General features: G+C 36.0%; 4 protein-coding genes and 1 pseudogene across 9 annotated transcripts; 4 read left to right on the top strand and 1 right to left on the bottom strand.

Annotated features, from left to right (window-relative positions):
- Positions 1-35992: 35992 nt before the first annotated feature.
- LOC129881577 (PRA1 family protein B4-like) lies at positions 35993-37073 on the top strand. The gene has a single exon (XM_055955746.1). The coding sequence runs from the start codon at positions 36084-36086 to the stop codon at positions 36729-36731; it is 648 nt and encodes a 215-aa protein (XP_055811721.1). The 5' UTR covers positions 35993-36083; the 3' UTR covers positions 36732-37073.
- A 5093-nt stretch (positions 37074-42166) lies between these two features.
- LOC129882447 (probably inactive leucine-rich repeat receptor-like protein kinase IMK2) lies at positions 42167-45493 on the top strand. 2 transcript variants are annotated; one of them, XM_055956742.1, is made up of 3 exons: positions 42511-42652; positions 43060-44493; positions 44595-45493. In XM_055956742.1, the coding sequence occupies exons 1-3, from the start codon at positions 42607-42609 to the stop codon at positions 45215-45217; spliced, it is 2103 nt and encodes a 700-aa protein (XP_055812717.1). In that variant the 5' UTR covers positions 42511-42606; the 3' UTR covers positions 45218-45493. The 2 variants fall into 2 exon arrangements, with proteins under 2 accessions (XP_055812716.1, XP_055812717.1); XM_055956741.1 differs by having other exon boundaries at positions 42167-44493.
- A 7047-nt stretch (positions 45494-52540) lies between these two features.
- Positions 52541-58411, top strand: LOC129882446 (uncharacterized). Of its 3 annotated transcripts, none has more exons than XM_055956740.1 (3): positions 52541-53612; positions 53827-53911; positions 58242-58411. In XM_055956740.1, the coding sequence occupies exons 1-2, from the start codon at positions 52719-52721 to the stop codon at positions 53872-53874; spliced, it is 942 nt and encodes a 313-aa protein (XP_055812715.1). In that variant the 5' UTR covers positions 52541-52718; the 3' UTR covers positions 53875-53911; positions 58242-58411. The 3 variants fall into 3 exon arrangements, with proteins under 3 accessions (XP_055812715.1, XP_055812714.1, XP_055812713.1); XM_055956739.1 differs by having other exon boundaries at positions 58227-58411; XM_055956738.1 differs by having other exon boundaries at positions 58185-58411.
- A 10388-nt stretch (positions 58412-68799) lies between these two features.
- On the bottom strand, positions 68800-70096 carry LOC129881576 (uncharacterized). 3 transcript variants are annotated; one of them, XR_008765620.1, is made up of 4 exons: positions 69939-70096; positions 69532-69570; positions 69237-69441; positions 68800-69145 (listed from the first exon to the last, which is right to left on the bottom strand). XR_008765620.1 is itself a non-coding variant. In XM_055955745.1 (3 exons), exons 1-3 carry the CDS (start codon positions 69565-69567, stop codon positions 69057-69059), a joined length of 333 nt encoding a protein of 110 aa, XP_055811720.1. In that variant the 5' UTR covers positions 69568-69769; the 3' UTR covers positions 68800-69056. The 3 variants fall into 3 exon arrangements, 1 of the variants encoding a protein (XP_055811720.1); XR_008765621.1 differs by lacking the exon at positions 69532-69570 and having other exon boundaries at positions 68800-69148; positions 69939-70005; XM_055955745.1 differs by lacking the exon at positions 69939-70096 and having other exon boundaries at positions 68800-69148; positions 69532-69769.
- Positions 70097-70661: 565 nt separating this feature from the next.
- The window catches only part of LOC129881575 (dehydration-responsive element-binding protein 2A-like), a 16113-nt pseudogene continuing 14685 nt past the window's right edge, over positions 70662-72089 (top strand).

The raw sequence follows: 72089 nt of genomic DNA, 5'->3' as shown, positions 1-72089 counted from the left end.
TATGAGGTATTTGAACAGGTGGAAATATGCCTTCTACTACTTGAAGTTGTTCCTCATATCTGGCAATCTCTAATTCACTCATCAATAGTACCTCATTTTCCTGCTCCTGATGATCAAGCAGGTATGACAACAATTGCCTTACCACTATTTTCCTGAATAGAAATACTTTCATTCATTTCCCCCAACTTATCTAAACATTTTGCTGAATATTTACATTGATCAACCTCTTCTGTATTTGCTGACACCTCCACATTATCTTCATCATAGTCAATAAGTTCACTCTACATGATTTGCTCAATTGTACTCCTCTCATTTATTTCTTCTAGATTATTTGCTTTATTGATCTTGTTGTTATCAATATTGTTATCATTGTGTGTGAAAGCCTTTGTAATCCAGTCCTTAGTAGAACTGTATTGTTCGGAAAATGCTTCTTCATTGGATATCTCTGAAGAAAGGCCTTCCATGTTATTAGTGATCTCCGATTTTCTCATATTACTTGTGTCAATGACTACCTTATGTTAATTACCCTTGTATAATCCCTCATCTGTTAATATTGCAAAAGAATTGCCTCTAATGACTCCATCCCTCCCTTGTTTTTGTGTTTCTTGATTCAGCCTTGAAATATATTTGTTTATGGGATGCCATTTTTTCATATGCCTTCACACCCTTATTACTGGAACCTCATCTTCTACGTTAGATGTCTCCTTGTGTCTCCCCACATGATTTTTTTCTTCTTCTTGCATATATTTTCTAAGTTTTGGGTGAAGCACCTTACACTCACTTTCAGCATGACCTTGTAATTTGCACCTTTTACAATATCTTGGCAATATATCACATTAAATATTTATCTTTTCCACCTTAGACGTTTTAGTATCTTCATTAATAACGTCCAATTCTATAAATTTGGGTAGATCTACTACTAGGTCAACCTGCATCTTCACCCTAGCACAACTAGGTCTAGTTTTGTTAATTGTAGTTGAATCAAGATGTAATGGCTTTCCCACTACTGCAGACATAGAGAAAATGGATTACATAACAAAGTACGTTGGTTTTAAATTCGGAAAGGAAATCCATACAATTGCTTGTGTATTTTCCTCCTCCACATTAAAATTAGCATCATAAATTAGAGGTCTCATCATGTAAGAGTATCCATCTTTTGCTAAGATGTAATAACTAGGATTAGACATAATGTTGATAAAATCTTCTTATTGATTAAATCTCATAAGAATATGTCTATTCCTTTACAATCCCCTTTCATATTACATTGTTTTGGAATTTGAATCCTTAGTTCTTCCATATCAGGCCATCCGTATGAAAACTTTCCAAGCACAACATATTGTAGGTTCTCAATTTTGTTCATTCAATCTACTTCATTTTCTATCCAAACCACCCGTGGTATTCCATTGTGGTAGCATAACTTCTTTATTGGAATCGGTTCCACAAGAGACTTGGCACTTCCTGCATCTTTGAGGGGCAAGAGGATATTAGCATATTGATTCCCTGGTAATCCCTTTCCATCAATATTTATAGGCAATATTTTAGGCACGATAGACAGTGAATTAGGCTTGGAATTTAGTGATTTAGGATGTTTTAATGTAGGAAAAGAGATATCAAACTGGAGAGAGAATGCTGGTCCAGCACCAGATGGCTGGCCGATGGCCTTATTGTCCATTCCGGAGTGTATTAGTCGGAGATATTAGGTTTAAGCATGAGAGAGAAGAGAGCATTTTTCTTCAAAAAATCTTTAGCTTGTATTGTCTTAATTTACTTTCAATTGCTATTATTTTTATGAATTATGTATGAGTTGATATAAAGTATATGATTATGCATGTTATCAATCCAATTTCATAATTTATAAGTCAATTAATTATAGCCCTATGTTTTCACTTCAATTTCAAGTATAAGTCATGATCATGGAATTTCAAGTGTTCAAGCAAGTTTTATGAAAAAGGGTGACTTAAGATCCTAATGATACTCTTACGAAAAAGGATTTGTAATTATGGAAGGCCTACACCCACATTACATGAATTACATGATAATGATCTACTCTTATGAACAAGTTTTTATGAATTATGATTTATGAGAAGCTTATGATTTATGACAAGTATGATTTATGATAATGATATATATTTCATGGGATGTTGATTAGCACCTAGAGGACTTTGAGGTAGGGGCTCGACCTAAGAGGTCCTTAGTAGCAATCTCTAGTCCCTTAACTACGTTGCCACCGTAGGTATGCCTCTATGGCCTAACTAGTGGATCCACATATAGCACATCCTGATGATGATACGGAATCTACCTTGACAAGTAGTCTCTCTCTTCTCGATGTGGGAGGTATATCGGATTCCATGTTATAGCTCACATGGTCTTAAATATCGGTTATGGTTATCTCCTACATATGTATGGTCCTTATGATGATTTACTTAACTAATCCTATCCTCTACTTTTATATGATACTCTTACGGTTTATTGTGCATTCACTCTTCTCATGTCTATTTATGATTTTACTACTTCTTTTATCATGCTATTTGAAATGGTCATTTGCAGAACATGGTTTTATTATGCATTACATTGCCTACATACTTAGTACATTCAAATGTACTAACGCCTACTTTATTTCCTACATTATATCGCAATGTAGGAACGGACTCTGCATCCACTTCTCGTGGCTAGTTGACGATTGTCGAAGATTGTGTGGTGAGTCCTCATATTTCAAGGGCAAACCGAGTCTATCTTTCCTTTTCTTGTTATTCTTTGACTATGTTGGTACATTAAAACTATCCCATAATAGGTCATTTCTTTTTTTTTGAGAGTGAGCTAGGATTATGTCCTAGTCCCCACCCATGTAGTCATGTAGAGGCATGTTGGATATATATATGGAGTCTATGTTGTATTGCTGCATTCTAGCTATGCTATGTTCTTGGACTTCTTATGAGTTTCCGCTTTTTGTGACCTTATGTATGCTTATGATATTCTAACAGGCTTGATTGGGGTTTCTTCAGGAATCTTAATTGTCGTGTCATACCTATCGCTTAGCTTAGATCATGACAATTATATTTTTTGACCAGTGATTTTAATCATCTAATCAAAAAATATAGATGAATGATTATTGTATGTCAATTGCATACTCAAACTTGTTCCTTTAGAGAAACCATCGTGAAAATCTATCACCGTGTTGTAAAATGTTTAAATTTTTTTTTAATTTCTACAATAAATTTCTTTCACTACTAAAAAAGGGCCAAAAAGCAACTGAACCAAAAGCAACGGACAGCGTCGCTACAAAAATGCGACAGATAAAATGACGTTGTCCGTCTTTTTTATTTTTTTTAATTAAAAGCGACGGACTGAGATGATTAGTCCGTCGCTTATTTTGGCGATTTTTTATGCCAAAAATAAATATTATTTATATATAATTATTTTATATATTTTGATAAAAAATAATTATTTATAAAATAAATATTACGACGCCGTCCGTCGTAAGTAGTTAATATTTATTTATTAATTTTTTTTAAAAGATCGATGGACAGAGTCGCTAAGTCCGTCGCTATTGGTCAAAAGGTTTGGTCAACCAATTTAAAATAGTGACAGACTACGTTGCTTTTTGGTCAAAATGGTGGTCAAATATTTTTTAAAAAGTGACGGACTTTGCGATGCAGTCCGTTGCTTTTATTAAAATATCTAAGAGGCAGACCGGGTTTTATTCTTTTTTGTCTCTCTCTAAACTCTCTCTTCTCTCTTTCTTCTCTCTACAAATCCGCCACCCCCGTTGCCACCCCTCGTCCCACCGCCATCCCCCCACCCTCATCACTATTCCCCACCAGTCCCCTGCCTTCGCTGCTATGCTGCCGCCGTCCAATGGTGCTTTAGGATTGTTTATTCATCTTTAAGAGGTTAGGGCTTAAACTTTATTAAAAAATTCAATTTTTTTATTTGCCATTTGTTAGTTAGTTGATTAGTTAATTATATTTAGTTTGTTGTAGTTCATTTGTATATTGGATTGTGAAATTAGTAAATGTAGTTATTGTTTTGATTTTAGGGCTTAAGTTAGATTTGGGTTGTTGAATTAGATTGTAAATTTTTTAGTAATTTGTGATGTTAGTTAGTTAATTAGTTTATGACATTAAGTTTGTTGTAGCTTATTGGTATATTGGATTGTAAAATTGGTGAATCTAGTTATAGTTTTGATTTTAAGCTTTAAGTTAGATTTGGAATTTTTGAATTAGATTGTAAATTGGAAAGTAATTTGTGATTTATTAGTTAGTTAATTAGTTTATTCCATTTAGTTTGTTGTAGTTTGTTTTATATTGGATTGTAACTTAGGAAGTTTTGAAGTTTGAAACTTAGAGAAAAATATTGGAACTTTGAGGCTTGAATTTTAGGACTTTAGAATTTATAATTAGAATAATTTAGATACTTGAATTTTAGGATACTTAAATTTAGAACTTGAACTTAATTAGAACTTTGAAGTTGAATTTTTTGTTAACTTTAGAAATCTTGTTGAAGTTAAGCTTACTTTTGAACTAATTAAGCTAATGTTGAACTTTAGGACTTTTGAAGTTAAACTTAGATACTAATTTCGAACTTCAATTTAGGTTTGTATAATTTTTGAACTTTTTAGACTTTAGAACTAATTAGAATAACTTAGATACTTGAATATAGTAAGTTTTGAAGTTTGAAACTTAGAAAAATATTGGAAATTGGATACTTGAATTATAGGACTTTAATTTAGAACTTATAATTAGAATAATATAGATACTAATTTTGAACTTTAGGTTTGTATAATTTTTGAAATCTTTAGACTTTAGAACTAATTAAGCTAAGTAGAGTTAGATATTCAAAGTCATGAAGTTGAACTTTAGGAATTTTGAAGTTAAACTTGGAAATTTTTTAGGTTTGTATAAATTTTGAACTCTTTAGACTTTATGTAATGACCCTGAAGGTCATTTTTGGAATTTTTGTAAAATGACCATTTTACCCCTCCCTTTAGATGCCCCAAGTCATTTCTGATTGTTATCGGGTGTTAACTTTTAGAAAATCCTATGAAAATTTAAGTCCTTAGAAATTTTGAGTTTCATAAGCTTTAAGTATTAAAAAGTGATATTTGGGTCAATTGGATCTACGGGTCTTGGAATAGAATTTCGTCGATTCCAGCAGCTCTGAAATGTCAAAATCGTCTTAGGAGACTTTACGGAATCAGTTTTGGAGTTGTAACGAAGATTTGAGGCCTTGAGTTGAGAATTTGAGGAACTTTAAGCCAAGGTTTGACTTTGGTCAACTTTTGGAGTTCCGATGCTCGGAATGGAATTATGATGACTCCGTTGGATTTGAGAGATGGTTTTTGGTCTAGAAGAAGTGTTGGTTGAATTTTTAGAGGTCCCAAGTCCATTTTGGTATTTTGAAGGCCTAAGTTGGTTTAGTTGCGACTTTTTAAATTTTGGGTCAACGAGATCTCGAATTCAAATTCTGATGGTTCCATCAGCTTCAGAATGACTAAATTAGGCTGGTAGCACTATTGGGATGACTATCGAGGCAATCGATATGAGTTTGGGGTCATTTGGCGCTTTTGACTTTGAAAGTTAGCCTATGGTTGACATTGGTCAATATTTTTGGAAAACGCACTCGAATGAACTTTTGACAGCGCAGTTAGTTTCGGAATATCAATTTTGGTATAGAACGTCCCTTCGTTCACTTTCCGAAGCTTTCGGACTAATATCGAGGCCCGTTGTGGAATGTGGCTTAGAGTGACTCTTAGGTGTGGGACTCACTTTTTATTAAAATGATCTCGTATGGGAATTTTGAATGCGCCATTGAGTATGTAACATTGAATTTAGTGGGGTATATGGTTTATTTTTATCGGATTCCGAACGAATTCCGAGCACCACATCGGAGATTTTGGAAAATCCAAAATCTGGAAAAAAAAAATACAGCAGCAGCCCCTTTTGTTTTTTGGGGGGTTTTCTCCAATTTTAAAATCCCTTAACTTGAGCATTATGGCTCCAAATTGGGTGATTCAAAAGGAAAACTTGTGAGATTTTTCGTGGAGAACCCATGGAGAGATTGAAAACTGATTTGGAGTATTCGATTCAGGTAAAACTCGTGATTTTATTTGCCGCTGTGTCCATTTTCGGATTGAGTTTTTGAAGAATTTTGAGTAATTATTTCTTGACCTATATAAACCCATTTTTTGATTCAAGGGTCTAAATTCACGAGAATTTCGTGAGGAATCTCTTGGTAATCTCAGAAACATGAGGGGAAGCTTCGTTTGAGGTAAAAATGTATTTTTAGTTACTGATTTAGTCATTTTTGGAATGAAATTTTGTAGAATTTTGAAAGAGTGTATCTTGGTCAATATAACTCCGTTTAGAGTGATTCTAGAGGCTAGATTGTGAGGGTTTTCACAAGGATCATCATAGTGTAATTTGCTTGGGTTGACAGAGTATCAGTTTTTTAGAATTTGCTAATTTTGATGCTGCCATTTTTGGTCCTTTAGTCGGAATTTATGAGTTTTGATTGCATGCTCGTCCCGCATAGTTTTCCACCCCGAATTATGTTATAAATCTGATTTGTAAGCTCGGGGTGATATTTAGAACCTATTTTGGAGGATCAAATTTCGAATTCCATATGCGGGTCCCACAATTCCCTTTTTTTCCGAGAACAGACCCTACACGAGGCTCCCACCTCTCATGCACAGTCAGGGGTTGAGCTGCACCCCAAGCCTTAACATAAATAAAATTATAAAAATACACGAAGGGGGACATAAACCTTACCTTCGACCTTAAGTTGGTTCATCAGTTGGCTAACCTACTAAGGTCGGCCAACTGATCCCCGATACTAGATTGAAAGTGATAAATATATGAGAGGACTCCTCTCGATACAATGCGACTAAGAAAAAACATAAATGAGGGAGACTCTCCCCTTCTATGTAAATACAAGAAAGAAACCTACACTAGTCCTATTCAAATAAGCTATATTAGAAAACATAGCTAAATTGAAGTAGGTCAAGTATATGAACCTTCCAATTTTCATGGATTGAGATCGATCTTTTCATTATTGTCCTTCTTAGGCTTATCATAACGAATTTGTCCATATGATGCGAGTGCGACAATCAAAAGGGTTGCATTGTGCTGCTGCTAGTTTGGGAATGTAGAAGAGTACCCTATTGAAAAGACTGGCTTTTTCAGGGTCGCTCGACTAAGGTATCTGATCATCCGTTCGCGCTGTAACTTCTTGAGCTCTGTTATTTTTGGAGTTACTGTAATCTTGCAACCCCAAGAGGCATTTTGGTATGGTATGGTTCATGTTGTTGAATGTTGTTGAAAGATGCTGAGGTTGTGAACTGCTCCTGGATGTGCTGTTGCAGCCCTGTATGTTCTCCCTTGAAGCTGTTGCAAATTATTGTTGCAGCTGCTTAGTATTTGTGGCTCTCCACAGATGTTGTATATGTCTTTGTAGCTCACTGAAATCTGCAGGACTAAGGTAATAAGAAACAACAAAACAAACATCCAAACAAGCCTCCTGAATTTCTGAAATTTCTGGAGTTGTTAGAGTTGCATCTTTTTGTCTTCTCAAGGTGTGCCAAGGTGTTGTGAATTCAGCTGGTGTTGGATGGGCCATCAACCTGCAGCTGCACATGTAAAGAAGAACAAGCATAGATGGTAGTGGTGGAGTTGTTGCAAACCTATATGTCAAGCAAGCAAACAAACAAATAAGGCTCCTGCCATATCTTGTATCTGCACAACCAAACAACGAAACAAACAAGCAAAAACTTGTAGTTTTGTGTGTGTTGCAGGCTGCTGAGATTGTTGTTGGAGGGTGATGTTATTGGAAATTATAGCTTGTAGGCTATTGTGGCTTTGAGTTTGTACTTTTTCCCTCCCTAGTAAATGGTTTGGTTGCATGGAAGAATTCTACTGTTTGGAAGGGGGTAGTTCCACATTTGCTGCATAAACCAAGGAATCTGGAGCTGTTGCTTGTTGATGGCTTCCAAAACATCTGGAGTTGTTATTGTTGGTTGTTACTTGTTGTTGGCTTCCAAACAGCCTGCCTTCTCCAAGCTTTAATTCCATTTTGTTTGTTGTGGTTGCTGGTAGTTTTTGTTGTAGTTGTGTGTTGTTTCTGGTGAGGGCTATAGCTCCACTTGTTGCTTTGTTGAGGGCTACATCTCTAGAAACCTGCACAAACAAATAAGGAAATACACAAGAAAAGTAATAGTGTAGTTCTTAATGTTGTTGATAGTTCCTGATTCATTAGTTTCCATATCCAATTGTTGTTGAAGTTATTGATGTATAACTGGAAAGCTATAAGTTCAGTTGTTGTACTTCCACTAGAAGAGGATGAAGTTATATAGAGATGTGTGTTATTGGTTATGTTTATTTGGAAATTCAACTGAAGCAGCTGTGGTGTTGTCTACTGTTGATTCTTCCCAAGATTACAAATGGTGTATGATGTATTGTAACTCCAGGTACCTGCAAATTCATAAGGACAATCCAACAAAACCAAACACAAACAAATACAAACACAAAAGGACTTCCCCAGGTTGCTGTGGCTAATAAAGATTTGTTGTGTATTGGACCAATTGTTGTGACTGTAATTCCTCTTGTTCTTATTGATGATGAAGCATTCTAGGTTCTCCAAGAGTGTGTTAGAAAATATTGGTGGGGGGATTTGTATCTTGCAGGCTAAAAGAAGTCTTTGCAATAGTCTTGCATCTCCAACCAGACTCATAAGTGTCAATTGTTGCATATTGCATCTGTTGTACCAAACACAAGCAAGGCTGTGCATGTTCTTCTTTCCATATTGCAGGTTATGTTGCAATTGTGAAGGTCTCTTAGTGGTCCAATCTGCAAGGTGGAACTTGTCATTGCTAAATTGAATCAGCTTCTATGTATGCTCCTCCTCAGTCTGCATATTAGTAGGTTGGTTCCATTATTTTAGGTCAGCATCATACTTGTCTATCCCAAGCTTAGTCCAAGTTATCAACTGTTGTATCTTTCCATTACTGAACCAGGAATTAAACTTGACTGGCCCTCCACTAGTTGGATGACATGGCGCATGTCTACAGGTGCCTACACAATCAAAAAAGAACAAGAAAAGGAAGAAAAGTTCTAATCTACTCCTAACCTGTAGAGTTAGTATGGTTATTCTATGAATGCAAGGATCAAGGGAGATGTTCCCTTTTATAGTGGTCCTAACTGTAGAACCTTCAAAATAACTATATCTATGCATAGTAAAAGCCAAATTGAAGATTAAGCTGGACCAACACGGCTGGAAAGGTCATGGGGGTTTCTTGATTCTCTTAAGCCTTCTTCTTCTGAAGTTGGCCATTTCCAGCTTGTCTAGTTCAAGGTATGCTCTTGCCTCTTTAGGAAGCTCATGCTTAGTGAGATATAGTTGTGGGGAAGTGTATTTGTGACTATGTTTGGACAAGACATCAGCTACAAAATTGGTTTCTCTATAGGTGTGGCTGCATTTGAAAACCTAGAAATGATGGCTGATTTCCTGCAGTTGTTGAAGCTGTGCCTTGATATTCCATGGTGGTTGAGCTAAGTGTTTTATCCATTTGATTAGGAGCTCAGAGTCTACTTCTAGGATCACTTTTGTGCATCCTAATTGGAGACACCAAGTCAAACTAAAGATGGCTGCCAGCATCTCAGATTGGTTGTTTGTGCCTTCTCCAAAAGGGGCTGAAAAGGCAAAAAGAAGGTCACCTTGAGGGTTCTTTAGCAGTCCTCCCCCTCCTATCTTTCTAGGGTTATGAAGTGCACTACCATCAGTGTTCATCTTTACTATGTGAGCTGAAGGTTTCTTCTAATAGACAGTACTAATAGTGACTTCATTAGTACATTTTTCCACAAGAGGGACCAGTTCCCTCCAGCTATTTGGCCAACTGATATAAGGGTATGTAGTGCTCAGCAGGTTGAAGTTGTCTTTGAACACTGAGTACATCACTCTTGTAATGTTAGACTGGTTCCCCCTATATCTGATAGAACACCTATTTTTCCATAGGTTCCAACATATGAAGATTGGAGTTGCTTGTAGGATGAGCTTATGGACATCATTATTGTAATTTGTGGACTACCACTTCATCATCACACTTCTAAGAGGTGTGTAATCCTTGTTAATCCCCAAAGAATCAGCAAATACACTCCAAACTTTCCTGGCAAAGTTTCCAAAAACAAATACATGGTCAATGGTATCCAATCTAGGTCTATAGCAGTAGTAACACTGGGTTGGGGCTTCTCCAAAGCTGATGAGGTTTTCATTAGTCGGGAGTTTCCCTCTAAGTGCTCTCCAGAGAAGAAAAGAACATTTAAAAGATATGTGCTTGTGCCATGTTTGAGAATTGATCCTTGTCCTATTCCTTTTGTCCCTGATAAGTTCCCACTGAGAAGAGCAACTAAATTCCCCACTGCTATTAGGCTTCCATGAGGCCTGATCAAGCTTGTGAGGTTGATAATTGATTTTAGTAGCTAGAATACTAGGTACAAACTGTGGAGGGGCTTCATGAGTGACCATTTCTGTATTCCATTGACCATTGATTATGAAAGAGGACACCTTAGTATTATTCAGTCTACAACTGACAGACCTGAAATTTGCTAAGGGGCCAACTCCTAACCAGTTATCCCACCAAAAAAGGCAAGAACCTGATTGTAGCTGCCATTGGATATGAGGCTCAACATTGTGTTTGTTCTTCATCAGTTGTTTCCATATCAGAGATTGTCCTGTATGCCACTTTTTGGTTATAGGATTTGATCTCTGACAGTACTTGGCTTTGAGGAACTCACCCCATAGAGAGTTCTTGGTTCTGAAAATCCACCATTGTTTGTATTGGAAAGACTTGGCTACATCTGATATTAATCTCACTCCAATACCACTTTCCTCATAGGGATAGCTTAGATTCTTCCAAGAGGACTAATGATATTTCCTCTTTTCATTCTTTTATCCCCAGAAGAAGTTGGTTATGATGCTCTAAATTTGCTTGATGGTGGTTGCAGGTGGGGAACTAGCAGACAGCAAGTGAATAGGAAGTGCCTGGATGACATGTTTAATCAAAGTAAATCTTCCTCCATAGCTGAGTAGCTTGTCCTGCCATCCATTTATCCTAGCCACAACTTAGCAATAAGATCAGAGTAGTAGATGATCCTTTTCCTACCAATGTAGAGAGGACACCCTAAGTATGTGATAGGGCTATTCTTCTGCTTGAAGCCTATAACATTCTTGATTCTTCTCACAGTAGAGTTAAAGGCATTAGAAGGCAGTATGTAGTGACTCTTGTCTCTGTTTATCAGTTGACCTGAGACATTCTCATAGGTATGTAAGGTCTTCATAATGAGCTAGAAAGTCTGAGACCTCCTAGATGAGAAAATGATTATATCATCTGCAAAGCTGAGATGATTAATCTAAGGTCCTCTCTTTGCCTTAAAGAAGCCATGATATTGTGGATGCTGATGGAGATTGTTCAAGAGTCTAGTTAGGACTTCAGCACCAAGAATGAATAGGGCTGGAAAAAGAGGGTTCCCTTGTTTAGGGCCTCTTGTGGAGTGAAAGAAGCCATGCCTTAAGCCATTAATGATGATGGAGTACCAGTTATGTGACATAAATCTCCATACCATGTCAATGAACTCTTCTCCAAAGCCCATTCTCCTCAAAACCAAGCATATATAGGACCAAGAGACTCTATCATATGCCTTGGCCATGTCTAGTTTGATAACAACATTACCTCCCACATTAGGCTTCTTGATTTTGTGGATGATCTCTTGGGAAAACATTATATTCTCTGAGATGCTCCTGTTCTTAACAAAACCAGATTGGTTAAGAGATATGAGACTAGGCAAAATAGGAGCTAATCTGTGTGTGAGAAGTTTGGAGATAATTTTGTTTGTGAAGTTGCTAAGGCTTATAGGCCTAAATTCTGATAATTTGTTAGGATGGTTTACTTTTGGGAGTAAAACAAAGCAGGTATGGGTATAATATTTAGGTAAGATTTGTCCACAGAAGAAGGCATGGACCACTTTGAGTAGATCCTCTTTTATAATATCCCAGCACACTTGGAAGAACTTCCCATTCATCCCATCAGGGCCTGCAGCTGAATTGGGATTCATGAAGAAGACAACAGTCCTTATCTCTTCCATAGTAAGGATAGCTTGAAGATCTCTATTATGTTCAGCACTGACCATCCTTGGGATACATTGTAGTGCATCCTCCTAAATATGTTCATCTTTACCAGTGAAAATGTGTTGGAAATGGTCACATGCAGCCCTGGCTATCTCATCATCTCCGTGCAACCAAGTACCCTTCTTATTTTGAATGCTATGGATATGAAGTTTCCTCCTTCTTCCTTTGATCAAAGCATGAAAATATTTGGAGTTCATATCACCTTCTTTGAACCATTGCAACTGTGTTTTTTGCTTGAGCATGGATTCCTCTATTTTCAAGTATCTAATATACTCAGCATTAATGAAATGAAGTTTGGTTCTGCACTCCTTATTGTTGACAGAGACCAGTTCCTCTTCAGCTTGTCTAGACGTTTCCTTATATTCTTTCACTTTGGCATAGATATCCCCAAACTGTAACTTGGATCAGCTACTAAGAGTGGCAGATAGCCTCTTCATTTTCTGATAGAAGAACCACATTGGATTACCCTTTGTATCCCTGCTTTAGCACCTGCTAACCATCTCCATAAAAGATGGGTGGTCTGTCCAACAGTTTAGGAATTTGAAGTATTTGATGTGATGATGATTGTGTTCAGTCATTTCCAAGAGTAAAGGACAATGATTTGACCCTACTGTAGGTAGGTGAGTAATGGTAGTCTGAGGCATCACCTCTATCCATTTGTCATTGCATATACCTCTATCTAATCTCTTCCATATTCTGAACATTATACCTCTCAGATTAGACCAGGTATATTTTTTTCCTGAGAACCCCAAATCCTGCAAACCACAAGCTTCAATGGTGCTAATAAATTCCAAACTCTTTCTCATATTGTAGGTTACACCCCCTAGTTTCTCTTCAGGATCTGTAATAACATTGAAGTCCCCTAGAGTGCACCATGGAAGGGATGTATTTGACTGTTGTAGCATGTTGTTCCACAGAGGTCTTCTGAGATGGTCCTTGCATTTTGCATATACAAAAGTAGTAATGTACTGATTGAGGGACATTACATGGTTCAATTCACAAGTAATCAACTGCTCCCCATTTTCCAATATCCTGCAGTCAACATCCTTAGTCCAAAAAATCCAAATCTTACCATTTGGATTGCTGATGGCATGGTCCATGCTGAGTTGATTTCTGAATTGCTGAATTTGAGAACTATCTGAGAATGGCTCCAAAATAGCAATAATAGATATTTGATGGATACTCTTAAGGGACTTAAGTCTTTCCATGGCTCCTTGGGTATTGATACCTCTTACATTCCAACTGAGTATATTAATCATTGGGATATTTTGGAGGTAAATAGTCTAGTATGTGGTCTGCCTATTATGACAGAGGTAGTGTGGCTATTTGACTTGACATTATACATAGTTTTGTGCACTCTTCTAGGGGATAATCCTTGAGATTTGGTAAGCTGTTGAATTTCATCTTCTAAGTCCCTATCATTTTTAGTGGTTTGACTGAAAGCTGTGAGCAGGAGTTATAATTCCTGTTTTAGACCCTAAAATTGGTCCGTCTCCAAAAATTATAAAATTAGTGTCTAAATAATTGTATTGACATCGTGGTTCAGTTTTGACAGCGTGGCATCATTCTGAAGTAGTTCGGAAGGAAAAAGCTTCGGTACAGTGATTTGGAGCCCGCGTGTTTAGCCTACAGGTAGGCTACGATTTTACCTTTCTTTAGATTAAGCCGGAATATGTGAAAGAATGTTGAAATAGTTAGAATTTGGGTTGGGTAGTTTGATTGTATATTTTAGGTGTTAGAAATCATGTTTTAGGCTTGTTATCGGGTTTTTTGGATATTTAGAAGCATGTGTATCTTGTCGTTATTTGTTAGTATTATAAGGAGAGTTAAATGAGTATGTTGTTGATACTATGGGGTATGTTGGCCTTAGTATAGGATGTAAACTTGCTTTAGATGTCCCAGCGTCGCTGTGGTGGACTTAGATCCTTATAGAATGGTGTAGCAGTCTAGTGCCTGGTAGTTTGGCCTTAGTTAGGCGTTACCCTTGCTCTTAAAAATATCATCATTCATAAATTGATATAATTATGACTTTTGTGATGCGTTGGTAACACTAAATTTCGTGATCATTGACTTTGGCTGCGGTTCTAGTTTTAGCGGCATATCGGTTGACTTATTTAGGAAAGGATTTTTGGTACTGTTGTATTCTAGTTGGGAAGTAGAATATTTGACATCATGGGATAAATTATCTGTGAGCATCCGGGTACCAAGTCCTGGCCTCCGTTTTGAATTATTGGGGAGCATCCGAGTACTCAGCCCCGGCCTCTACCGGCTTGCTAGTACGACGAGCATCAAGGTATCCAGTCTCGTCCTTGATCATATCGGTGTATTACGGCGAGCATCCGGGTACCAAGTCCCGGCCTCGACTGTATTTATGTATTATGGCAAGCATCCAGGTACCCAGTCCCGGCCTTGGCCACTTTGAACATTCAGGCGAGTATTTGGGTCCCAGTCCCAGCTTCGACCCCTAAGTCACCCCTAGATCGATTGACTCTTGCATATTCTAGGTTTGGAAATGAGATAGTACTTCGGTTCATAACATCATAGATTCTCGGTTCCTAGACTTGGTAGTTATAGCTATTTTATGTACTCGACAGGCTTATGGGGGTTCGTCCGGGTTTTTATTTAACTTGTGCACGAGTGTTCCTGCTGGGTTTATGAGGGCTCAGTTGGGTATAGTTAGTTGTAGTTCTCATAGGTAGTATTTTTCCCCCTTTTGATGCTTATGTTGACTTTTATTTAAGCTATTCCTCTTTTTCATATTGGTTTTACCTTTTTTGCTCAGTCGGCCTATGATGCCTACTGGGTACCTGTTGTCTTGGTACTTATACTACACTCTGCATCTACTTTTGTGATGAGGACCGAGCATCAGCTACCGCCATGGATAGATCGAGCCTATTGTAGTCAGCTTTAGAGACTAGGGTGAGTACTTGGCATTTTTGGATCATTCTTATCTCCTTCAGTATGGATGGCCCTTCTTTTGCCTTTTGAGACTAGTCAGTTGTTATATATATTTTCAGTCCACTTTTGGGACTTGAACTCATCTTTTATTTTGTAACAGCTTTGTACTTGTGACTTTCAAGTTTTGGGAGGGATCTTTAGTTGTTTATATCATGTTTTGGTTTACTTCTGCTTATTCTTTCTACTTATCTTTATAATTCGTTACTCTTGTTTAGTTTCTGCCCTCAAACCCATCACTTGAAGTTCCGGGTTGGCAGGTTGGCTTACCTACTAGTAGGTTATAGTAGGTGTCATCATGACCTAAGGAATTGGATCTTGACAAGTTGGTATCAGAGCCCCAGGTTTATTGGTCTCACTTGTACAGAGCTAACATCTAGTAGAGTCTCACGGATAGGTGCAGAGATGTCTGTAACTTATCTTTGAGAGGCTAGAGGATGTCATTAGGAACATTCTCTATGTTGTATCATTTCGTGCAGTGTTATGTCTTATTGAATTCGTGAAATATCATTTGTTCCACTCTTTCGCAGGGATGGTTTGTACGCGCGGTACCACAGGTCGAGATAACGCACCAAGGCTTAGCATGCCTAGAGGTCTTCCTCGTGGGACAGGTAGGGGAGCAGCACCAGCTCCTGACCTAAAGATAGAGGTAGAGCCGGTAGAAGAGCATCAGGATGCTCCTATTCCTACTCAGCTAGAGGGACAACCACCAGCAGCACAACCTCCAGCTGCACCAATTATGACCCCAGCCCTACAAGCAGCGATTGTGCAGCTCCTCATGGCTATTGGGGTTATACCATAGGCCCCGACCCCAGTAGTGGGCATACCAGCACCGCAGGATCCACCCGTACAGCTATCATCTAAGGTTCAGCTGCCTCCACCAGTTGTTGCACCCCCGCCAGCAGTTCCAGAGGGTATGATGTCATTACAGGATCAAAAGATATTAGGGGTATTTCAGAGACTGTCTCCCTCGATATTTTTTGGAGCCATTCGCGAGGATGCCATAGAGTTCTTGACTACCTGTCAAGAACAGCTCCATTTCTTGGGTCTTGTAGAGTCTAGAGGCACCGACTTCACTGCTCACCAGTTTAGAGGGGCAGCCAGACAGTGGTGGCGCTCTTATTTGCAGTCCAGACCAGCTGGGTCACAACCATTGACATGGGCCTAGTTCTTAGAGTCTTATTTGGCTCGATACATCCCTAGAAGTGTTTGGGACCAACTTCGGGATCAGTTTACTTGGTTGGAACAAGGCCATATGATAATTACAGAGTACGATGCTAGATTTCATCAACTTTCTCGACATGCCACTATGATTGTACCCACTAAAGAGGAGCAGGTATGATGTTTTGTGTGCAGATTGAGACTTTACCTGAGGTTGGGGACCGAGAACCTTGTTTCTGCAAGCAACTCTTTTCTGGATATGGTGGATCATGCCCGCACGATCGAGATTATTCATCGTCAGGCCCAAGAGGGTAGTGATAAGAGACCCAGGCATTAGGGTAGCTACATAGGGTCTCATTCTAGAGGCTATAATAGTTATGACAGGCCCCGTCAGCAGCTCCAGTAGGATACGTACTAGCAGGGTTAGTCCAGCCGGCCGATTCAGGATGCCCTGCTAGCAGTTGAGGGTAGTCAGGCCCATTTGAGGGGTTCCACCATAGGGCAGAGCTCGAGGGGATCAGGTCCGCTTCCTTCCTACTGTGGAGAGTTATCACGGGTTGCTCAGCTTCAAGATGCTTCGATTGTGGCTCACTAGAGCACTAGGCTAGGGAGTGTCCTAGTTGGGCTAGACCGTTGGTAGTAGCACCACCTCCACCAGGAGGTATAGATTGGGGTCATGACCACAGCGATGGTCAGCAGGGTATTTAGGGAGGTTCCCGGGGAGGCAGGTTAAGTGGTAGGGCGAATGTTCGTGGGGAAGGCCGACAGGGCCAATTCTATGCTATTCTGGCAAGGGCAGAGGTTGAGGCATCAGATGATGTTATCACAGGTACTATCCTTATTTGTCAGCAGATTGCTTCAGCTTTATTTGATCTAGGTTCCACGTATTCCTATGTGTCTTTATATTTTTCTCCACATTTGGGTATTCCTTATGAGTCACTTGAGGTCTTTTTATATGTTTCAACCCCCATAGGAGATTCTTTAGTAGTGGATCAGGTTTGTAGATCCTATGCGGTGACTATTCAGGGGCATGAGACTCGAGAAGATCTTATTTTACTTGATATGCTGTACTTCGATGTTATTCTGGGCATGGATTGGCTATCCCCTCATCATACAGTTTTGGAGTGTTATGCCAAGACCGTTACATTAGCCATGCCTAGTATTCCCCTAGTCTTGTGGTAGGGTATTTATAGTCGCTCACAGACTGGGATTATATCCTTTATACAGGCCTGATGGCTAGTTGCATCCGGGTGCTTGGCATACTTAGCATATGTCCGTGATGTATCTAGCGAGGCCCTTACTATTGATTCAGTCCTTGTGGTTAAAGAGTATACTGATGTCTTCCCTATTGACCTACCTGGTCTACCCCTAGAGAGAGATATTAACTTTGCCATAGATTTGGAGCCGGGAACTAAGCCTATATCTATACCATCTTATCGTATGGCCCCTGCAGAGCTTAAGGAGCTCAGTGTGCAGTTTGAGGATCTTCTAGGTAAGGGATTTATTCGCCCGAGTGTATCTCCGTGGGGTGAACCCATCTTGTTTGTTAAGAAGAAGGATGGGACTATGCGGATGTGTGTTGATTACAAATAGTTGAACAAGGTGACGGTGAAAAACTGTTACCCCATGCCTCGTATCGATGATCTATTTGATCAGCTTTAGGGTGCGACCGTGTTTTCTAAGATTGACTTGAGGTCTGGCTACCACTACTTATGTATTAGGGAAGTCGACATTCCTAAGACTCCTTTATGGACTTGCTATGGTTACTATGAGTTCCTTGTGATGTCTTTTGGGCTTACTAACGCCCATGCAGCTTTTATGGACCTTATGACTCGAGTATTCAGACCTTATCTTGACTCCTTCGTGATTGTATTCATCGATGACATACTGGTATACTCGCGGAGTAGGGAGGAGCATGCGTAACACTTGAGGGTTATGCTCTAAACTTTGAGAGATCAGCAACTTTATGCTAAATTCTCAAAGTGCGAGTTTTGGTTGGAGTCTGTGGCATTTCTGGGACACGTGGTATCCAGAGAGGGTATCAGAGTGGATCTGGTGAAGATTAAGGTTATTCGTGGTTGGGCTAGGCCCATATTTGTTACAGAGATTCGGAGTTTCATTAGATTACTTAGGTATTATAGATGATTCATTGAGGGTTTCTCTACCATTGCAGCCCCATTGACCCATTTGACCCGCTAGGATGTTCCCTTTGTGTGGTCCGAGGAGTATGAGTCGAGCTTTCAAAAGCTTAAGGAGTTTCTTACCACTGCTCCTATTCTGACTCTACCAGTTGAAGAAGAGATCTTTTCGGTATATTATGATGCTTCTAGTGTAGGTCTTGGGTGTGTACTGATACAGCATAGCTGAGTTATTGCTTATGTTTCGAGACATTTGAGAGTGCACAAGTACAACTACCCTACCCATGACCTGGAGCTGGCAGTAGTAGTTTTTGCGCTCAAGATGTGGAGGCACTACTTATATAGAGTCCATTGCGAGATATATATAGATCACCGCAGCTAATAGTGCATTATGAGTCAGAAGGATCTTAATTCTAGACAGCAGCGTTGGATTGAGCTACTAGCCGATTATGACATCGCTATCCTTTACCACCCAGGCAAGGCAAATGTAGTACTGGATTCCTTGAGCTGAAAGACGGAGAGTATGGGTAATTTAGCTTACTTGTCTGCTGCGGAACAATCCTTAGCCTTGGACATCCAGTATTTGGCTAATCAGATGGTCAGGTTATAAATCTCATATTTTGAACCGATTTTGGCTTTTGTTGGAGCTCGATCATCTCTACTAGACCAGATTCATGGCCCGTATTTTGAGGATGGAGCATTGGTAAAGTTTTGAGAGTTAGTATTGTAAGGCGAGGGTGGCCAGGCTTCTATAGATTCGGATGGCATACTACGGTTTGATGGTCGCCTTTATCATTCCAGAGTTGGAGACTTCATTCAGTTTACTAGGCCCACAATTCTAGATATTTTATCCATCCAGGTACCGCGAAGATGTATCGGGATTTAAAACAGCATTACTGGTGGTGTGGTATGAAGAGAGATATAGTTGAGTATGTATCCTATTATTTAAGTTGCCAGCAGGTTAAGGCCAAGCATCAGCGGCTTGGTGGAGTCTTTCAGAGATTATCCATTCTCAAGTGAAAATGGGAACGGATTACCATGGACTTCATGATGGGATTGCCTCGAACATCTAGAGGTAATGATGGTATTTGGGTCATTGTTGATTGATTGACCAAGTCAGCGCATTTCTTGCCAGTACGGTCCACTTTTACTGCAGATCATCTAGCTTGAATCTATATTCAGGAGGTAGTGCGTATGCATGGGGTACCGATATCCATTATATCAGATAGGGGATCTCAATTTACTTCCAGTTTCTGGAGGGCCTTTCAAAGAGAGTTGGGCACCCGGGTTGATCTTAGTACGGCATTTCATCCACAGACCGATGGCTAGTCAGAGCGTACTATTCAGGTTCTGGAGGATATGTTGTAAGCTTGTGTATTAGAGTTCAAGGGTCATTGGGAGAAGTACTTAGCTTCGACAGAGTTTGCGTACAACAACAGCTACCACTCTAGTATTCAGATGGCCCCATTTGAAGCCTTATATGGTAGGCGTTGTCGCACTTTGGTTGGTTGGTTTGAGTCTTCAGAGCCTAGGCCGCACAGTACCGATTTACTTCAGGATGCTATAGCCAAAGTTTGGGTTATTCAGGATAGGTTAAGGATAGCTCAGAGTAGGCACCAGAGTTATACTGATCGCAGGCGTCGACCCTTGCGCTTCGAGGTAGGAGATCAGGTGTTCTTGTGGGTGTCGCCCTTGAAGGGCGTGATAAGATTCGGTAGGCAAGGTAAGCTCAGACCCAGGTATATCAGGTCGTTTGAGATTCTGAGGAGAGTTGGAGCAGTTGCTTATGAGTTGGCTTTGCCACCAGAATTTTCAGCTATACACCCTATTTTTCATGCTTCTATGCTGCGCCGGTACATTCTAGATAAGTCTCACGTGCTTCAGTATGACTCTATTGAGTTGGATGATCGCCTGACTTTTGTTGAGGAGCCAGTTGCTATTCTAGCCAGAGATGTTCGCCAGCTTCGTTCTAAGCCCATCCCTATGATTAAGGTCCACTAGCGCCATCTTTCGATCGAGGAGGCTACATGGGAGATCGAGTAGGGGATGCGGGAGCAATTCCCCAACTTATTTGACCCTCCAGGTATACTTTTGTCCTTACTTTCGCGGATGAAAGTTCTTTTAGTAGTGGATATTATAATAACCCTAAAGGTCATTTTTGGAATTTTTGAAAAATGACTATTTTATCCCTCCCTTTAGATGCCACGAGTCATTTCTGATTGTTATCCGGTGTTGATTTTTAGAAAATGCTATTAAAAGTTAAGTCCTTGGAAATTTTGAGTTTTATAAGCTTTTGTTTTAATGGGAACAGACCCTACACGAGGCTCCCACCTCTCGTGCACAGTCAGGGGTTGAGCAGCACCCCCAAGCCTTATCATAAATAAAATTAAAGAAAAATACACGGAGGGGGACATAAACCTTACCTCCGAACTTAGGATGGTTCATGAGTCAGCCGACCTACTTAGGTCGGCCTACTCATCCCTATTACTAGATGGAAAGCGATAAACCTATGGGATGACTCCTCCTGGTATAAGTCGACTAAGAAAGCATAATTGAGGGAGACTCTCCCCTTCCATGAGAAAACAAGAAAGTAATCTACACTAGTCCTATTCAACTACGCTACGTATCATACATAGCTAAATTGAAGAAGAACAAGTATATGAACCTTCTATCTCGCATGGGGTGAGGAGGTTCTGTTCATCTTTGCCCTTTTTAGTCTTGTCATACCAAGTAAGTCCAAATGGAAGGGTGCATCCACATCAAGATCATGTATATATCAGTTAGGGAGGATGATAGGAGAGGAAATATATTGAGCTATAGCAACCAGCAGCCTTGGAGTTGTTGTTGATAAAATATTGGCACTGACTTTTTGCATGTTGTATTTTGAAGGTGTTGCAGCTCTGACGTGTGCAGCTGCTTGGAAGCTCCTCTGATGGTGCCTTGCATATTGGAGTGTTCTAGCCAGTAGTGTAGCCTGCACTCAAACAAGTAACCCACCAAGGATTCCAAGTAGCTTGGCTGCCATAGAACTGCTGCAAACAATGAAGCATAGTAGCTGGCATGTATGGATTGTTGAAGAGTGTTGGGGAGGCCTTAGCATGCCAGTCTTTAGTCTCCCTTCGTTTGAAGCTCTGTAAACCTGCACCTACAAGAGGCCAAAGAAACAGACAAATGTAGGATATGTAAAGGCTGTTGCAAATCTGTAACCCATTCCTTATGGCCTCTCTTGCTGAAGTGGTAGGCTGTTTGTTGTTGCATGTTATACTCAGAAATAGATCCTTCATTGTGATGAGGATCAGCTCCTTGGGATACCTGCACAGACAAACAAACCCAGAGCAACACACAAACAAACAATTCTGCAAGCTGCTGTAACTAGTATTATTGACTTGTAGTTGCTCCTTGTGTGCTGCATATAGGTGGGGAAGATGATGGATGATGTTTGCAGCTGATGAATTGAGAAGCAATGTTTTCTCAAATTTGGATCTGTAGCTGGGGTGCAAGAGTGTTGCTGCAGGTGTTGAAGTATGGAAATTGGTATGGATGGATTGTTGATGTGTTGATGAGTTCCTAGCATACCAGGCTATTGTCTCCCTTTGTTTGAGACTCTGAGAACTTGCATAAGCAGTTAGTAAAGAAACAAACAAATGTGGGGGATGGATAGGCTGGTGCAGGTCTGTGTGCAGTTCCTTGTTGCTTCCATAGTAGTAGTGGTTAAGATGCTTGTTGGTGCAAGTTTCACAGAATAGGAGACCCTTCCTGGTGAACAGGTTCAGCTCCTTAGAATACCTGCACAGACAATCAAAAACAAAACAACACACTACCAAACAAATCTGCAAGCTGCTGTAACTTGTACTATTAACTTGTTGTTGTTCCTTGTGTGCTGCAGGTTAGAATTCTTGTTCTTGGCTTATCTTCCTTGAAGATGTTGCTACTTGTTGGTGCAGCTGCTTAGTGTTTGTGTCTCTCCACAGTTGAATCCTGCACAAATAAAGAAACCAGAAGCAAGCAAATGACCACCCAACCATGGCTCCTGCAGTACCCTGTCCATGGTTACTGCACTTGGTTTGGTTGTTGATAACCCTGTTGTTGTTTGCATAGTTGTTATAGTTAGGATGTTTGATGTTGTATAGTACACCTATTGTTGCTGCACAAATACTCCCACTCACACACCAACACTTATGTTTAATCTCCAAAGTTGTTGCTCTGCAGCTGCACCCTGGCCATGATGAGTACTTTGTTGGATAGTTTTATAAGCTTTAAGTATTAAAAAGTGGTATTTGCGGTCAATTGGAGCTACGGGTCTCGGAACAGAATTACATTAATTCCAGCAAATCCGAAATGTCGAAATCGGCTTAGGAGACTTTACGAAATTAGTTTTGGAGTTGTAACGAAGATTTGAGGCCTTGAGTTGAGAATTTGAGGAACTTTAAGCTAAGGTTTGACTTTGGTAAACTTTTAGAGTTTCGATGCTCGGAATGGAATTCTGATGACTCCATTGGATTCGGGAGATGTTTTTTGGTCTAGAAGAACTGTTGGTTGAATTTTTAGAGGTCCCGAGTCTGTTTTGGTATTTTGAAGGCTTAAGGTGGTTTAGTTGCGACTTTTTGAGTTTTGGGTCAACGAGATCTCGAATTCAAATTCTGATGGTTCCATCAGCTCTGAAATGACCAAATTAGGCTAGTAGCACTGTTTGAATGACTATCGAGACAATCGATACGAGTTTGGGCCATTTGACGCTTTTGAATTTGAAAGTTAGCCTATGGTTGACTTTGGTCAACATTCTTGGAAAACGCACTCGAATGAAAATTTTGATAGTGCGGTTAGTTTTGGAATGTCTATTTTGGTTTAGAACGTCCCTTCATTCGCTTTCTGAGGCTTCCGGACTAATATCGAGGCCCGTTATGGAATGTGGCTTAAAGTGACTCTTGAATGTGGGACCCACTTTTTATTAAAATGATCTTGTATGGAATTTTGAATGCACCATTGAGTACGGAATATCGAATTTAATGGGGTAGCATATATGGTTTATTTTCATCGGATTCCGAACGAATTTCGAGCACCCCATCGGAGATTTTGGAAAATCCAAAATCTGAAAAAATAAATGCAGCAGCAGTCCCTTTTGTTTTTGGGGGGCTTTTCTCCAACTTTAAAACCCCATAACTTGAGCATTAGGGCTCCAAATTGGGTGATTCAAAAGGAAAACTTGTGAGATTTTTCGTGGAAAACGCATTGGAGAGATTGAAAATTGATTTGGAGCATTCGATTCAGGTAAAATCATGATTTTATTTGCAGTTGTGTCCATTTTTGGATTGAAGTTTTAAAGAACTTTGAGTAATTATTTCTTGACCTATATAAATCCGATTTTGGTGATTCAAGGGTCTAAATTCGAGAGAATTTATTGAGGAATCTCTTGGTGTTCTCATAAATACGAGGAGAAGCTTCGTTTGAGGTAAAAATGCATTTTTAGTTACTAATTTACTTATTTTCAAAATGAAATTTTGTAAAATTTTGGAAGAGTGTATCTTGGGCAATATAAGTCTGTTTTGAGCGATTCTTTAGGCTAGATTGTAGGGGTTTTCACAAGGATCGTCATAGTGTAATTTGTTTGGCTTGAAAGAGTTCATATTTTTAGAATTTGCTGATTTTGATGCTGCCATTTTTGGTCCTTTAGTCAGAATTTATGAGTTTTAGTTGCATGCTCGTCCCGCATAGTTTCTCACCCCGAATTATGTTATAAATATGATTTGTGAGCTCGGGGTGACATTTGGAACCTATTTTGGAGGATCAAATTTAGAATTCCATATGCGGGTTCCACAATTCCTGTTTTAGACCCCAAAATTGGTCCGTCTCCAAAAATTATGAAATTAGTGTTTAAATGACCGTATTGATGTCGTGGTTCTTTTTTTGATAGTGTGGCAGCATTTTGAGGTAGTTCGAAAGGAAAAAGCTATAGTATAGTGATTTGGAGCCTGCGTGTTTAGCCTACAGGTAGGCTACGGTTTTACCTTTCTTTAAATTGAGCCAGAATGTGTGAAAGAATGTTGAAATAGTTGGAATTTGGATTGGGTAGTTTGATTGTATATTTTAGGTTTTAGAAATCATGCTTTAGGCTTGTTATCGGGTTTTTTGGATATTTAGAAGCAAGTGTATCTTGTCGTTATTTATTAGTATTATAAGGAGAGTTGAATGAGCATGTTGTTGATACTGTGGGGTATGTTGTCCTTAGTATAGGATGTAAACTTGTTTTAGATGTCCCGGCGTCGCTCTGGTGGACTTAGATCCTTATAGAATGATATAGCGGTCTAGTGCCTGGTAGTTTGGCCTTAGTTAGGCGTTACCCTTGCTCTTAAAAATATTATCATCCATAAATTGATATAATTGTGACTTTTGTGATACGTCGGTAACACTAGATTTCGTGATCATTGACTTTGGCTACGGTTCTAGTTTTGGCGGCATATCGGTTAACTTATTTGGGAAAAGATTTTTGGTACTATTGTATTCTAGTTGGGAAGTAGAATGTTTGACATCATGGGATAAATTATCTGTGAGCATCCGGGTACCAAGTCCCGGCCTCCGTTCTGAATTATCGTGTAGCATCTGGGTACTCAGCCCCGGCCTCTACCGGCTTGCTAGTACGACGAGCATCAGGGTATCCAGTCTCATCCTTGATCATACCGGTGTATTACGACGAGCATCCGAGTACCCAGTCCTGGCCTTGGCCACTTTGAACATTCAGGTGAGCATCTGGATCCCAGTCCCGGCTTCAACCCCTAAGTCACCCCTAGATCAATTTACTCTTGGAGATTCTGGGTTTGGAAATGATATAGTACTTTGGTTCCTAACATCGCAGATTCTTGGTTCCTAGCCTTGATAGTTGTAGCTATTTTGTGTACTTGGCGGGCTTATGGGGGTTCGTCCGAGTTTTTATTTAACTTGCGCACGAGTGTCTCGGCTGGGCTTATGGGGGCCCAGTTGGGTATAGTTAGTTGTAGTTCTCATAGGAGTACTCTTTCCCTCTTTTGATGCTTATATTGACTTTTATTTAGACAATTCCTCTTTTTCATATTGTTTTTACCTTTTCTGCTCAGTCGGCCTGTGATGCCTACTGGGTACCTGTTGTCTTGTTACTCATACTACACTCTGCATCTACTTTCGTGATGCAGGACCAAGCACCAGCTACCTCCATGAATAGATCGAGCCTGTTGCAGTCAGCTTCGGAGACTAGGATGAGTACTTGGCATTTCTGGATCATTCCTGTCTCCTTCAGTATGGATGGCCCATCTTTTGCCTTTTGAGACTAGTCAGTTGTTATATATATTTTCGGTCCACTTTTGGTACTTGTACTCATCTTTTATTTTGTAGCAGCTCTGTACTTATGACTTCCCGATTTTGGGAGGGATCTTTAGTTGTTTATATCATGTTTTGGTTTACTTTCGCTTATTCTTTCTGCTTATCTTTATAATTCGTCACTCTTGTTTAGTTTCTTCCCTCAAACCCATTACTTGAAGTTCCGGGTTGGCTTACCTACTGTTGGGTTATAGTAGGTGTCATCATGACCTAAGGAATTGGGTCGTGACACTTTAGAACTAATTTGAATAACTTAGATACTTGAATTTTAGGACATTTGAATTTAGAACTTCAACTTGAATGTCATGAGCTTTGAACTTAATTTTTACTTGAATTAATTATAACTTGAATTAATTAGAATATGAACTTAATTATAATTTGAATTAATTAGAACTTGAAATTAATTATAACTTGAATTAATTAGAGCTGATTTCTGTTATTAGTTATTACCCTTTGTACTTTCAGTATTTTATTTTATCTGTTTCACTTACGTTATTTGCTTTTTGCATATTGCTTTATACTTCTTGTCATATCTGACTTCTTTTATGCTTTTATTGAGCCGAGGGTCTCTCGGAAACAGCCGTCCTACCTTGGTAGGAGTCAGGTCTGCGTACACATTACCCTTCTCAGACCCCACGCTGTGGGATTTCTCTGGGTTGTTTTGTTGTTGTTGAATTAATTAGAGCATGAATTAATTATAACTTGAATTAATTAGAACTTGAACTTAATTATTACTTAAATTAATTAATTATAATTTGAATTAATTATAACTTGAATTAATTAATTATAATTTGAATTAATTATAACTTAAAGTTAATTAGAACTTGAACTTAATTATTATATGAATTAATTAATTATAACTTGAATTAATGACACTTGTAGTCTCGATGAATTGTAGTCTTTATGAACTAATTAAGCTTGAATATATATAATTTGGTAGATGGATCATTATTTGTGGATGTATAACATGTATTATGAAGTTGGTGGTGGTTTGAAACCTGAATTTATTGATGGTGTAAGAAGTTTTATCGATCATTCAATGACACTTGATATTTTTAAGAGAAATGGATTGGTTAGGTGTCCTTGTCGTGAATGTAAGTGCTTGAAATTTTTTAATCCAAATATAGTTATGGTTTATTTGTATGGTAATGAATTTAAGCCTAGATATTTTGTATGGGTTGATCATGGAGAAATAGATAGATTGAATAATATATTTTATAATTTGTTGTCCGTGGATGAATATAATATACTTGCATGACACGGTCAAATTAGGGTTGAACATGATAGAGTTCAACATGATACATTTCAGCATGATAGAGTTAATGAAATAGTCAATGATGCTTTTGGAGTTCAAGGTTGGATGGAACCCGAACAATATTTTGATGAAACTCCTAATGAAGAAGAAAAATGCTTTTATCAACAATTAGAAGAGGCTAGTCGTCCACTATGTGAAGGGAGTTCGCATTCTGCTTTGTCAATTGCAGTTAGGTTAATGAATATTAAATCAAATTGGAGTGTTCCTTATGCAGCTATGGACTCAATGGTTGATCTTTTAGGCAAACTAGTTAATCCTGAATTTAACATACCCAAGAACTTCTATCAATCAAAGAGATTGGTTTTCAAGTTAGAATTGTCGTATAATAGAATTCATTGTTGTGTTAATGGTTGCATGTTGTTCTACAAAACTGATATTGAATTAGAAAATTGTAAGTTTTGTGGACAAGCTCGTTATAAGAGGACTCCTGCTGAAAAGATGGTCCCAATTAAGGTGATGCATTATTTACCTCTTATTCCTAGATTAAAGAGGTTGTATGCATCGATGAGGTCTGACCCACATATGAGATGGCATCGTAAATATAGAAGGTTGTTGGGTGTATTGTCTCATCCATCTGATGGAGAAGCATGGAAACATTTTGATAACATGTATTATGATTTTGCTAGTAAACCAAGAAATGTAAGATTGGGGTTGTGTTCAGATGGCTTCACACCATTCTCTAATGTTGCCTCACTTTATTCTTGTTGGCCTGTATTTCTTACCCCGTACAATCTTTCTTCTAAAATGTGCATGAAAATTCCGTACATCTTTCTAAGCTGTGTTATTCCAGATCCTCATAATTCTAAAAGTTTGATTGATGTCTATCTACAGCCAATTGATAGATGAGCTAAAACAAATGTGGTTCGAAGGCGTACTGACTTATGATATATCAAGTAAGCAGAATTTTGTTATGCATGCTTCCTTAATGTGGATCATTAATGATTTTTCTACATACGGAATGTTGTTTGGTTGGATGACTACTAGAAAGTTTGTTTTTCCTTATTGCATGGAAAATAGTAAGGCATTCACCTTAAAGCATGACAGAAAAAATACATAGTTTGATTGTCATCGTCAGTTCTTGCCAATGGATCACGAGTTTAGAAAAATGAAACATGCATTCAAAAAAAATAAGATTGAAAATGACCCTCCACCTCCATCACTAATAGGGCATCAAATTTGGGAGAGAGTTTCTCAATTGCCTAAAGTTACGGAAGCTTCACCTTCTAGGCTTCCCGAATAAGGTGTTGAACATAATTGCATCAAACAGAGAATATTTTGGGAGTTGTCGTATTGGAAAGATAATCTCCTACGACATAATCTTGATGTGATGCACATTGAAAAAATTATTTTGACAATTTATTTAACACAATGATGAATGTTAAGGGTAAAACAAAAGACAATGCAAAAGCTAAAATGGACATAAAGAAATATTGTAAGAGAAAGAAGTTGTGGCTGTAAGAATTATAAAATGGTAAAATAATCAAGCCCAAAGCCAGTTTTTTATTCACATTGGATGAGAAACGTCAAATTTGTGAGTGGGTTAAAAACTTGAGAATGTCGGAGGGCTATGCTTCGAATTTAGGAAAACGGGCAGATATGAATGAAGGAAAATTGATAGGTATGAAAAGTCATGATTGTCATGTATTCATGAAAACTTTAATTCCTATCGCTTTTAGCCATCTACCTTACCGGATATGGAAACCAATCACAGAGATCAGTCTTTTCTTTAAAGATTTGTGTTTAGGAAAGTTGTTGCATAGTAGTTTAGACAGGATGGAGGAAAATATTTATGTTATTACTACTAAGTTGGAGAAGATATTTCCATGTGGTTGCTTTGATATGATGGAGCATCTTCCAATTCACCTTGTACAAGAGGCCCGCCTCGGAGATCCAGTCCAAACAAGATGGATGTATCCATTTGTTAAGGTAATGTTATTCTTAATTTATATTCATTAAGTTATTTTTTCATATATATACTATAATTAGTAGCTAACTATAGAAATTATATACATACAAAATATTGGCAGTTGCAAACAAACAATTAAGGAAAGGGAAAAGATCGAAGGATCAGTTGTTCAAGATCATATTATGAGAGAAACTGGTGATTTTTATTTTTACTACTTTGGGAATGAAATGCCATGTAGGAGAACTAGGCCCAATCGCAATTATGAAGGTGATACTAATCATTTGTTTCTCCCGATATCAATCTTTAATCAAAATGGTTGGGGATCTAAAAAGCGTGGAAAGCGAGGCTTCACTAGTATGGAAATGCAATCAGATGTGACACATATTTTGCTTAATTGTCCAGAGATTCAATCATATCTCGAGTAAGTGATAAAGTATGTTATCAAATTACATACTAATTGTTTATTAACTAACGAAAAATTTGAATGTACAATTATCAGCTTGTTCATAAACACATGGGGTAATGAAGTCATATATACGAGATTTTTCAAATGGCTAAAAGAATATGTAAGTGTGCAAATTGAATCAATAAGTATAATAATGTATTCTATTTATAATAAATTGTATTATTTTGAATAACAATATGCAGGTTTACAATGAATATTCAAATATCGAATATTTGCAATTAGTAAGAGAAATTGCACTTGGATCTGAATCTCAAATTCAAACAATGAATAAGTATTGTGTGAATGGTTTTAAGTTTCAAACTAAACAAGTTTCTAGGTTTAAGAAAACTAATAATAGCGGTGTCTATATACAAGATGATGTTGATGGTTCTGGCCAAACTATTAACTATTTTGGTGTTATTTATAAGATTATTGAAGTAAGGTATTCAGGCTGGCCAAACAAATAGATAGTATTGTTTCGATGTAAGTGGTTTGACCCATCACATAGAGGCACAAGGGTGTACAAATAACAACAACAACAACATACCTAGTGAAATCCCATAAGTGGAGTCTGGGAAGGGTAGGATGTACGCAGATCACACCATTACCTCATTGAGATAGAGAGGCTATTTTCAAAAGATCCTCAACCCAAAAGTCACAGTCCCAAGTAACAGAGGAAAAAATATTAAATATAGCATACAGGCACAAAAAATGAATAACAAGAGCAATAACAACAACAAAATAATGTGATAATCAAAAGCAATAATAATAGCGATGCAAATTTTACAAAACAAGAACAATAGCAAGAACAATAATGATAGCAAAGTAATGTGATAAAGTGATAATCAAAGGCAGTAACAACACAACTATAAAGGCATACCTAGACCTACAACCACCCCAAACCGGCACACGGCCAGACACCATTCTACCCCTACTAGCTTTCTATCCTAATCAGTGACTCCACTTCTTTCTATCTAAGGTCATGTCCTTGGAGATATGGAGTAGCGCCATATCTTGTCTAATCACCTCTCTCTAATACTTTTTTGGTCTACCCCTACCCCTTCGCATGACCCTCAAATCCAACCGATCACACCTCCTAATTGAGGTGTCAACACTCCTCCTCTGCATATGCCTAAATCATCTCAGTCTCGCTTCTCTCATCTTGTTTGCCACAGATGTCACTCCTACCTTCTCCCGAATAACCTCATTCCTAATCTTCTGAACATGAGAGTTCTTTACTGGCCAACACTCCACTCCATATAACAATGCTGGTCTAACTACCATTTTGTAGAACTTACCTTTAAGTTTAGATGGTATTTTTGTATCACACAGCACTCCATAGGCAAGCCTCTATTTCATCCACGCTGCCCCAATACGGTGCGTGACATCATCATCGATGTCCTCACTATTCTGGATGATGGATCCAAGCTATTTAAAGCTTTTTGTCTTGGAGATAGGTTGAGTGGTAAGCCTCACTTCCATTCCCTCTTCCTCCATCGTAACACTAAATTTGTATTATTAAAGTTAGACACACCAGATAATACAAAAGTTAAGATCCTTTTATCATTGCACAAAATGCAAAGCAAGTCTATTACACTCCATATCCGTTGCGTAGAGACAAGGCTGATTGGTGGATTGTAATAAAGACAAAGTCTGTTGTCACGACCCAATCCTAGGGCCTAGACGTGACATGGCGAATGAGGAACCCGAAAGTACCTCAAACAAGCCTCTTAGCATTCTTTTAGCCTTTCATAGGTAACGATAATAAATAAACAAGTAAAAATCATAATAGTAAATCTTTAACTTACATATATCCAATAATACCTCTAACTATTAGATTTAATGGGGCTAAGACAAGTCCCTAGCTCACCCTCAATCATAATAGAACAAATGCCATAGTAAAATATCTTAACATATCATAAGTTAGAAAGATAAAGGAGTATTATTCCCGAAATATGGAAACTCACCAAAAGTAGTCTTCAATGAAATCTCAACTAGCCACGTGGAGGAGAACGAGGAGGAGCACTGGTCCCTACATGGTGATATCATGTAGGCAAAAGAGTATGTGTTAGTACTTTGAATGTACTAAGTATGTAAGGATGCATGAACATTGAGGAAACATTTATAACATTTATGTAATATGGAACATAATGTAATGCATGCATAATAAATCATATAGATATCCTTTAAAATATTTATTTTGTGGGAAAATAACCATAACTGATATTTAAGACCATGCGAGCTATTACATGGAATCCAACATAACCTCCTACGTTGGCCGGGAAGACTACTTGCCAGGTAGAACTCCGTCAACTTCATTTTAACTTTAACTTTAAGGGCTTTCATGGATCCATTAGCCTAAGCCTACAAGGGCACCTAGGTTGGCACATAGTTAATGAGACAAGGGGTTGCTACTAGGATTCCCTTATCGAATCCCACATCAATGCCTCATTCGGTGCTAAGTCAATCCCATGGAATAGTTTAATACTTTAAAATATTCATAGCATATAACTTGAGAATTCAAACATCATATTCGGTAGAATAGCTCATTAAAACATTTAAAAATTTAAATATGCAAGAATTGTCCTTATTGCATAAAGAATTCATCATTCATATCATTTCATCATTCTTTATTTTCATAAGACTCCATTTTGATCATAGATATTGCTTTCACAAACATTCATTTGGAGTCAAGGCGTTCAAGTCAAACTTTATTAAAAACATAGTAAAACTAGGTGGGTTCAAATCACTTCAACTTGCAAATATATATGTAAATAAATATACATAAATACTTTAAAATCCATTAATTAAAAATCATGCTTTAAACAATCCATCATGAATTTCAAGAACCTTTAAAGAGATAAATAGAGAAATTACTTGTAAACCATCAATTCATATATATGAAATAATGTAGCATCAAAATAGACCAATAATCATTAGTTTAACCATGATTCATGCTATTAAGTAAAAAAATAAAAATTACCCATAAAAAAATATTACTTGAAATTGAGAGATTTAATTGAAAGAATTTTTGGACTACATGGGTGGAAGAACCCATGGATAAATACCCACATAACTTAGAGTAAAGCTTAAAGAAAATAAACATAGTTTATCATATAATTAAAATACTTTAGGCATGAGAGTGGAAGGAATACTCTCATTGAAGCCTTACATACCTGGAATCCGAATCTTTAGTCCGAACTGAAAGACTTAATGAACACTCTTGAGTCCTAGCTTTTTTCCTCACCAGAACATTTTGTGTACTATCCAGAGTATATGAATCACCGAAATAGTATTTCTTCACTACTAAGAACTAAAACTATATTTGAGAATGTGTAAAGAAGTGTATAGAGAGAAGACTTGCTTGAGAAAGCTTGATGAATAAAATAAGAAATAAGGTGGGTATTTATAGGTGGGAAAGAGGGACCTAACAATAAATAAAATAATTATAAAAAAAAATCTAAAAATTTAATGGAAAATTATGATGTCATGGATGATGTTAATTGGAGGACAATTTATGTCATGAGTGATGTCAAATGTATCTAGATCTTTCCATGGTAGGTGAAATGAGTTATCTTTGACAGAATACTCCTTTTCGGAGCTACTTTTGAACAAGATAAATTCCTTATTAGGATTTGGTGTCTTCATAAAAATTGTATATATAGAAGTCTAGTTTCATGTCGTTTAAGAATCAACCAATTTGGAGCATCCTACAGTGAGATATAAATTTTCTTCTACAAATACTCCATTTCATCACAACACACTGTCTTACAATAATTAATTTATTTGACATACTTAACCTCTGAAAACTAAATTATGGTCTTCACAAAAGTTGTAGGTAATGATCTTGTGGTTACTCAGAAATTTGAATCACCCAATTTGGATAATCCTATAAAAGGTTATGCCCAAACTACAGAGGTTGTATCATTTTTAGGCGAGAATTGAAACATCGTATACAACGTTTTTAGGGGATGTTACACATGTGGAAAGAATTGAAATTGAAAATGTGTTATATGTGGCATACCAAAATGATGTCGCACTTGTTCAACAACAAGTTGATGTTGAATTGGAAACCACGCTAGAACATCCTCAACACATATTAGAAGAAGTTTCTGATGATGAGATAATGGTAAATGTCGAGGAAGAAGTAAATGAGGATGAAGAATGTGATGAATCATTCGAGGAGGAAGAATAGGATGATGAAAATGAAACAACTGAGGAAGGAGAATGGGAGAATATTGATGAAAATGAAACAAGCGAAGAGGAAGAGTGGTAAAATGATAGCTTGTAGCTAGTATGTAAGTTAATTTATTTCATTAATACTAATTTTATTTAATCATTTTATATATTGTAATATAATTTGCATACAGATGTCTGGTGATGGTGATAGATATTGGGATCATCTTGGGATGATCCAGCCTAGTTCGAATAGGAAAAAGAAGTCTAGGATACCTATAGAGGCTGAGGATATACCAGGCTTTGTTTCATCTACGCCAAAACATGTAGAGCAGCGCAGCACAAATACACACATATATGTTGTTCCATTTGGGATAGAAAATCCCTTAGATTATCATTCTTATTATCGGAGACCAACAGGTGCTTCTTCTTTGTCGTATTTCTTGCCTTCACGTCGCTACACCGTCTTACATACGGAGGCTTATCATCGAGTACGACTGTTATCGGCCAATAGGATATCCTCTGCGATGCCATATCCTTCTCCATCTCCCTCAGATTTGGCATCTCCTCACCTATCTGCCATGAAACTTAGAGACACGAGTGCTGAGTCAGATGCTATGGTTGCTACTCCTCCACTGACTCAGCATTATGTGCCTCCTGGTGTATCATATTCACCTCCGCCTCCTCCGAATGCTACACCCAATAAGCCGCTTGAGCTTGCACCGGGACAGAAGAATAGACTCGGGATTCTAAGTTACAATGATCCATCGGGCTCAATTTTGAAAATTAATTTTTTTAAAAAAAATATACAAAAGCGACGTAGTTCGTCGCTTATTGAAAAGCGGCGAGGCGAAAAGCGACGGAAGTGAGTGCGTCTCTTTTCCATCGATTTTGACTAAAAAAGTGACGCAACCCATCGCTTTTTGACTGTTTTTTAGTAGTGTTTGTTTGGGCCCAAAAAAAGTGAACTTCTCATATATTATACCTTATCGTAATTATAGTGCTTGTTGACTTAGAGATTATGTATTGTTCAATTTCTTAACTTTCTACCATATTTGGGAAACAATTTAAAAGAATGAACTATTCTACAGATGTAATTTATGAGCGCACTTTAAAGATTTATTGGTTAAATTTAAAATTAATTGAGCAAGGTGAAGCAAAAGATTATTTCATTTTATTTAATTCTGAATTATATCATTGAATATAATATGGCATAGTAAGCAATCGAGATGGTAATCGATCAGCTTTTTGATCGGTTCGAAAGTCAGTCAATCAGTTTTGGCCATATTTTTCGTAGTGTTTTTTGATAGTCACGGTTAGTTTTCAAGTCCATTTGTTAATTACGTGGACCAAAAATACTCCACTCCATCAAAATTAAAGAACTAAAGATGCTCAAGGTGATATTTAAGGGACCAAAATAGACTTTTTCCAATAGATAAGGAACAATTTGGCTGAATACTCTTAGATGGTATATTTATTTAGTTTGAGTTATTCAAAGACGATATCACTTCTTATTTTTGCACTAACGAAAGAATTGATCAGAAAATCTTTAGAAAGGTTTCAAATCCAGAGGGAATAACATCAAATAAGAGATTATCATAATCAGATTTATTTGGAGTAAATTCCTAAGATAGTCACTTATATTTGGAAATTTTCCTTATAATATCACGTATGTTTCTTTTAAGACCACAATATTCAGCTATTCGTATTTTCCTCAAAATATACTTCTCTCTCTTAATGAATGCCATGTCACCTTTTTTTTAACAAAAAGTTTTTTAACAATACAATTAAAGCTTAGTTAATATCTCTATAAGCAACTTCTTTTAGCATTTATCTTATTCTTGAATTTTATAAAAGATAATTTATAATTAATTTTTAAAAATATTGATGAATAAATAATAAATATTAATTAATTTTAATTTAAAATTTGGTTATCTTTTATTAAATTCAAAAATAGGGTAAATGTTAAAAGAAGTTGTTTATAGAGACATTAACAACCTTCTATTGTATTGTTATTATTAAAAATAATAATGTGACATGTCATCCATAAGAAGAGGTGAATATATTTTTCGGAAAATAGAAATAATTTGGTAATATTATAGTCATAAAAGAAATAAAAATGATATTATATGGCAAATTATCAAAAATGAATGATTATTTAAGGAATTTACTCGAAAATTAAAGAATAATGAAAGAATAAATTTAAAAACAAGGAAAAAAAACTTTTCAAAAATTTTAAAATATTAATGTACACCCTTAAAAATTTTAATTATTCTAATCAAATTTATTTTTTATTTAATTTCAATTAACCAAATCAAAGTGACCAAAAACTAAATCAACTCTTAAAAAAACACCCTTTGTTCAATCTTCTCCGGTCAGAGCCGTAACAATTAAGAAAAAACTTAACCGTTTCTATAAAATCAAGCCTTGTTTACTCCTCTTCTGATATTTCTCACGCAACCAAAAATGGCTTCACCAGCAATACTCCCAATCACTTCACAACCCACCGCCGACACCATCCAACAAATCGGCCCAACTCCTGCATTCCGTTCATTCATCAACCACATCTCCACCACCGTCCAAACCGGTTTTGCCAATCGCCGGCCATGGTCCGAGCTCCTCGACCGGTCCGCTTTCTCTAAACCGGAATCCATCTCCGACGCCACTCTTCGTATCCGCAAAAACTACACCTATTTCCGCATCAATTACCTTTCTCTCCTCGCCGCTGTTCTCGCCTTTTCCCTCATCACAAACCCATTTTCCCTTCTTATCCTTTCCGGTCTTCTCGCCGCTTGGCTCTTTCTTTACCTATTCCGTCCTTCCGATCCTCCTTTGGTTCTATTTGGTCGACAGTTTTCTGAAAGGGAGACGTTAGGTGTGCTTTTTGTCTCCACTGTGGTTGTGATCTTTCTTACCTCTGTTGGAGCTGTGCTTGTTTCTGCCTTGATGGTTGGTCTTGGGATTGTGTGTACACATGCTGCTTTCAGGGCACCTGAGGATCTTTTCCTTGATGATCAAGAGTCTCCCGCTACTGGGTTTCTCTCTTTCTTGAGCGGCGGTGCCGCCAATGCTGCCGCCGTAACTCTCGCCCCTGCTGTTGCTGCTAGAGTTTGAGTGTGTATGGGGTATGCAAGCTCGATTCATATAATTTTGTAAATGATTTACTGCCTTTAGTAGATTAACTCATAAAAGAATGACGGAAATGAGACGAGAATACTGATCTATGTATAAGATTTACTTACATTTTCCGTTTCTTTAAGATTCAGAACTTATAAATTGTAATTTGAATCCTACCAACTTGGAAGTTTAGTTACTGTAATTGGTTCTAGAAAATGAGTGATTTGCACCTGAGATCTGAGAAGATCAAGTCTGATAAAGAGAACATTTTTTATAGATTATGATGTTAATGGTTGAGACTCTTGAGATTGATTCATTGATTTCTGTTTGACCTCTAAACACCTGTTGTTTTAAAGAATTGGATTTGGTTGTTATTGATCAGATCTGGATGATTTGGGTATGAATATACTCACAATCTTATCAACTCTCATAGGTGAGACGGGAATATGATACTTTTTGTAAATTCTTCAAGATACACTAAAAATTATATAGTGCTCTCATTTGTGTTGAATGTTTATTCATATCCAGTTCCATATAACATATGTTATCATAGGTTGATTCAACCTTTACAGTTGTTTCGTGATGATTGACTAAACTTGTATTGATGGCCTTGATATTCCTCATGTTATGCGATATGCTTTTGTTTAAGGCCTTTTCCTCGTCATAGTTAATTTTGTTGTTCTAAGGCATGAGTGCTGCATGATGTATTCGTTGTTTAGGAGGAGTCCATCAATTCTCCTTAGCACTCTGGGAAGATGTGCCTACCTAAACAACTGGTTTACTTTTTATTAACATTCATCATCATATGTTTTGATTGTTGCTCAAGACTGAAAAAATAATTCTTTTGATTTGTTTATCTGCACCTGTGAGAGTTTTGGGTGTTTCACCGATAACGAATCAGGTCATGAGTGCGTTTAGCCCCTTTACTGTTGTTAACTGTTTCTGGAAACGTCATATAACCTGCATCAAGTATAAGATAGTCATGCATCTCTAAGTGGCTAACCTAACTCCTTGTTAACTTTAAATTAGATGGCGGTATTAACTTCTTATGAAGTTCAGCCCATCTATTTACAGTAATGAGGAGAAAAGTAAGCATTAGAGAGGTAGAAGGATGAACTTAGCTCAATCTTGAGACTTGGAATGATCATCGAGGCAGGTAGATTCTTGAAGGTGTATGTCTCATCTTCAGATCGATTAGAGCTTAGCTGAGGTTCGATTTTTATCTGGCGATGAGAAGATTTGAGCTTGTAGGGAGTAATTTTGTAAGGAGCTGAGCTGCAGAAATCAATGGACCTGCATTTTGGGTTCTTCTGAGATCTGTCTGGAGACTTGGTCTCTTCACTCTCCTTTTCTATTCTCCTTTGATTTTTGTTCTTGTCTATTTGTTTCTGTTTTCATTTGGGCCAGGTCACTGTTGGACCTGGCCATTTAAATTTCTCTCTATTTTTATAAAAGGGCTTCAAGCCGGCTTTGAATTTAAAAAAAAAAAATTGTTGCTTTGAAATGTGGGTGTTGAGAGTTGGGACTACCTATTTTTTAGTGGGTCGGGTTTCACTTTACTTGATTAGAATCAATTGGGTTGTTTTTGTTTAGCGAGAATCTTTGAATTGTTGATCAACATTGGATAATAACCGCAACAGAGCACCGCACTCGGGGAGGTGTGCATACCTAAAGAACTGATTTATATTGAGAAATATCTCAATCATATGTCTTGATTGCTTGCTCAACACAATGTGTGTTGAGACAACTATCTTTTTGGTGGGTTAGAATAATTCAAGCTGTTTCTGTTGACAGTCTTTGAATTGCTGATGAACACTCTAAAGGCTGTTTGTGTTTGTTGATAGTCTGCTGTTGATTTAATTATCTGATGTTGACGGAAAAAGTTGATATTTGGAAGGTTACTATTCTAACAAAAAGAAGTTGATATTTTAAATGTGAGAGCATTTGTTGGATCATATGTATTTCGAAGAAAGTAATTTGCATGACTTGTGCGTGAAATGTTTCGCCACTTCTCTTATAGTATGCAGGTTTTTAATTGGCCTAGGCCAACCGTGCCCTTTATCCTAGATATGATAATTGAATGCAGGAAATTTGTTGCTGTAAATTCTTTCTACGCCTGAAAACCTTGGTGTTTGTACCCAACTTCTTCAACATTGAGTCATAGAGAAATTTCTTTTATAGCAATTGGTTTTACTTCAATGATTGTCTAGAAGTATTGGTGCCTGTAATAACCAATAAATCATTTTTTGGAAGTTCCAAATTGATCTAATTCTGATTGATGAGTGTGTTGAAGCTACTGTATCTTGTGTATTAACTGTATATAGTTCCTTGTGAGTTTGAAGTTGGGTCTGCTAGTTTTGCTTATATGACTATGTGAGGCAAGTGAATCTCTGCTCCAAGTTAAGTATATGATAGCACGTTTGCGATATTAGAGCTAAGAATGGTGTTTTATTTGGTGGAGGATATTCAGAAGCTCGTCTAGAAAAGACGGATAACTCCCTACACTGCCATGGGGATGGTACTCTACCAGGAAGCATATGAAGTTTTTCCTGTTGATTGATGTCTTTGTGTAAGGATTGTAGCAGTAAGATGAAAGCATTGATTTAGTCATTATTCGAATGCTTTGTAACCTCAGAATGCACATTCTTGGTTTTTTTTGGTTTTTTTTTTAGAAGGGAAATTTGCAGCCGCTACGTTTTGAGTGTGCGAGGGTAAAATCCCTGCTCTTATGCAATACCTTGTAGACCACACAAGAGAGGTAACCCACACTAGGCAAGTCCGGTGCAACGAGCTCGATCCAGAAAGAAAACCCCTTGATTTCGCTGGTAAGGAATTTTGAACTTGTGACTTCCAACATGGAAGTCCTAAGCTCAAATCACTGGGCCATCTCGAAGCAAGGGCGGAGGCACCTTACAATGAGGGGTTGGGACAGACCCTTCCAGCAAAAATTTATACTATTTATACATGGTTAAAATAATTTTCTATGAAGATATAATAGATGTCGAACAACCTTCGATTAGTTTACGTGTCTATTTTTTCAGATTTTGAATCCCTTAATTAAAATTTTTGGCTTCGTCATTGTCTTGAAGGGTCACATTCTTGTTTTTATACTTTGTTACTGATGTGAATTTAGGAGTTGTTTGGGTAAAGTGCATTGGGAAAAATAATGAATATATTATTTTGTATATTATTATTAGTATCTTGTTTAATACATTTTTTTGCAAGAATTAGTTATATACTTTATTTGGTATCAAAGTATTTATAATTAATACATAAAAATCTATGGTATTAGCATGGTTAAAGACATAATTGCCCTTTGAAACTTTTTCAATGTTCTTTAGATTGTATTTAGCAGAGGGTATTTTTGTGAGCAAATATTTCTTTTATAATTATGTATGCATGTTATTTTTGATACACCAAACAAAATAGAGGAAATTTCGTAAAGAACCACTATAATAAACTTAATTAGACTCCTTAGCTATAGTTTGCATAGTTACGGACTGTGTTATAGTTTAAGCTGCTTCATTTATATAATTTGCGGTGTTGTATAATTTGCGGATAATTAAGCTATTTTTGTATAAATTCGAAATAAAAAATTTATACAAACACAAACATCTGAACTTTAAACAGTTATACAAATTACATTATACAAAAGTTATACGACAACAACAACATAACCAGTGAAATCCCACTAGTGGACAAAAGTTATACAAATTATATTATATAAATTTTGAATTATATAAACGTGTGAATTATACAAACTCGGACTGTAATTAACGCTAAATGTTAGTGCCGAATTATAAATTAGCGAAATTATAATTATATTAACTAATTAACTAGTATATATTTACTCATTCGCGTAATTTTCCCAATAAAATATTATATAAAAAGTAATTTCAGCATAACTAATACTTACTTTATTGATGCCAAATACTAATATACCATATCAAATACTATTTTTATACACACTATTAAAAATCCCTTGGGGTGATGATGATGATATGTTTAACAATTTTAAATCAAACAACATGCTATTCTTTTAGGACCTTATATGAAATTGCATGTCTATTTCATCTTTTTTATAATGATTATGTTTGTGTTGACTTACGTGTACTTTGACTATTTTTTAAGTATGTACTTATTATTAGAAGTAATGCTTATATGTGCATACCTTAATTAGAACACTTATATTTTATTAGAAAAAGAGCAAATATATATATATATATATATATATATATATATTTTAATAAAGAAGATATGTGTTCTAAAATCTAGATCGCAAAGTGAAAAATATATTTGTATTTTTCTTCTCTACTTTATTTGTAATCCGATACAACCAACTATTGCAAATGAAGCTCGTTACAAAAGGACGAAGGTAATTGGGGTGAGGTACTATGCTTATGGTTGTTTGGACAGGTGAAGATGGATTGTAGTAGTAAATTGGTTATTGCCCATTATTTGCTCGAACTATGATGTATTGGGTCTAAAATAGATTAAACAATGAGTTATAATTTAATTTGCTTAACTTAATTTTTGTGCATCCTTTCAAAAACATTAATAAATACTTTTTGAATAAGTCATTTCTCAAATTACTTAAATTGACTACAATAATATACTTTATAGTATTCACAATTTCGATTTAAAAAAAAAGAACATATATATAATACTTGATGTATTTTCATCAACTTTAGCAACTTGGACTTCACATGTTGATATTAATTTAAGAAAGTAATAGAAAATACAGAAAAGTATAAAAAAAATATCTTTAAAATATGTAAAATTGAACAAAAATATTATCTATTAATAGTTTGATTTAAAAATATCCATATTGTCAATACTATAGTTTAAAAAATGTCCTTTTTATTACTCTTAGATAAAAAGATGTCTTTTTTTCCTAATAAGCACATTGTTTCTTTTATTTTAAAACACATTCTTTTTCTAATAAAAATATTATAATTCATCATTAATTTTCATATATATAAAATTCATAATAATTCATCATTAATTTTTATTTAAATAACGATAAAATTCCTTTTTCTAATAAAATATGTTATATTTTTATTTCTCAATATTTTCAAATTAAAATAAGATGAGCAATTTGTGTTATAGGCAAATTATATTGACACTAACACAAATTATTTATATTATCAAATATTAAAATGTTTTTTCATCCGGACAATAATAAATTACAATAAGTAGTAAAAATAAAGAGGGAAAGGGGGGGCAAGACGAAGTCAAAGTAACTATAACGTTCCAATTACGAAGGTGAAAAAAACTATAGTTTATTTATTGAGACAGAATAATAATTTTCTTGACTATTCCTTCTTTTCCTTCACTGTCAATGTAGCCGTTGTAGGTCATCCGCGTCAAACACGGGCGAGGAGGGGTGGGGTGGGGTGGCTTTGGTTTCCCAACTGAACTCTTCTACTCTACAAATTAACAAACAAATAAAGCAAAACATGTCTACATGAATTAACAAGAAAACTAGCCGTTAAGGTTTGTAAAAAAGACCATAATATTCTTCAACCTTAACCGTTGCTCTTAAAGATTCCCTCCATTTACACATCCCCTCCTCACATGCTTTGTTTCAGTACTCACCCTTCTCCTAGTATTTATCCCTTTCTTTTCCCTTTTCTCTTCATTTAATCATCTTTCTCTTCTATCTTGAAAAAGTTGTGTGGGGGAGGACGAAAAAGAAGAGTTTTTAAGATAAGATTTTAGCATTTCTTCTTTGGTTCTTCTTCTAATTGAAGATTCTGAACCTGTTTTAAGTTTATGGATAGGTGGAATACTTCACTGAGTGGATTTTACAACAACCCCTTTCGATTCTTGAATTTATATTCAGAAATAAAAGCTGGTTCTAGTTGGGTTCATGACAAGGAGGAGGAAAAATGGAAGCTTTCTTCTTCTTCTTCTTGGTATAATACTCTGTTCTTGCTTGTTGTGATTGTCCTTTCCATTTTCCCTATTTTATCAGCTGGGAGGAATACAGATGGGGTCATTGTGACTCAATCTGATTTTCAAGCTCTAAGAGCAATTAAGCATGAACTGATTGATTTTAGGGGAATCTTGAAGAGCTGGAATGACAGTGGTCTTGGAGCTTGTGCTGGTGGTTGGGTAGGAATTAAGTGTGTCAATGGGGAAGTTATAGCTATACAGTTGCCTTGGAAGGGATTGGGTGGCAGAATATCTGAAAAAATTGGGCAATTACAAGCTCTTAGAAAGATTAGTCTTCATGACAATGTTATTGCTGGCCCTGTTCCAACTTCTCTAAGCTTCCTTCCAAACCTCAGAGGTGTTTATCTTTTCAATAATCGGCTTTCAGGTTCAATTCCACCATCAATTGGAAGAAGCCCAATTCTTCAGACTCTTGATCTTAGCAACAATCAGCTCAGTGGTACTATCTCTCCCAGTCTTGCAAACTCCACCAGGCTATACAGACTCAACTTGAGCCACAATGCACTTTCAGGGTCAATCCCAGTAAGTTTCACTCAATCCCCTTCTCTTACTTTTCTTGCACTTGAACATAACAATCTTTCTGGATCTATTCCTGATACTTGGGGGGGCAGTGTGGTTGTGAACAAGTCATACCAACTTCAGTATCTTACACTTGATCACAATCTTTTGTCTGGGAAGATTCCAGCTTCAATTAGTAAGTTAAGTATGCTTGAGGAGATTAATCTTAGTCATAACCATATTAATGGGGCCATTCCTGATGAATTAGGTAGTCTCTCAAGGCTTACTATTCTTGATTTATCTAATAATGCTATAAATGGAACTATTCCTGCTAGTTTCTCCAACCTTACAGCTCTTGCTACTTTGGATTTAAAGAGTAATCTCCTGGATAACCAAATCCCAGATACTATGGATAGATTGAAAAACCTTTCAGTGCTGGATTTGAGTAACAACAAATTCATTGGTCATATTCCAGCCACTATTGGAAATATTTCTGGACTCACCTCACTTTATTTATCTGAAAACAATTTTACTGGTGAAATTCCAAACTCTCTTGTTTCTTTGGGAAATCTGACTTCTTTGGATGTCTCTTATAACAATCTTTCTGGGATTGTCCCATCTCCTCTTTCAAAAAAGTTCAATTCAAGTGCTTTTGTTGGAAATCTAGAGCTTTGTGGATATAGTCCCTCAACTCCATGTGCTTCACCACCCCCTCAAACTCTTCCTTCTCCTGTTAGTGGGGTTGTCAAGCCTCACCGCCATCGCAAACTTAGTACCAAGGATATCATTCTCATAGCATCAGGAGCTCTTCTAGTTGTTCTACTTCTTTTGTGCTGCATGTTACTTTGCTGCTTGATTAGGAAAAATGCAAATTCGAGAGCGAAAAATGGTAGCAAAGCCAGTGGCCTAGCTACCACCACAGGGAGGGGTGCAAAGTCAGTTCCAGCTGTAGCAGGGACTGATGTTGAATCAGGTGAAGCTGGTGGAAAGCTGGTCCATTTCGATGGACCTTTTGTGTTCGCAGCAGACGACTTGTTATGTGCCACTGCAGAGATCATGGGGAAGAGCACTTATGGGACAGCATATAAGGCAACATTGGAGGATGGTAATCAAGTTGCTGTGAAGAGGCTACGCGAGAAGATCACGAAAGGGCAGAAAGAATTTGAAGCTGAGGTTGCTGAGTTAGGAAAGATTCGACACCCAAATATCTTGGCTCTTAGAGCCTATTACTTGGGACCAAAAGGAGAAAAGCTTCTTGTCTATGATTATATGCCTAATGGAAGTCTCTCATCCTTCCTCCATGGTAAAATTGTCTACACTTACTGTTTGTTTGCATATTCCTTTTGGTGTTCCTAATCATATTGACAATCCTAACAACATACTTGTGTTCTCTATATGCTGCAGCTAGAGGTCCCGAGACAACTATAGACTGGCCTACAAGGATGAGGATTGCTATCGGTATAACAAAAGGAATCTGCTTCCTGCATACCAAAGAAAACATAATACATGGGAATCTTACATCAAGCAACATACTGCTTGATGAGCAGAACAATCCAAAAATTGCAGATGTGGGACTCTCCAGACTTATGACTACTGCTGGAAACACCAACGTGATTGCCACTGCAGGCACGCTAGGTTATCGCGCACCAGAGCTTTCCAAAATCAAGAATGCAAGCACCAAGACTGATGTCTATAGTCTTGGAGTGATCATTTTGGAGCTCTTAACTGGAAAATCCCCTAGCGAGGCTACGGATGGTCTCGATTTACCACAATGGGTAGCTTCCATTGTGAAAGAGGAGTGGACTAATGAAGTTTTTGATGTGGAACTTATGAGGGATGCACCTAATATTGGTGATGAGTTGCTTAACACATTGAAACTAGCTTTGCATTGTGTTGATCCCACACCAACTGCTCGACCCGAAGCTCCACAAGTACTACAGAAATTGGAGGAGATAAAACCAGAGCTGATGTTAGCAGCCACTAGTTCTGGAGATGATGGCACAGCAGTTCAAGAAAAGAGTCAATAAAAACTCTGTTGCTTCACAAGGTTGATTGAAACAAGTGTGGAAAATTTTGAGCTTTTTACTTGATATCTATTTGTTTATTCTTTCAAAAAAAAATTCCGGTTAGAGGAATTGTGGTTTCATATTAAGATCTACTAGTAAACTGTGTATAGGAGATTGTGATTGCTGCATAGGTTTTACTGATGAAGACAAACATTTTATTCAATTCTTTCATTAAATTCATTGTAATGTACTAATGAAATAAATGCATATCGATTTTTTTCATGACATAAGTGATAATTTGATGACTGTTGTGTGTTAAATGTCGCTATTCACATCATTGATTTCAGAAATTCATCCAAAGCTATAGAGGCCAATTTATTATATCCTTTATTAGGTTTATGTAGTCCATATTATTATAGGAAAGGAAAAATCCTTTAGGCCACAATAATGGTCGTTCACGCTATAAATTAGTTTCTTTTTTGACATTTTTGTCCTTTCCTCTCAAATCTAAATTTTTTTGATAATTTATTTATCAAATACATTGGAAACATTTTTGATGCGTGGAAAAGCCACGCATTATAACAAAATCAAGGTATTTTCAATGTCTTTTCCAATTAATTACTCTCTATTCCATTTTAGTTGTCATGATTTTCTTTTTGAGAGTCAAACTATATGTTCAATCAAATAATTATAATCCAATCATCTCAGCTAGTCTTATTGTACGCTCATCAGACTCAATCTCATCTCAATCATCAACTCTTTCATTTAAAACATGCTCTCAAACTTGTTCATATTTCCTTAGAACTCTATCTCAAGACAATCATTTATACTCAAAATGATCATGTTCAAATAATGATAATTTTAAAGACTTCACATACTCAACTCGTACGACATTCACAAATCACGATTTAAGACTCAACCAATGCATAAAGTATTTAAATGCCAAAACTCAATTGGGTTCATGTGCATTAAGAGATGAACGTATACTTCAAATACTCAACTCATAGACATCATCAATACATATATAATTATATATTAAGAACTAGATAGAATTATAGATTACTCAAAACTCAGTTCATGAAAACTTGAAACTCAAACTCAACTCGACTCAATGAAGATGTAGGGCATGAGGACGGACTCAGTCCAATATTGTGATTAAGCTTACATACATGGAACGAAGATTATCTCACCAAAAATCAAAGACCTCGCTTGAAAATCTTGAATCCTAGCTCTTTTTCTCCTCTTTAATCTCTTATATCAAATTTTCAAGTGTTAATGAGAGAAAAAACCCTTTTGAATATGATAAGAGACTTATTTTTGGTCCCTAAACGTTTAAGATTTAGTTGAGAAAATGTGGGAAAAAACGGAATGCCCCTCATTAAAACTTGAAGGACAGTTTCACTAGAGGCCCTTCACGGATCGTGAAGGCATCTGTAAAGAGGTACTAAAAAAAATTCCTAAAGGTCCAGGTCCACAGAACACTTACACGGCGCGTGGAGGGTTCCGTGAAGGTGAGGAGACTTGACTCAGGGGGAGGTTCACAGATGAACTCCACGACTCGTGGTAACCACCACGGTCCATGGAGGGGTCTGTGGACCCTTCTTTGGGAAAGTTTCCAACTTGGCCTCAACTCCACGACTCTCTTCACGACTTGTGGTGCCCACCACGGTCCGTGAATGGTCCCGTGAAAAGGCCCTGGTCTGCAACTTCAATCTTTTTCTGATCTTTTTAGAGTTAGTTTAGGCTATAAACTTCAGGGGTGTTACAATTTTATGACCTAATAATATCTTTATCCTTATAACAACTCTCAAAATCCCTAATTCTCCTTCTCCCAAAGATCAAGAACTTCAAGAACCAATTTCACAAGATCTAAAGGCTCGAAATTCAAGATTCTCTTCAAGAATCCTAAGGTTTTCGATCAAGATTCTGCCCCAAACTTCATTTCCAAGAAATCCATTGAAGGTCTTCTCAAGTTCAAGCTAAAAGGTTTCAAACCCAAAGTTTTTTTCCAAAAATTCCTAAAATTCATGTATGTATGGTTTTAATGAGAGTATCATTTCACTCTCATACCTAAAGTATTTTGATTCTCAAGAATTTTACAAGATTATTATAAGCAAAGCTAGTTCTTTTTCAAAAAAATGAAATTATGATCTTTCTTCATTCATTCATGTTTTCATGGTTTCACTTTGGTTTTAAAACCTTATTATATTGAATTAACATGATTTTATGGTTCATTAAACCTTATAATTCTTAAGCATGAAATTTTACGTGATATGAGCTACAACCTCAATTTATGTTATTTTAAGATATGATTTTTGAGCTTAGTCTCACATATGATTTAGATATATGGACAATTTTTATACTTATGAGCATTAATATGTATGTTTGTGTAATAACCCCAAAGGTCACTTTCGACATTTTTGATAAATTTATCATTTTACCCTCCTGTTAGTTTCTCTGAGCACTTTTGATTGTGTCTGAAAGTTGGTTTTTCTAAATCTTGTGAAAAGTTGAGGCTTTGCTAGAGAAATGAGTTTTAAAGGCTCAAGTTGACAAATTTTGAGTTTCGGAGTCATTTGGAGTTTCAAGTCTCAGAATGAAATTTTGTTGATTCCGTTAGTTCCAAAATATAGAAATTGGTTTAGGGGAGTTGTCAGAATAAGATTTGGAGTTGAAACATGGATTTTAGGTCCGAAGTTGAAAATTGAGTTAAAGTTTGATCTAAGTTTGACTTTGGTCAGTATTTGGGATTCGGGTGCTCGAATTGGATTTCTGATAGTTCCAATGATTTTGGGGAGTGATTCTAACGCTAGAAATGACTTCATTGTAATTTTTAGAGGTTCTTAAGGTATTTTAAGTGTCGAAACTAGTTTAGTTGTGACTTATCATATTTCATGTCAAGAAGACCTCAAATTCAAATTTCGATGATTCCATTGAGTCCAGAACGTTAAATTTAGTAGGGTTGCATATATGGTTTGTGTTTACGGGGTTCTGAACTAATCCCGAGGGTCTATTTCGTGACTTTGAGACTTGTTAAAAATCTACTATCTGGTACCTGGGAAATCCTTCTCCGCATTTGCGAGGCCTTCTCTGCATTCACGGAAGTTAATGGTTTCCTTTTTCGCATTCGCGAAGGCAAGGCGTTCGCTAAGGCAATGCCGCATTCGCGGAGGATTAACTGATACTCCTCTGCATTCGCGGTGATTGTGCCATATTCGCGGATAGTTGTTTCTGCTGCCTCCACGTTCACGGAGTAAGTTGTTCACGTTCGCGGAGGGAAATTTCCATCTGAACAGTGTTAGTTTTCCCAAGGTTAGGGTTTAAGTCATTGTCTACCATTTTTGAGTTTCCAAGCTTGGGATATGCGAATTAAAAGGGATTTCTTCTGGGAAAACATTGGGTAAGCTATTTTAAGCTATTATCATGATTATCCATTACTTAAATTGGATTTTTAAATATGAAATTGGTGATTTGAGTATGAGGAATTGGAGTTTTTCAAGAACAATGCAATTTTTTTTATTGATTGTGAACTCATTTTAACCTCGTTTTTGAAATGGTTTTCACCATTAGATTCTTGACTAGTTGAAGAATGGTTTCATCAAAAAATATTCAAATTTCTAGTTTGTTTTTTGACATGGGATTTTTGATCATTTTACTCTTTTTATTTGAATTGCTTGATATTTATATCAATGGCTTCGAAATGTGATTGTGAGTCTATATTTGATAAGATTGTGGTGAATTGGAGTATAGACGGAGAGGAAAAACTTTGGTTTTGGATTTTTTGTAACTTTGGGCTAAGGCAAGTGGCATTCTAACCTTTATTAAGTATGTTGAACCTTGTATTTTTCTATGTGAGTGGATTAGTGTGTATTGGGTTATTACATTTAGTTGAATTATATGATTTGAAATGTGACAATGGAATCTCGGATATGGGTAATTTTCTAAATGTTGTGAATTACGAGATATTGATTCATTGTGTGATTGTGAGCTATATGACATCATATGTGAACATTCATCCTATTTCAGTCATTACTTGTACATATGCTTATTTGTGATGGCTGAGAAATGATATGAGTGAGATACTGGATATTAGGATCGAGGTTTCTATCGGTCGAGGTCTTTTCCGATAAATATTATGGCCAATGTCTCTTTCGAAAGATATTGGTCGGGTCTCTTATGACAATGATGATTGATACATGGTTTATATGAGGCCCCCATGGGTTCCGGTCTGATGTAATCAGCGAATGTGTATGGTAGGACAGACATGCATCACGATTATTCGACTTTGCATTTGCATTTTTGTCATCCTGTGACTATTTACGATTGAAATTTCCTGTGTATCCCAAGTATGGTGATGAGAATATATATGTGCTTTCTTTTTGTGGATTGTCTAGTATTTTCAGATAATTGTTGTATAAACTGTATAGACTGAGTTGTCTGAGTGCATGTGTGTAGTTGGGGAGGATTGTGTTTGGGATGTCAGGAGTACGTGTGTTTCACATTGCTTTACTTAGGGTTTAGTTTTCATTTTGCTAAGTATCATGTTGTTGGTGCTCACCCCTTACTTCTACATCTATGTAGGATTTGATCCCGGTATCTTGTGTTCTTAGTACTTTCGTTGATCGGGCCAAGCTTCTGGATGTGTGAGTGGTAGTAGCTTGTCTTCTTCGGCAGACTCTCGTCTCCCATTTATCTTATGTTTAGTTCTATTTGAGAACTGAGACATTTAGACTTGTATCTTTTCATTTCTATTGAGATAGTGACTTGTACATGTGACACCAAGTCTTGGGTGAATTTTATTTCCTCTTATCCTATTTATATCATACTAGACTTTACATTTTCGCATTTATTTTCGCTTATTTTGTATTGTTCAGACTCTTAGATTGACTCGCCTTGGTGGGTTAGGCGAGTTCTATAACATCCGATTTTGGATCGTGACATTATGTTATTTTAGAAGGACTATTTAGCACCAAGTGGACTTTAGGAATGCAGATTCTATTTAGCGTACGTGGACCTTTAGTAGCAATCCCTAAGTCCTATAATTATATGCCACCATAAGACTTGATTATACCGCTTTGTCGGAAAATTCCATATGGCCATGAGAAGTACAAACTAGTGGATCCACATAGATATGATATGGTCCTATGCCTTGGCAAGGTCTAAGGCAACCCGTCCAATTGGGTTAGCTGTTGGACATCATGAGCTCATATGGTGTATGTCGGTTATAAGAAATTTTCAAGTTATGTATTTTTATGACATGATCTTAACTCTATATGATTCATTTTAAGTATGTTAATTTATGCATATGATTATGCAAGGTTACTGATTTAGACTCACCTTGATTTATATGCTTTTGAAAAAAATAATTTAAATTGATATGTATGCATGGACTCCAAATGTTTCTTTTATGTTCCTTTATTATGATTATGATTTTAGAAACCTTGTTTCACAGTTCCTCCATATGTTATCTTGTATGGGTATGTTGGTGTCCTTGCATACTCAGTACATTCCACGTACTGACACATACTTTTCTCTACACGACATCCTTTTATGATGTAGATTTTGGTGCCCGTTCTAAGACTCGTGATTAGCGAAGTTATAGCAGTTCTGGACAATTTTTGGTGAGCCCTCTTCATTTGGAGACTCCAAAGGACTTAGCTAGTAGCACCTCTTTTATATTGTTATTGCACTTTTGAGGTAGCTGAGGATCATGTTCCGACATACTTATTCTTTCATTCTAAGACAGTAAAAACTTATTTCAAACATTAGTGTTCAGGTCATGGATTTTCTTTTGTTACACATCTAGCTTTTGTTTTAGTTTTCTTACGATATAGTTTGATATGTTATGTGAAGGGTTAGCTTAAAATCACTCGTGATTTCAAATATTGTATCTCGCCTAGGGTGTAGACTCGAATCATGACACACAACCCTTGTTGGTGCGAACCAACTCACTAGTAGAGAATAAGAGAAAAGTAAAAATAAAATATAAACACACATACATATACATATATACTTGATGCATGTAATATTATTAGCATTAGATTTGTGATAAATTTTAATTTTTTTTTATTGATTTATAATATTGATGAATTTAAATAAAAATTTATAAATATTTAGTATTAGAGGTTCTTTATAATATACATTCATTTGATATTGGTGTTTGAATTGATTTTTTTAAAAAAGTAATTTATAAATTAAGGGACCGTTTGGTGTGAAGGATAATATCAAATAGTCCTAAGATAAAATTTGTAGTGTCACTCAAATTGTTGTTTGGTTGATAAGTTTGGAATAACTTATCCCGAAATTAATAATTAGTACTAAAATAAGTTATCCCTTTTCTTGGGTGGTATAATAATCCAAGATAACTTATCTTAGGATAAAATAAGTAATATGACAAATATATACCTTTAAATCCTTTTTATACGTCATTTTTCACATTCATGTATATTCACATTATTTTAATACCATGTATAATAATATTCACAACCTTCACTACTTCTTATTTTTATTATACTTCTTCATATTTTTCTATTAAAAAACTACACTATTTAAATATAATTTTTTTATGAATTTATTTGACTAATTTTATGTTTATTAAATTTTGTTTTCTCTATTACTGAATTACATATTTTTAGTTATATATTCTTTTAGTCACTTGAACGCTTGTATTTTATATATCAATTAATTGAAGATAACTTTAATATTTTACAATTTAAGAGTGATATAAATAATATATCCTCTTTTTACTTTAATAAACTTAAGATATAAGTTCTATTTTAAGCTAAATATGATGAAATTTAAGCTATCTTAAGCTATACACAGAAAAATATTTAAGCTAAATAAGATGAAAACTTTATTTTAAAGAATGAATAACTAAAATTTGCAAAGAAAATATTAAAAAAATTAAATAAAATAAAGAGTATTTTTGTAAAACAAACAACTTGATCTTAAAATTTAAGTAATGCATATTATTTTGAATACAACAAACCAAACAATCAATAAGAATTAATCTCATGATAACTTATTTCATCATAACTAATCCCAACATAATTTATCCATTATAACTAATTTCATCATAACTTGTACTCGAACCAAACGATTTCTAATAAGCATAAGTTGGTTATACCTTTTAACTTTTAACTTTTAACTTATTTTTATATTTTGACTTTTAACTTATTTTTTATTTTTCCTAAAACAAACTGCTTAATCTTTTTTTTTTTGTCTTTTTCAAACATTTTCAAAAAAAAAATTTCTGCTTAAAATAAATCAATCCACCTGTAAAAAGAAAGAAAAATCCATTAAAATTGAAAGGATATACTTACTACAACATACAAATAAATTATAGGTTGCATATCGATAAAAAGCATTTCCGTCTCAAAATCGGATAATTTTTTTCTTGGCAAGTTAAGGGTTTCAAATTGGATTTGGTACCACCGCAATCCACTTGCTTGACCTAGTTTTGTCAGCAAGTACGCCGGCGCCGGCGATCTCAGATAATCATTTCTCGGTGTCATCGGAAATTATGGACGATCTCCCTATACACAAGATTCAAATCTCCGGTACCTCTCTAGCCTCTGTCCTCCACCGTTTCTTCTCATCCTCCGGTGACATCCACGGTCTACTCTTCGGCCATGTGTCATTCTCCACCACCATCTCTCTCTCCGATGACCTCACGTCCAATTTCTCCACCGTAACCACCGCGGACTCCGCCTCATGTTCCGCCGCCGATGGCCCAACTCTTACCGCCACTATCACCGATTTCCTCTCCATCCCTTCCCACTTTCCCCTCCCTTTACAGCATAAACACCGTGAGGACCCTTGCTCCGTCCTTCTAGGGTGGTTTTCCGGTCGCAGGAAAACCCCTTTGAGACCCTCTTTGAAGGATTCTACTACTACCCTTTATCTGTCTTCCTCTGCTTCTCACTCTTTTACTCCTCAAAATTCTCCGTATCAACTTTCTCTGCCACCATCTCTGTTCCTTCTGTTATCGACGCCGTTTCAGGAACAACTGATTCATACCCATGAGTACAAAGTTTTCCAATACCGAATTTCCACTGATTCATTCGACCCCAAAAGTCTAGATATTATCAATATCGGTCCATCGTTTCGATCCCATTATGGTTCTTTCAGTCCTATTTCCCCATTCCCTTCAATGACATGTGACTTGAGGGGACCTAATGCAATGGCAGAGGATGAAAAGGTGGAAACCTTGGTTGGTATTAAGAGGGGTTTGAAGGATCAGAAGGAATTGGATTTGTGTGCTGAGGGTTTTGAAATTGGGAGATTGAGCAAGTTGATGGGCTCAGATTCGTCAAATTATACTGCTGAATTGGAGCATTTATATGATAAAATGCTTCTTAAACTTGATAGTTTGGCTAGATTGGTGGAAAAGAGCTCTGCGAAGGTTCTTGAACAGGTATGATTGGATAAAGCGGGAGTATTTACATTTCGATTTTTTGTTGTATATAGATTTTGTGAACCGCCCTCGACTGTGTGTGATTACACCGGCTATGTTGTTGTATAGATTTTGTGGACCACAACTAGCTTGGGAAACATAATTGTCGTCGTTCTATTTATTTGGATATTGATGGTTTGAACTATATATTCACACTGATTTGAAATTCTGGCAGGAAAACCATAATATGAAATTAAGGTACAAAGTTGCAGGCTTGGAATGAACTTTGATAATTCACTCGGAATTTCTCCTTTTGTAAGGTAAAAATCCGTCCTTCTCATGCACATATGTGATTTTCAGGTGATAACAACTGTTTGCCATGTTAATAAATATTGCGATTGTCTCATGTGCGTAAATTTCCCTGTCTTGTGCACAGAGCGTTAATGCATTATGATATTCTTTGTTTCACTGTGTTTCCTTATGCATTTGGTAGTGATGGTTGATTCCTTGGCCTATCTTGCAGCCTTACCTGTCACACGGTTAACTTTTATTGGTTTCCATCAGCAATTTAATATAAGGATTTGGGTTACCCAAAACTGTATTTGCAAATTACGTAGGCGGAACCCATCGGTAGCCCCCTGAAGTTGGTACTAGCTTTCACTTAAACACCTCAATTAGGCATTGTTCATTTTAAACACTTCAAGTAGGGTCCCAATATGTCATTTTGACATTTGTTTTTACAATTGACAACAATATATACCGTTTGTGTGTTACACTCGCAAATGACGTGTAAAATGTCGAATTAAATGAAATCTTTTGTCATTTGTCCCTGAAATAATTCTTAAACAATGAATTTTCAGTAAAACAAAAAGTGACCAGTGAATCGGTGACACGTGGCATTTTTGCCCAAATAATTACAAAAAAGGAATTAACCACTTCTAAAAAATCTATGTTGCAGAAAACTCCCACCCATTCATCCGCCTCTGACCCCTATAGTCTTCTCCAATCAAACCCACCCCCCTTCGTCTTCTCCGCCATACGCAAACAATCTTTATCTTTTATAGAGAAACTTTTCATGATTGTGTCTATTAAATACTCATCCTTATAAATTAAGCATTTGGTTAAATCTAATGTATTTGAGTGAGAGATAATTCTTGTTCCATATCCAAAGTGGAGTAAAAAAGAAATTTGAGGAAGTTATGACCAAATAAAAAAAGGGATCTAAGGGAAGAGGGTAATAAGGGAACGACCCTGATTTAACTACAAAATTCAGCACCAATTTGTCCATCAATTTGATGTTGGCCTTCCTCATTGAGATTTCACGGCACCCGATGAGAGGTTAGGGTGACTTGAGCAGAAATCGACACAAAGTAGAGAAAGTTTAGCTAGCTATGGTGCACACTGGTTTCTATGGGTTGTTTGAAGATTGCGGGGGAAGAGATCCTTACCTATCAAAGCCAGCGCACTCACTCTGATCCCTGCGCTGTCCTTCCCCATCAGAGATCCACTGAGTTTCCTAATCGAGTTGATGGTGGAGTTGTGGATGTCTCTTGAATGTGGATTAATTTCCACTTTCCCTTTTCTTGTCTTTTCATTTTGTCCTTGTGGGCTTTATTTTTTTGTATATTTTGTGTTTTCTAGTTAATGAGCTACTCTGGCCTTGTACATATTTCTCTTGTATTAAATAAATTGGGCCAGCTGGCCCTTTTACAAAAATAAAATAAAATAAAATTTGACCTCAAATCTAATCCTCATGGATTTGTGTATCCAACTCTAAAATCTCTCTCAACACTTTTCACCATGGAAGTAGTTTAAGTTTTGGAAATGGTGGCTGAAAAAGGGGGAAAAAGGAAATAAAAGAAAATAACAATTAGCTAAATAAGCCTCTCACGTGCGGTTAATGAAGGAATTACACTCACTATGCCATGTCAGCAAAAAGTTTCAAAATTACACAGCGTAACCCTACTTGAGGTGTTTAAAATGAACAAGGCATACTTATGGTGTCTAAGTGAAAGTTGGTGCCAACTTTTGTACTTTGTTTGGATGGTTGTTACATATTGTTTCCTAGTGTATTGTATTGTATTGTGTTGTATTGTATCGTACTGGATTGTTTTAATGAATACATTGTTTGGATATGTTTTATTATCCTCCATCGTTACATAATGTCACACATCTATGATTTGAATAATAAACTTGCAAGAAAAGTAGGGTACGGGGTAGAGCTACTATGAAGAGGTAGGATAAAAGATAAAATATAATTATTAAATAATAAATAAAAACAAAATGAGAAAAAAATATTAAGGTATACACCAAATCGGTTGTTATATAAAATGGGTCTTTTCGTCATTACCTAACGATGGATTTAAACGATACGATACAATATAATTTAAGTAACAATCAAAACAAACATTGTATTTAAACTAACAATACAATACAATACAACGGGTAACAACCATCCAAACAAGGTGTTAGGGGCTTCCAATGGGTTCCGCCAATTATGTATGTTCCTTTTAGGTGTTGCATCATGCATTTATATACTGTGCAAATATGGCATATACATTTGATTGCCTCCAGAATAAAGCAGTAGTTAGCTTCAAGAGAGATGCTAATTGATGACTTAAAATCTATGTTGCTCGGACTCTTCAAAAATGGCAATGGGTGCGTGTCGGATTCTCCAAAAGTGGTGTATTTTTTGAGAATCCGACACAGGTGCGGCATCGAAAGTGAAGAGTCTTCGCAACTTAGTTTAAAATGGGAAAAAAGAAAGGAAAATATGACAACTCCAAATTCCTTAGGATTCCAGTCCATCTCCCATTGTAGAAGAATATTAGTTGGTGGCAGCTAATGGACTAAGGGCTCCACAATTGCTAACTAACAACAACATACCAGGGTGATCCCACAAGTGGGTCTGGGGAGGTTGGTAGGTGTACAAAAACCTTACCCTATCTTTGTGTTTAGAGATATTGTTTCTGATAGACCCTCGACTCAAGAATTTTTTTTTTTTAAAAAGCTATGCCTAAAGTATTGTTGTTGTTGTTGTATGCCTAAAATATTGAAGAAAGAAAAGTACCGACAACAAAAATAGTAAAGATAACCTAAGTAAAAGTACCACGATTGCTAATCATGGGTGCATATTTGGGTGTTTACTAGTTCGGTCTAATTGTATTGTAAGGATCCTTTGAGGCTATTTTGGACCTTGTTTATTATTTCATAGACCTAGTATAAATATCCTTGTTTCCTCCTTCCGAAGGTTTAAGCTTTGATGAATGATGTCTCTTTGAGTGTTGCACAGTCTTGTTTGCTTATATTAGGGTCAGCTTGGTTCTCTTCTTTAACTTCATTGAATTATTACCATAGTTAGGTAATGCTTAATTTGAACGCTAATTTAATTGGTGTTTAATTATCTTTTAAATGTTATTGATGTGAATTGATTGCATTCTTACTTGATTTGTCCCTTCTTTGCTAGCTATCTTGGGTAGTGATTGTCATTGTGTTTCTAAGTGTCCAACTTATTTCATAGTTATGTGCTTGATACTTCTAACCCCCACTTGTGGGATTGTATTGGTTGTGCTTGATACTTCTAACCCTTACCCCTATTCCACATATTTCTTTACATGTTTTTCATCCGATCTTCATAATGTTCTTGGGGTTTGGTTAAATTCATAACCCGTTCTTTGCATCTTCCTGGGTCGAGAGTTACCACTAACTCAGTGGAGTGATGAAGGAAATAAGAGGCTCATACAACTGATTTCATCTTGATATATAACTATATCAATTTTTTCATCCAAGTAGTATTGCTTCATTGGTTGATAATTGCTAGAGAGTCCAGACTATCATGGACTCATCATAGTGGATTTAAAAGTAGACTGCACTGGAATGTAGGATGGTTTGTGTGTAACTCACTGCATTCTCTTCTCAAGGAAATGGACACACATGTAATTCTGTGTTCCAAGCTTCTTTTTTTCGTTGTGGAATATTCAGTATTATATGCTATGCAGTTATTGCTGTCTTACTAAATTGCAATAGATATTCCGTCATCCTCCTTGCCCCTCTGCTCATTATCTAAGTTATCTATTTGATGCCCCCATTAAGGCATTAACTTTGTAATGCCTAATAGGGAACTGGATCATAGTTCTTTATATTCTAGGGTAGGAGGTGTTGCAGGCAGATGCCCAATACAGGCTTCCTTGAACTAGTAGAAACTGGTGATCCCCTTACTATAGATGCTAAAGAAACACACTATAATTTTGTTAATGATGGGGACCAAAGAGGAAGAAATGCCTTATAAGGCAATCGACCAAATAGAGTCTTGGGGACCTCAAATCAGGAGGAAAAAGATTGATCAATTGCATAGTTTGAAATTGAATGGTTTGCCATCTCTTCTTGTGGAGAAATGCATGTTGTCCGTTTCTCTAGTCGCATTATGAAGTCCAGAGTACCCTACTAGCTATGCACTCTGCATGAACCAACATATATTTAGGTTGATGAATTATGAGAAGCATAACGTTTTCTTGCTCTCATGGCTGCTTGAAGGGAAGGAAGAACCCTGTTTATCTTTTATCTGAAATACTCTATTTTTTGTCTTAATCACAGATACTGATTAAGACTACAGGTACTGATGAAGCCTTTAAATAGAATTGGTGTTTGTAGGTGTGTGCAGTTTTGATGAACTGAGTTGAAGATCGTCACTACTTTTTCTGCCATTCCTCAATGTATTTCTAGCTATGTAAGTTTTACCTCGTTTGTATTAAAAGACGGCCTTCTTTGTTCATATTCCCCAATTGGTTAAAATTTTTGCTTAGTTTTGGATTGAATCTCCACGACAAATGTCTTGGACTTCTTATATACATTTGTACTTGTTCTATTACGAACATTGTTGTTATCCTTATGGCTCCAAGAGCAATCAGAATAGCAAGGGAATGCTGCAGTTGCTTCCTGAGGGAGATTCTGGTGTTGAAAAAACAATCCTATTCTCGAGTTCAAATTTTGTTGCAAATGAAAATCTGATATTTCAGTGACGAAGCATATATGTGCGGGTCTCATAATCCATCGAATTTTGAACCATTGATGTTTGCCCTGACTAGAATTTCTCTGTTAAAGACAGGAACATTTCTGTGAGATTGATTATTGCTTTGCGTTGTTTTATTGAACTTCTTGCCTTACCCTTGAAGAAAAAATAACATTAATAATCTAGTTGGACAAGTATTTTAGAGGGGAAAAAGAAAAAATAAAGCAAGAAATAAATAGGTTAGAAATTTGAGAACCTCTCTTGACATTTTCTTTTGGGTCCAAGTCCCAACACACACTTTGATATGAGTTTTACTTAAAAATAATAAGTAGAAGTATGTTTCAGCCAACTTTCTACAAAGCCGCAATTACACGTTTTCTGCCTAATCAGCACATAGTAACTACAATCAAAAGCACGCCATTATTACTTACAGTTTTGTGTATGAGTTTTGCACAAAAACATAGTTGATAACTTAGATAGGGCCGCGGGAACGCAAGCCTCCGCCTATTAATATCGTCTGAATACATATTTTACTGTTTGATGTGATCACCAATTATTGGTTATCATTTGTATAAGTCAATCTGGGGCATCTTAAATATTTAAGAAAATAATTAAATGACAATTTCATCTAAAATAAAATATTTTAAATATTAAAAAAAGCGGATGACATTTCAAAGGATTTTCATGATTTTATAATAAATAATTAAGAATAAATTAATCTTATTTGATATTTCTATTCTTTCAGTTTTCGAGAAATTGTGCTATATATAATATATAATATTCCCTCGAATTTAGTTTATTTGTCTTTTTAGTCTGTTTTAAAAAAATGTCTATTTCTTTTTTTTTTTTGGATAATTTTTTAGTTTCAACATTCCGCATGACATTTTTAAGGTCACAAGATAAAAAAAATCTTTTTTAATTTTTTAAATCTTATGTCAGATCAAAATCGGACAAATAAATTAAAATAGAGAGATATTAACATATAAGTTTCAACTAACATCTTGATTTTGCACAAATAATTATCTAGCGTAAATTAGATGAAGCTTATGGAGTTTTTTCTATTACAACTGAAAATGTTCCAATAGAGAAGGATTTGTAAACAATTTTTTAGTTGATTTCAATGTCACAAGATTTAAGGAAATTAATATGAAAGAAAATATAGTCAAGTTATATAGTTCAAATAGAAAATGATTCATGGTAAAAATTTAATCGACTTTAAAGTTATAAATATTATATTTTAGTTCAAAGAAAATATTTAATAATTTGTTTTGGTTATTTTAGAGTTTTAACTATTAGAAAAATAGCAATGATGAATCAAGAACATTGATGTAAAGACTAAACAAATTACAAAGAAACCCATAAGGACTTTCAAAATTTAAGAAAATAGCAATAGGTGTATAATTGAAAGGACAATTTTCTTATGAACATCATAACAATAAAAACATATTCAATATATAATATCACAAAGTGAAGTCCGAAAAAGATAAAGTGTACGAAAATCTTACTCCTACCTTGGAGATAGAAAATTTGTTTTCCGTTAGATCCTCATCTCAAGGGGAAAAAATCGATAATAGAAGTACAAAAAAAACAACAGATAATAATCAAACTCAAAGGACAAAAAACTACAAGCGTAATACCACTAATAATAGGACTAATAGTACATAAGAATAAGCGAGACAATGCTAACTTAATTATCCAACTAACCTTCAAATAATCAATGTCCTCGGAAGTTGAAGTTGCATCATGTCCTATCTAACCACCTAATACTTTTTTGACCCTACTTCTACTCTCTTGAAATCATCCATAACCAACATCTCACGCCTAGACACTGAAGCATTTATGCATCTTCTATGCATATGCCCAAACTATCTCATCGCCTAATCTCTATTACGAGACAACTAATGAATTTCTGATATGTACAAGAAAAAGCTCACATTAGAATTTCATGTCAAAGAATGCAGAATAACAATTTCTTTTACAATAGCGTTCATCTCCTTTTTATTCTAAATATAACTTTGACTTGATAAAATTCTAGAGAATTAACAATATGATATCGGCTTTATGCCAACAAGGAAGTGCTCTTTTAGAAACCTAATACCACCCATAATCCTCCGAACATTATAAACGCAATTTTTTTCCCTTTGTTGTAGACGAATTCTACCCATAGACAAATTCTAATCTAATAGTAAAACTAAGAATTATAATCCTCATATCATAGAAATTTTACACATACACGAATTCTAATCCTTAAAATAGTGAAGAATTTAATTTTCATTATGTTTATTATAGTAATATTTAATATCATTAAAATAATGATATAATAATAATAATTGAAAGAAAATTGTGAAAAGATGATCTTGTCTAAAACAGAATCTTTTAACAAAGGACAAAAAGTTCAATCAATGTTTTATAAGATCATCATGCTTTTAATAGTACTAGTTTCTATGAACGTGCTTTGCACGTTTCTTCATCAATATGAAATTTTATTAAATTTAACAAATGAAATATTTTATAAACATGGTAAAAAAAATGCAACAGTTATGTAAATTTTGAATTAGCAATATATTTGATTTCAAAAATCTTGGACATCAATTTTTTGGGTAATTAAGTATTGTTTATTAATCACCAAAGTAGGGAATTACATATCAATAGCTTGTTACGACTCATCAAGCTATATCTCAAAATAAGAAAAACACAATTACGAGCTATCTAAGACTATTGTTGTTGGAAATACATAGCTATGAATGACAGTTTGCAGTTGGATTGGAGCTCTAACACATACCACATATACAATCTCCTTTGCTATTGCTTCGTGTGTGTGACTTTTCTTCTCAAATATTCTACTATTCCTTTCCTTCCACATTGCATGTATAACTTCAGGGTATACCATTTTGAACAATTGAGCTTGAGGAGTCTTGCCTTTGGATAGTTTAATAACCCATTGCAAATGGTGATCCCAATTGATCAAATCATATTGCGTTCTTTGCATCTATTTCAGCACTTAATCCCACACAGCTTTAGTGAAAGAACACTAAACAAACAAATGTTCTCTAGTCTGATTATGTAGTTGACATAGGCTGCACTTCTCATCTATCTCCAAACCTCATTTCAGGAGCCTTCCAACCGTTAATAGCTTCCCTTGTAATTGTAACCATGTAGTAAATCTTGCTTGTGGTCGTGCTTGGTTGGAATACATTAAATCTTTCCATACTATCTTCGGGTGATCTCCAAGTAGGTGACAGTATACCTCCCTTATAGTATCTTTAACTTGTCCAACTTCTTGTACTTGTGTAGCATAAGCTCTTGCTTCTATGATCCTCCTAATCATCTAGCAGGCTTGCTTTGGCACCTACACATTGCTTACTTGCTGATCTTTTATGTAATAAGTGTCATATTGTCATATACATTATTTAATATCATTAAAATCTTGGACAACATTAGAACCTGCAAAATAGATAAATTTAGCTAAGTTAGATAATATTGTCATATACTTATAAATTAGAAAAATGCATTGTGATCATAAATTATCTAAGACTTCTTTATAGATGATATTTTTTGTGTATGTTCCCTTATGACGCTTTCATTGCTCCATCATGATCAAAATTTTTGTTTTCGACATTGAGATCCCTCTTGAAAGTGCGATATATAATTATCCACGTGAGAAAACATGTTGCGAAAAATATAATCCGACATTTGAAATTGTTTGGCGTAGTGCTTTGTTTATTGTCATTGCAAAACACAGGTGCACTGGAAATTGTTTTCGAACAAACTTAAAAGGATTTCTGTCACGCCCCGAGAGGGTACCCTAGATGTGACCGACACTCAGGAACCATTTCTGACTCCTAAGCGAACCACATAGCACGATCACACATCCGTTCATTCATTCATTCAACGGAAAGTTTAAAAATAAAGAATAATTTAGCGGGCAACTCAAATCACCCATCCAACTCAAAGAATAAAGGCCATGGGCCAACAGATCAACTAAAATATTTGTCATTAAAAATAGTTTGACAAAAATAACTCAAGGATAGAAGTACTTAATCGACCCATCACTATCTAGTCTATGAAGCCTCTATCACTACTATCTAATTGGTGCCAATGACATGTTCATGGCTACCTCAAATAAAAATAGAAAGGGCTAACTCGATGCAAGAATGATATAAGCGGTGTCCTCCGGATGTAGGAAAGGACTCACCAATACGCTGAATGCGAATAGATCCCCAATGATGCTCCTATTGATGATCTCTTAAACCTGTCTCTACATCATGAAATGATGCAGGTCCAAATAGACGTCAGTACATGGAATGTACGAGTATGTAATATGGCAGAATGAAACATACCTCAAGGAAGAATATCATCGGTCCAAATATCTCAAATCAGAAAGATAAGAGAGACTCAAATAAGGCATCATAAGTCTAAAGTAAGAATACATTTTTAGACAAAGACCAATCATAAACCATCCAATCCAGTCTAATCATGTACGATACAATTTAATTAAATCATTCAATCCAATTCAATCATATATCATCCGATCCACTCCAATCATATACCGTTAACTCGAAGTCAATCACATATCCTCTAATCCAATCCTATCACATATCCAACCAAATCATGTACAATCCAATCACAATTCGTCTAACCCAATCCAATCATATACCATCAATTCAACAATCAACTCAAAGGACTCAACTCAATAAATATGCAAATTAAACTATGCAATGTTTTTACAATTCAACTCAATCATCTACAATTACAATCAAGCCAATAATATCAAGCACAATCCATTCAATTGGGAGTTTCTCTAACCGACAACTATCACTATATGAGCGAGTGATAGTACAACAAACCGACGTTGTTGCCGCGTCCGTTCATACCTTGCCAGGGTATGGACGAATCAACCAATCATGGATCCAATCCAACCAAGTCCTATAATGTCAGGAATATAAAATGGAAAACATCCGACTTTAACGGTTCGATCCCATGGGAAGCATCCGACTTTAACGTTTCCATCCCCTCCTACGTTTGGCGATGTAGTTTATTAGTTCGAGTATGGACTATACTCTTACCCAATTCGGTGCTCGATACTACTTCCAAGACTCAATATGCTCATATCTATTAAGTGAGTAAGATACTCAAAATATTCATTTAGTCTCATTGGACTCTTTTCAAAACTCAACTCAAATCTAGCCTCATTGGACCTTCTTTCAAATCGACTCATCTCATATCATCAAACCCTTCTCTTTAAAATTTATACAATCTCGACTCAATCTCAAAAAATCGATATTTTTAAAGTAGAAATGCTCAACTCATTTATACTCAAAATACTCACGTTCAAAAATAATTAAAAGACTTCTCAATCTCAACTCATGCTTAAACTCTTTTTAAATCATAGATGAAAGATAATCATTTCTTAAACTCAAAAATCATGTATAATAGTTTATGCAAAAATGTTCACAATCATTTATTTAAAACTCCTCCTCAAAAGACCCTTTATTTTCAAAATGCACATAAGCCTCCAATCTACCGAATTATGCAAATCACATATCACATAATCACATTAGACTCCAATCCATTTTATCACACAATATCCTCATCAACATAACCTCTTCATTCACATCATCGTCAAATATCATTATTCACATCATCATCAAACATCATCGTCACATCATCATCATCATCAAACATTATCATCACATCATTTTCAAATATCATCATCACATCATTTTCAAATATCATCATCACATCATTTTCAAATATCATCATCACATCAATCGTCAAACATCTACTCCAAAATCCTTATTTTAGTCATATGTTCAATTTATGGAAGAAAAAGGACATTCTTAACTATCCAATTCATTCTTTTCATTCCAATCAATACATATATACACAAAACCATCCACCTCAATCTCAAGACAATTATGATAAAGAAATCTCATCTCGGGTTCATGTGAATGAAACATGAATCCATACTCTCAACAAACTCAACTCAAGAATATCGTCAATACCTATAAATCTATATACCAAGATCCATTTGTATTCAATAATTATGAAAGATAACTATTTAGTAACTCAAGTCATTAAAAACATCAATCAACCAATAGTATCTAAAAACATTCTATAGTTTAGGAAAACTTTCAAGAAAACTCTTTCACAACTCCTATCCAACACATCTATGGGCATATGGAAGAACTCAATTCATATTTTAGGTTAGCCTTACATACCTTGTTTGAAGATTTTGAAGAAACTTTGATGTTAGGTCTTCAATGGAAGGCTTGAATCTTGAATCTCTTGGAGACACTTCTTGTTGGAGAAGGATTTGGAGAAAAAGAAGAAGAAGAAGAAGAAGAGAGGGAAAATATTAAGGCTTTTAGAGAGAGAGAGAGGGACTGAAAAATGGTCTCAAAAACGTCCAAGGATAGTGTATATATAATTTGGAGAAATACCCAAATTGCCCTTTCTCAAAAATCTAGAAAACAGGCTAAAACGCTCCTGGCACGATAGTGGCGCGTCGCGCCATTGCAGCGCCAGGTCGATTAGACCTAAAACCTGCACATCCGCCAGTGGCGCGCCGCGCCAAGGACCAAACTACTGAGGCATGTTCTTGGCGTGATAGTGGCGCGTCGCGCCCTTACAACGCCAAGACCATATTTTCTGGGTTTTGGAAAATAGGCTTTAAAACCCTACACATCTCGTAGTGGCGTACCGCGCCAAGGACCAAACTACTAAGGCGTGTTCCTGGCGCGATAGTGGCTTGTCGCGCCACTGCGACGCCAAGCCCAGATTCCCAGCAGTTGTAACCCAGGCCTAAAATTCCTGTCGAGCTAGTTCGTCTTAGGATCGTCGTATCTTTTGACTCCGAACTCCAAAAATTACACTCTTGGTGGCGTTGGAAAGAAGACTCGACGACCTTTAATTTAATAGGTTGTGGGATACCCTGATTGTCGTCTTTCAAAAGGTAAGGTCGTTAGAAGTCGACCCTTTATATGAACTCATCCTAAAACTTAGCCACGACGAATCTTTTGGACTTAGCTTGGTTCTAAGGATCCCTTATGACCCCACATCACCTCTAACACACTTTAATTACTTAGGAACTCATACTAACTCATGCACACGCTTTACAATAATTGGGTTCGACCCTGCACGAATACAAGAAAGGTCCGAATCTTAGGATAATTTTTTGGGGGGTGTATCAATATCCTTCCCTCATTAAACAAAGATGGCAGCCATACTTCTATAATCTCTTGAATGAAGAAGGGGACATATAGATTGTGTTGGGAGATTTGGAACATACAGAGAGGCGTTATGATTTTGGGTGTTGTAGGAGTATTACAGTCGAAAAGGTTAAGGCAGCTATGCATAGGATGCGATGTAGAAGAGCGATTGGACCTGACGAGATTTCTGGGGAATTTTGGAAGAGCGCGAGCTCGGTTGGTTTGGAGTGGCTGACTAGGTTATTTGATGACATCTTTCAGATGAAAATGATACCCAAAGAATGGAGGTCGAGCATAATCATCCCTCTATACAAAAACAAAGGGGATATCCAGAGATGCAACAACTATAGAGATATCAAGCTTCTAAGCCATACTATGAAAGTGTGGGAAAGAGTGGTGGAGATGAGGGTGAGGAGAGGCGTGTCTATTTCATAGAATCAATTTGGATTTATGCCGGGATGCTCAACTACAGAAGCCATCCATCTTATGAGGAGACTGGTGGAGCAGTATAGAGAGAGGAAGAGGGAGTTGCATATGGTATTCATTAACCTAGAAAAGGCTTACGATAAAGTTCCACGAGAGATACTATGGAGATGTTTGGAGGCTAAAGGTGTACCTATGATGTACATTAGGGTAATCAAGGACATGTATGAAGGTGCCAAAACTAGGATAAGGACAGTAGGAGGGGACTCAGAGCACTTTCCAGTTGTGATGGGGTTGCATCAAGGATCAACTCTTAGTCCGTTTTTATTTTCCTTGGTGATGGATGGATTGACGCGACAAATTCAAGATGAGGTGCCATGGTGTATGCTTTTCGCGGAAGACATAGTCCTAATCGATGAGACTCATAGCGGAGTTAACGCTAAGCTGAAGGATTGAAGACATACCTTGGAGTCTAAAGGGTTTAAGCTGAGTAGGACCAAGACAGAGTACTTAGAGTGCAAGTTCAGTGAGACACCTCAGGAGATTGACACAGAAGTTAGGCTTGGTGACCAGGCCATCCAAAAGAAAAGTAGTGTCAAGTACCTTGGTTCTATCATGAAAGGTAGCGGAGAGATTGACGATGATATCACACATCGTATTGGGGAAGGGTGGATGAAATGGAGGCTCGCTTCCGGTGTGCTATGTGACAAGAAGGTGCCTCCACAACTTAAGGGCAAGTTATACAAAGTGGTGGTTAGACCGACTATGTTATATGGGGCAGAGTGTTGGCCAGTTAAGGTCTTTCACATTCAAAAGATGAAAGTTGCCGAGATGAGAATGTTGAGATGGATGTTTGGGAATACTAGGAGCGATATGATTAGAAATGAGGCTATTCGGAACAAGGTAGGAGTGACCTCGGTGGAAGACAAGATGCAGGAAGTGCGACTAAAATGGTTTGGGCATGTAAAGAGGAGAGACACAGATGCCCCAATTCGAACATGTGAGAGACGATGGTTTCAGAAGAGGTAGGGGTAGGCCGAAGAAATATTGGAGAGAGGTGATTAGACAGGACATGGCGCAGTTACAGCTTACCGAGGATATGACCTTAGATAGGAGGGTATGGAGGACCCATATTAGGGTAGAAGGCTAGTACAAAGTTCCGTTATTCTTCCTTATTAGTAGGCACATTAGCGCACTATAATTTTTTGTGCTCTGATTTCTGTTACTATCTACTACTCTCTGTACTTTGATTATTCTATTTTATCTGTTACGCTTTCGTTATTTGCTTTCATATAACACTTTGTACTTCTTGTACTTCTTAGCCTTATCTGACCTCTTTTTATGCTTCTATTGAGCCGAAGGTCTCTCGAAAACAACCGTCCTACCTTGATAGGAGTAAGGTCTACGTATACTTTATCCTCCCCAGACCCCACGTTGTGGGATTTCACTGGGTTGTTGTCGTTGTTAAAATGATATCCTTCATTTTCTATCAGGGATAGTTGAATCCTAGGTGTAAAGATATTCTTGAAAGCACTTCGACCCATCATGATTTCTGCATATATAACATTATTATCAAAACCTCTACATACCATCCTCGTACCATTGCACAAACCTTTCGACGGATCTAAATTTCTCAATAGCATGATAGGTGCATTGTTTTTCAAAATCAATCTGCATGCAATAACAAATCAATTTAATTGCATAAATTATATACATCCAAAATTTATTTAATAAGAAACGAAAAGACATTAACATGTTTGGTTAGCTACGAAAAAGAACACAACAAATGAAGCACTAAGCCGACGTCAATGCTAAAATCTTAAAATCAAAAACACAAAATCAATGTAGTTGATAACGAACCTATGTCGTGGAAGGCCATTTGGTGTTAAAGTATTTAAGTATTCTTCCTGATAGTAGTTATTGATGTCATCCTCTGCTGTGCCGAAACTAAGAAAGTCTTTGCTTTCACTCGGAAACTTGTGAATCATAATATCATTTAGTCTATCAAATTATTCGTTTTTGCTAGCTAAAATAGCTCTTTCTGTCATGTACTTTCCACAATTACCATTTTTATTCAATGATGGAAATATTTCCTCTATTAAGCAATCTTCACCACTACTATCGCTATTACAATTGACAATCAATTGAAAAATACCATGGATCAACATTATTTCCAGTTATTGTTATTTGTGCATTAAATCTATAATATAAATCCTGCATATATAAACAAAAATCAATGTATGAGATTTACACAATCAATAAATTAAGTAGTAATATTATGATTAAATATTTTTGAAGTTTACTTTGGCAATTGCGGATGAGCCATTTATAATAGATTAATATCAACGATCTTGACTTGTTTGGCCTCTCTCATCAACAAACTTGGCATTAAGGTAATATCTTTATTTTCAGCTTTAATACTCTCAAGGCCAATTTTGAAGCTCTTTTGCTTTTTGAAATATTGGGCTTATCAACATACTACTAACAGGAGTAGATGATATTCCAAACTCCCCTATTAAAAAATACACATTAAAATTTAGTACAAATTTAATTGATAAAAAGTTAATTATGAATATAAAAAGTTGTTATGTATTATTACTTTAATAAGTTGATCCTTTGACATCACAAAATGCTATAACTGATTTTTCATTGCCTAATTATTGTAATATTTCACCGTATTTGTCAGCTAGGTCACCCCATAGAGTCACAATTCTCCGATCAATTCTAAATTTGACAATAAAAATTAAAATTAATTGTTTTAAATTGACATTTTATCTACTATGTTACATAAGATAAATATTAAATAATTTAACCAATTTTAATTTATCTTTCGCCTGGAAGGATTATTTGTCTCCTCTTTGTTTTTCCTTCTCCCATTGGTGCCTTTGCTTTAATCAGTATGCAAACTACATCTGCTAAATAAAGAATTACAAATTATAGACTTGCAAAAGAATTATTAAGTAAATTCATGATTAAAGATAAATGACGTTAGAGAAAGTATACCAAATAATGTTCCATTGTGGGATTTTGTTGCATCTTCCAAAAATAGAAAATTATTGAAAAAATTTATCATTGAAAAATAGCTCTTGCATTCGTCTACTATAGTATAATTGGTAAAAGATATTTCCATCTCCTTGTTCACAGATAAATAGTTACGGTTAGAATCCTTCTCATGGTCATTGAAAAATACCATCTGGATCTTTGTTTCCTGTAAATTTATATATTTACATAAATTATAAATATCAATACAAAAATAATGAAATAAAGTATAAAAACATTAATTTACAGAGCATATTACCTCTTCGTCCGCAAAAGTCAACTGCAATTGATTCATCACCTATTGCATTAGTATATTTTATTATCAATCCTCTTTCAATGACTAAGACCTTTATTATCCATTCAGTATCGAATTTGCGTATATTGTTTATAGGGATAAATTCTTTTGCCAAATTTGATTCCATTGAGGATTTTGAACACATGTAATAAAGAAAACTGCAAAGCAATATCTACTCTAAAGTTGATTGAACTTTTTAAAAGAAAATATCTAATAATATTTTAATAAGGACTGGCAACTTGTGCCGGCAATAACTATTAATAAATAACAAAAACTTGATGCTAGAAAAATTTATGTTAGAATTGAACCATGAAGAATTGAGATAAATAAATAAAAAGCAAGGTATAAATTTTGAATCAACAATTCAATACCTTTGGAGAAATTTGCCGAATTGTTTAGCTTCGTTGTTAATTAATATTACTTAAAAAGTTAACGATGAAGCATGTACAATAATGGGGGTTTTATAGGAGTATTTAACTCCTAGATCAAATTAAATTTGGAGAACTTACAACAATCCAAACCTTTTGGGTATTGGTAATGAAACCCTTGAAACACGAGAACTTACCTAAGTTGTACATGTTTTCATTTTTTTTTTTTTTTTAAAAATCGACCAAAAGTGCACCCTTCTTCTCACCTCCTCTAGAATTTTACCAAAGTTGTACATGTTTTCTTTTTTCACTTTTTTACAACACGTTATACAAATTTAATTAAAGTATATATATTCTAAGACTCTAGACGATATAGTTCGGTTATTTCAATTTTAGCCTTAGTTAATAGAAAGTACGAAGGGTATAAAGGTATTTTAATATTGAAAAGATATTTTGGTCAACCAACATTATTATTCGTATTTTTATAATAATATAAATATATATATATATATATATATAGATAGATATATAATATATATTTACCTTTTCTTAAAGATTGTAATCAAGTATTTACTCGTATGTTGATTCGGGTTGTTTCCTTTGCCTCGATTTGGTACCGCTATTTTATAGCTAAAAGATCAAATATTCAAAGAATAGAGACTTCCTCAAAACGACAATCTCACCATAGCAAAATCCAATAATTTTATCAATTTGCTTTGACACGTTATGTCTTCTCACAATTTTCAAAGGTGAATTTTCTTCTCCTTTATTCTTTCCCTATATGAGTTCTGTCTACTTTTCATTTGGTATTGTATTATATGTACTCTTTAGTCCTTAAACTTATTGGTTTTCATGTTGTCAAAGTTTTATTAGGAATTGTTACCTTACTCCTATTTGGCCTAAATTTCAAATCTTTATAGGAAACCGTGTACGAATATACAATAAAAGCCAAGCAAAAAGAGGTTAGCTTTTGGTAATTCTTTGCTATTAGGAAATTGGTTCCCTCGTTAATCAGGTCATAACATATTATAAAAACCATACAAGAAGGTTGGTTCTTGTCAATACGTTTGTTACTCTAAAAAAATCTTGGTGCAAGTAGTAGTAACTTAAAGAATGCAAAAAGGGGAGAACCCTTTTGTAGTCTTTTACTTGTTTTATGTCTATATTACGACAGTGACTTCTTACGGAAACAGGAAAATCAGGAGAAGGCATAACGGATCAGCTTCTATAGAGGAGATTTTGTCAATGTGGAAGAATCATAAGCAGGAGCGTAATGTTACCTTAGATGGTGGGTTGAATGAAAAAAATGGAAATTTCCTGGCAAAGGGTCTAAACAAGGTTGTATGAGAGGTAAAGGCGGAACTGAAATGTAAATACAGAGGTGTTAGGCAAACAATTGTTGGAAAAATACTGACTAATAAAAAAATATATATGGTCAAAATAATAAAAATAAATAAGAAAATAATGACACCAAGAATTTTACGTGGAAACTCTTTCAAAAAAGTAAAAAAATCACGGGCCAAGAAGAGCAACTGATATTATTATATTAAAGAATTTTACACTAGAAAGTCACGAGTATAATACTCAAAGCGACCACAACACATTCAAAACGAATAACACTCTCTTGAGTTTCCACCTTAATAAAAATATCGCTTACACTCTGTTTTTCTTCACAACTATTTTCTTATAGTCTATGGTATACCTCACTTTTCTAACTAATATTTTTTTTCTCTCTATCTTGGTGTGTTCTTACAAATGAGCAAGAGTTCTCTATTTATAAAAAAATTATCCCTATGATATCATCGATGACATCATGAAGAAACAAATATTTTCAACTTTGGTAGATTTATTGGTGAGATTTGGTTTGAGATAAATGGTAATATTTTGGTTGTTGAGATTTGTCAACTACCAAATCCACATTTTTGACTATCTAATTTTAAACCTTGCAACAAATTAAAAAATATTTGTAGAATGGAATGAACCTCTACAAATCTCCTCCTTCCAGTCCCATGCACCAAAAGGAGATATCTTCGTTTTATTAAAGAGACCTCATGCCAGCAAGTTCTTTGCACAATTTGAATTTGTCCATTGTTACCATTTTGATCAGCATATCTGTAGGATTCTTATTTGTAGAGATATTTTCAACCTGCATAG

This window comes from Solanum dulcamara, chromosome 3 (genome assembly GCF_947179165.1).
Source record: "Solanum dulcamara chromosome 3, daSolDulc1.2, whole genome shotgun sequence".
In the NCBI taxonomy this organism is placed as follows: Eukaryota; Viridiplantae; Streptophyta; class Magnoliopsida; order Solanales; family Solanaceae; genus Solanum; species Solanum dulcamara.
Note: the sequence above shows the minus strand (reverse complement) of the source record. Positions and strands in the feature narration are given on the sequence as shown.

Excerpts from the sequence above, each read along its gene's own strand:
- LOC129881577 (XM_055955746.1), top strand. The coding sequence starts at position 36,084 with ATGGCTTCACCAGCAATACTCCCAATCACTTCACAACCCACCGCCGAC.
- LOC129882447 (XM_055956741.1), top strand. The coding sequence starts at position 42,510 with ATGGATAGGTGGAATACTTCACTGAGTGGATTTTACAACAACCCCTTT. Across the intron at positions 44,494-44,594 it reads TCTCTCATCCTTCCTCCATG|CTAGAGGTCCCGAGACAACT; the intron begins GTAAAATTGTCT and ends TATATGCTGCAG.
- LOC129882446 (XM_055956740.1), top strand. The coding sequence starts at position 52,719 with ATGGACGATCTCCCTATACACAAGATTCAAATCTCCGGTACCTCTCTA. Across the intron at positions 53,613-53,826 it reads CTGCGAAGGTTCTTGAACAG|GAAAACCATAATATGAAATT; the intron begins GTATGATTGGAT and ends AAATTCTGGCAG.
- LOC129881576 (XM_055955745.1), bottom strand. The coding sequence starts at position 69,567 with ATGAATCAATTGCAGTTGACTTTTGCGGACGAAGAG. Across the intron at positions 69,442-69,531 it reads TGACTTTTGCGGACGAAGAG|GAAACAAAGATCCAGATGGT; the intron begins GTAATATGCTCT and ends ATAAATTTACAG. Across the intron at positions 69,149-69,236 it reads CCACAATGGAACATTATTTG|CAGATGTAGTTTGCATACTG; the intron begins GTATACTTTCTC and ends TTCTTTATTTAG.